General features: G+C 39.0%; 7 protein-coding genes across 8 annotated transcripts in view; 3 read left to right on the forward strand and 4 right to left on the reverse strand.

Annotated features, from left to right (window-relative positions):
- Positions 1 to 11,476: 11,476 nt before the first annotated feature.
- LOC129769395 (uncharacterized) lies at positions 11,477 to 12,481 on the reverse strand. Its single transcript, XM_055771646.1, has 2 exons — positions 12,396 to 12,481; positions 11,477 to 12,323 (listed from the first exon to the last, which is right to left on the reverse strand). Exons 1-2 carry the CDS (start codon positions 12,419 to 12,421, stop codon positions 11,561 to 11,563), a joined length of 789 nt encoding a protein of 262 aa, XP_055627621.1. The 5' UTR covers positions 12,422 to 12,481; the 3' UTR covers positions 11,477 to 11,560.
- A 2,266-nt stretch (positions 12,482 to 14,747) lies between these two features.
- Positions 14,748 to 16,111, forward strand: LOC129768260 (SAGA-associated factor 29). The gene is made up of 2 exons (XM_055769773.1): positions 14,748 to 14,889; positions 14,945 to 16,111. The coding sequence occupies exons 1-2, from the start codon at positions 14,851 to 14,853 to the stop codon at positions 15,776 to 15,778; spliced, it is 873 nt and encodes a 290-aa protein (XP_055625748.1). The 5' UTR covers positions 14,748 to 14,850; the 3' UTR covers positions 15,779 to 16,111.
- Positions 16,112 to 37,468: 21,357 nt separating this feature from the next.
- On the reverse strand, positions 37,469 to 39,761 carry LOC129765396 (polyadenylate-binding protein 2). The gene is made up of 5 exons (XM_055765678.1): positions 39,603 to 39,761; positions 39,331 to 39,421; positions 38,734 to 39,275; positions 38,439 to 38,591; positions 37,469 to 38,002 (listed from the first exon to the last, which is right to left on the reverse strand). The coding sequence occupies exons 2-4, from the start codon at positions 39,409 to 39,411 to the stop codon at positions 38,549 to 38,551; spliced, it is 666 nt and encodes a 221-aa protein (XP_055621653.1). The 5' UTR covers positions 39,412 to 39,421; positions 39,603 to 39,761; the 3' UTR covers positions 37,469 to 38,002; positions 38,439 to 38,548.
- Positions 39,762 to 44,436: 4,675 nt separating this feature from the next.
- Positions 44,437 to 46,025, forward strand: LOC129765395 (E3 ubiquitin-protein ligase TRAIP-like). Of its 2 annotated transcripts, XM_055765677.1 has the most exons (4): positions 44,454 to 44,544; positions 44,680 to 44,690; positions 44,752 to 45,487; positions 45,542 to 46,025. In XM_055765677.1, the coding sequence occupies exons 3-4, from the start codon at positions 44,957 to 44,959 to the stop codon at positions 45,995 to 45,997; spliced, it is 987 nt and encodes a 328-aa protein (XP_055621652.1). In that variant the 5' UTR covers positions 44,454 to 44,544; positions 44,680 to 44,690; positions 44,752 to 44,956; the 3' UTR covers positions 45,998 to 46,025. The 2 variants fall into 2 exon arrangements, with proteins under 2 accessions (XP_055621651.1, XP_055621652.1); XM_055765676.1 differs by having other exon boundaries at positions 44,437 to 44,690.
- A 7,344-nt stretch (positions 46,026 to 53,369) lies between these two features.
- LOC129769137 (28S ribosomal protein S17, mitochondrial) lies at positions 53,370 to 54,164 on the forward strand. The gene is made up of 2 exons (XM_055771217.1): positions 53,370 to 53,569; positions 53,630 to 54,164. The coding sequence occupies exons 1-2, from the start codon at positions 53,462 to 53,464 to the stop codon at positions 53,987 to 53,989; spliced, it is 468 nt and encodes a 155-aa protein (XP_055627192.1). The 5' UTR covers positions 53,370 to 53,461; the 3' UTR covers positions 53,990 to 54,164.
- LOC129769136 (RNA polymerase II subunit A C-terminal domain phosphatase) lies at positions 54,043 to 70,601 on the reverse strand. Its single transcript, XM_055771216.1, has 8 exons — positions 70,465 to 70,601; positions 63,831 to 64,113; positions 63,416 to 63,701; positions 63,114 to 63,358; positions 62,877 to 63,058; positions 62,406 to 62,818; positions 54,806 to 55,172; positions 54,043 to 54,743 (listed from the first exon to the last, which is right to left on the reverse strand). Exons 2-8 carry the CDS (start codon positions 64,049 to 64,051, stop codon positions 54,199 to 54,201), a joined length of 2,259 nt encoding a protein of 752 aa, XP_055627191.1. The 5' UTR covers positions 64,052 to 64,113; positions 70,465 to 70,601; the 3' UTR covers positions 54,043 to 54,198.
- LOC129769138 (60S ribosomal protein L29) overlaps positions 70,590 to 71,052 on the reverse strand; it is a 1,089-nt gene continuing 626 nt past the window's right edge. Inside the window, exon 4 of the mRNA XM_055771218.1 lies at positions 70,590 to 70,856. Within this exon, the coding sequence (XP_055627193.1) occupies positions 70,728 to 70,856 (129 nt within the window). The 3' untranslated portion in view covers positions 70,590 to 70,727. The remainder of the gene's footprint in view (positions 70,857 to 71,052) is intronic.

The raw sequence follows: 71,052 nt of genomic DNA on the forward strand, positions 1-71,052 counted from the left end.
GTTTAGACGTGATCCGAGAAGTTCGGTCCGGGATGTCGCCAATAAGCTGAATTTGTCAAGTTCATTCATCCAGCGGACCAAGCAGCGGGAGGGCCTGCGTACATACAAGGTTCAGAAGGCTCCTAACCGCGACGAAAGACAAAACATGGTGGGGAAGACGCGAGCCCAGAAACTGTACACCGAAATGCTGACGAAACCGCATTGCCTGGTAATGGACGACGAAACCTACGTCAAAGCGGACTTTCGTCAGCTGCCGGGCCTGTTGTTCTTCTCCGCAGAGGACAAATTCAGCGTTCCGGAGGAAATTCGCAAGCAGAAACTATCCAAGTTTGCCAAAAAGTACATGGTGTGGCAAGCGATCTGCTCTTGCGGAAAGCGGAGCGCCCCCTTCATGATGACCGGCACGGTAAACGGGCAGGTTTACCTTAAGGAGTGCCTACAGAAGCGATTACTACCACTTTTGAAGCAGCACGAGGGCCCGACCATCTTCTGGCCGGACCTCGCTTCGTGCCACTATTCAAAGGACGTGTTGGAGTGGTACGGAGCCTATGGGGTCTCCTTCGTGCCAAAGGAAATGAACCCGCCCAACGCGCCGGAGCTTCGCCCAATAGAGAAATATTGGGCGATTATGAAGCAGGCCCTCCGGGAGAACCCAAAAGTTGTCAAATCGGAGGCGGACTTCAAGAGAAAATGAATTTCTGTTCGAAAAAAACTACAACCTGACGTTGTACAGAACCTTATGGACGAGGTAAAGAGGAAGGTGCGAGCATACGGGCTTGGGCTCGAAGTATGAATAAAAAGATAATGCCAAAAGTTGTTTAATAGTTTTTATTTTACTGTCTAAAATTTTCAAAAGGATCGGTCTACTATGCGAATTTCTACAGCGTTTTTTCCGTGATGCAATTTGATGTGACACACCCTTTATCACTATCACACCGAGTAAAATCTGGAATTATAGAAATCGAGGAAAACAAATCAATTCGTTACTCTGCTCGAATGTCAGTGGCGGTGCAGAAATATTTTGAAACGAGTTTGAAATGTTTCACAAAGCACTATAGAAAGGATGCCAAATCTTTTATTGAGACATCTGCTATAAAAATTATAAATATCCATATTTCCAAAAGTGTTGGTTATGTTTTGGAGAAAACTGATATTTCCTCAACGAATGAAGCTCAATAGGCGTAATGCATGCATGGATGTGTAATAAAAACAACATCATGGAACAATTTGCTTTACAAAAAATACAATTATTAGAAAATGAATCTTTTCATGTATTTTAACAACTGCAATCTATGGAATTCCGTAAGGAGTCACATATGAATTCCACCTTTTTTAGCAAAACAATTTTTTGCATGTAATTCTCTTTTAGCGTCGATTTCTTGTTGCAGCGGCGTCAATAGCTTCAATGCATTGGGCCATAACCTGTGGCCCTGAATTCTCGCTTGTTGTGTGGTAGTGTTTTCTTAACCTTTCACCTCAATCCAAATCTGTAATTTGAAAAAAAATCATTATTGTTTCGCAAGACAAGACAGAAAATTGCTGACAAAAGTAACACGTACTGATGTACGCTAGCAAGAATAAGCAATTTTTAGGTAGGAAATTCGGTTGATAGTAATTCAAAGAATATGATAAAATTTATATATGAAGTTATATGTATCGTAGAAGAAACGGTACTTTCGTATTAGCGTCACCGGAGCCGAAATACAATAGATAGCAATTACTTAACCGGGCAAACGTATCGTCCAACGCTCGGTCGGACCTAACTAAAGGATCGTCTCCTATGTTTCAAACTAACCGTGCAATCAATGGAACACCGGTTTGTTTGCGAAAGGCCGCCGCTTCCGACGGCGGGTGGGCGGCCTTAAATACCCCAAATCCCAAATACGCATTTTCGTAGCACTAAAAAATGACAAAACACTACATACAACAAGGCAACAACAATACAAATAATATTTGAATGCCAGTGCGAACAATAAAAATGCTATCTATTATATTTCGGCTCCGGTGACGCTAATACGAAAGTACCGAAGAAACACTTACATTCTGTCATTCTGAACCAAGACGCATTGATGGTTTCAATGCATTAAGCTCTTCACTGAATTCTTCCCACATTTCCTTAACCACGATTCTATTTGAACTGCCTCCACAAATACCTCGAGCATTGTTTACATACGCTTTTATTGATTCAACGAGTCGTTCAACCTGGTGGTGATTTGTCTGTCCACTAATTTTCAGCCACTGAAATATGCGCTGGAAGTAAATTCTGCATTGTAAATTATAACATGATTAATATAAATAATGCTGGATTTAACACTTATCTTGTATAGACTATTCTGGCAGCACCATAAAACAAATACTGTTCAAAACAAACGAACATGTGTTGAATATTGCATATATTGAGGCGTTTTTGAAATGTTTCCCAAAGGAAAATATCAGGGACACAAACGTAAACAAAATAATTCTCTGAAGATATGCAACAAGTGAACCAAACAACTCGAAAAGTTCTGACACTTGCATCGATAGCTATCACTCGCTCGATGCTATCGAATTGCTTGATTTCCATAATAGTAAAATAGAGCTAACGAGCAAAATTCTTATCGCCTCGATTTCTATAATAGGGCCCAATATTGAAAAAATCTGTATATCTGTATCGAAAAATTGAGGGAAAAAATTAAAATGAAGATTTATTCCCTTTTTGAATTCATTTTTCTTATTTATGCGTTATTAAAGTCGTACCAATACAACAATACGATACAACAATGTCGTGCTACACACACCGCACCGATCCGCAAGCCATTGGATAGGGCCAATATTGCTCAACGAGACCAATTATGTCGTAAAATGATACACCCCAATAAGTAGGAAGCATTGACTTGTAGCATGCATCAAATTGAATAGGTGGAATTCCGCCTTTAAGTGTCATTTAACCGACGAATTGCGCCAGAAGTAGAGGTGGGCAAAACGGTTCACTTTAATGAACCGTTCTGTGACCAACCGTTCACTTAAGTGAACTAGTTATTGTGAGCAGTTCACTCACTCTTTTGTACAGTGGAGGGATATGTCAAAGCAATTATAAAAAGTGTGGGATGTTATGTAGGACTGTTCATTCATAAAATGCCGTTCAAATCATTATTCGTCCGATATTTGTTAGAAATAACTTAGCACAATAGAAAATCAAACTTTGATTTTGAAAGTATGATTTTGTTTGAATCGTTATTCATTATTTTCAGCATAAACTAGCATTGTACTGCTTTGCTTACGATGTATTGCAATAAATGCTATAGTAAAACTGTACCCAAACCGCGAACATTAATCTCAACATTATCGAGCACAATATGATATGATATAAAACATATTTCATATTAACGATGCGAATTTTACTGTTTAACAAGACCGCCTTACTGTTTAATTCCCGCCTTCAACTATATTTTCTAATTGAGGTAGATTTGCATATCAACTTACTGAAGTATTTACCCTGAACTCCAAATATAAAACTAAAATTTTATTGATAAATAATTTAACAATCCAATTTAAAACCATCGTATCCTGAAATGATGCGTTTTTTATGAAAGCGGCATACCGACATTTTATTTTTGTTTTTTCATGGAGCTATCGTTTGTTTCCATTCGTTAATTTGAGAACTACAGGTCGGACTCGATTATCCGGAGACTCGATTATCCGGATTTTTAGACTCGATTATCCGGAGTTTATTTTGTATAATAATTCTGTATTGAATAGCTAATATGGGTATCAAAAGAAAGGGCTTGACTAGTAGAATGCAGTTATTTATGAAAAATGCAAATCTAAGATGGCGGCCACTACTAAATGGCGGATTACCTATTTTCTCAGAACCCCATCAATATGAGTATCAAATGAAAGGGCTAGACTAGTAGAACACAGTTATTTATGAAAAATGCTAATCTAAGATGGCGGCCACTACAAAATGGCGGTTTTCATATTTTCTCAGAACCCCATCAATATGGGTATCTAATGAAAGGGCTTGACTAGTAGAATACAGTTATTTATGAAAAATTCAAATCCAAAATGGCCACAACCACAAAATGACACCATATATATTTTTTTCACAACCCCATGATTATGGGTATCAAATTAAAGGGCTTGACTAGTAGAATACAAATATTTATGAAAAATGAAAATCTAAGATGGCGGCCAATACTAAATGGCGGATTACCTATTTTCTCAGAACCCTATCAATATGGGTATCAAATGAAAAGGCTTGACTAGAAGAACACAGTTATTTATGGAAAATGCCCAAAAATGTATCAAAAGAAAGTTCTCGACTAGTAGAACATAGCAGATAATGAAAAATCCAATTTCAAGATGGCCGCAGTCCCCAAACTACTAATTACTTTATGAATGGTTTCATTCAGCTTGAACTGTTTCTATGTATGTTTGAATGTTTGTTGGGTTGTCCAACATTAATAGAAAATTGACCCCGTTCCTGTTGAATGATTGATCTGGAATTTGGAACATACATTTAATTTTACTGTCATTATAAAACTGCGTATTCCATGATCTTGAAAAATTCAATTTGGCCGCCGCAAAAAAATGGCTGAATGGCTTGATTTGGAGAATACACTACACTATGAACAACATAAATTCGAAAAGGTCGCCGCCACAAAATGGTCGACTATGTATTTTCTGCAATCCCCTCAATATTGGTATCAAATGAAATGATTTGACTAAAAGAATATAGTACAGGTACAGACTCGATTATATGTGATTCAATTATATACAATTTTGGACTCGTTTATATTCAGTTCGGAAAAATATATTTTTTTTATATTTCAAATATGGCTTATTTCATAAAGAAATGTAACCTTTCAATGTTAATGTGAAGTTTAAATGGCTATTACATGTACAGTGGGGTAAAAATCGTGATTTTTGAAGATTTTGCTTGAATTTTCACCTGGAATTGTTTATATCGATATTGCCAATTAAGAAAGATAGAAGTTGTGCGTCAAAGAATAAATTGTGGAGTGGTTAACGAACTTCATTTTAAATGATAGAAACAACCTAGTTTAATATAAATTTTTAGGATAAAATTAATAATAACACATTAAAAATTATTAACTTTTAAGTGTTCCACTTCCAAAATGTTATTAAAATTCACTAATTTAGTTGTTCCACTACTATATCCTGTACTAAATTTTCTCATCTTTCAAATGAAAGCATCAGAATCGTCTTCCGTAGCGTACTTTTCAATGTAGAGCCAGGTTGAAGCAACGGAGTCCGAAACAAAAAAAAAGTTCTGTAACTCTGTTATTGTTGAAATTCGAACATATGCGTAGGAGGATTTTTTTCATCAAATATGATCGTTCATCACCTCCTGAGAGAATATGGATAAATTTATTTTTTTCATGTGAGAAAGGTGTTTTCTGACTTTAAGGGGATGAATCAAAAATCAAATTCTTCTTTTATTTTCAAAAAACGAAAAATACATGCAAAAAAAATAAAGAAAAAAATTATTTTTGACTCGATTATCCGGAGGATTCGATTATCCGGAGTGAAAAAAAAAACCAATACTACGGATAATCGAGTCCGACCTGTATTCACCTTGCAGCACCATTCATCTATCACTCGTTCGTTTTCTTTCCTCTTATGCTTATGACAGACATACAACTGTACTAGCGTTGTACTTCGAAAATTGTATGTCTGTCACCATGTACAGCGCTAGAACCATGCAAGTAACTCGGTACAATCGCTGTACCTGTACCGACCTATTTTACCGCTGTACATGGCTACAGTTGTACTGTGCGCAGCGCCATAGAGGGTTAGTAGTCGGTAGCATGAACAAATCGAATCAAAACACTTAGTAAACATTCTTTTCATTTTCATTGACTTTCTCTTGAGTTAATAACTCTGGCTGGAAACTTGCTTGTTGTGTTTGATAGTTAAGACGCTAAATAAAAACCTTTTTCATTGAAATATGTGGTGAAAATTAGGAAAATTCTGATTGTCAGTTTGACATACGGTACAATGTACAACCAAAGTATGTCTGTCATGGTACGATAGTATCTGTACAACGCTGTACTCTTACAACGCAAGTACAGCTGTATGTCTGTCCCTGGTATTATGCACCGCTTACCGTACACAGTTCGTTCTGAACTGCATGCACAGTTCAGCCAGCGGTTAGTTCGTTCTGAACTGTTCATTCGGCGGTCATCGCACACCGTTCGTTCTGAACTGCATACGCTTTTCGTTCTGAACTGTATACACAGTTCAGTCAGCGGTCAGTTCGTTCTGTACTGTATTATCAGTTCATCGTTCACCGTACACAGTTCGTTCTGAACTGGGTATACAGTTCATATGAACTGCTGCCCAGTAAAAAAGAACGGCAGTTCGTTCACTCTTTTTGGTGAACTAGTTCTTTTGATCAGTTCATGAACGGTTTGCTCATCTCTAGCCAGAAGTACCTTTGTCTCACAGAAAGACGTAATGATTATGATTTATGATTTACAAATGTTGATGGCCAATAGCGGTCAAAGACCGAAGTATTGCAAAATTATTCAATTAATCCACTTTCAAATCTATGCTAAATTATGTGGTGTAAAAATCACATCCCTCAGAAGGTTTGGGCTGTGAATAAAAACTCTTTTTTTTCCAAAATATATATTTTTATAAAGGCTCATATGGCGTTAGCCTCACGGGGCCGGGAGTTCAATACAATTTTTCTTATTATCTGTTAGTAATATGTAACCAATTACTCGCGGTTGGCTCGAGGTTAGTATTACAATATCTCTTGCGTTTTATTGATCATAAAAGCTTCAAATACATGGATTGTCTCCGGAACTATTGTGCATCGATGACTCGGAAATCGCCCAAAAATCTCCTGTTATTCTACAGAACAGAAGCCATCACTTCCGGAGTATTTTAACCGCATGAATCGTCCGAGAAATACGTTGGATATATAACGGGTATTTCAATAGGGACGCTACAAACTTAGACCGATAGGGACAGCAAACGACATCATATTTTTTCCCGCTCTTTAGACATTTCTCTACAGTAAGGTTTGCCATTTCTTAATGGCAAGATATATGATCCAACAACAAGTCGAGATAATAAAAAAATTCGGAGTCAATGTCCTCAACTTTAAGCGCGCTACGTACAATTTATGGTCGTTATAATCGTCCTGCCAGATCAACAATTGAGCGTCTAGTGGAAAAATTCGAATCCACAGGCACAATACAAAATGTTCCCGTGCCAGTAAGGCAAAGAAATGCCCGTAGTGTCGAGAATATTGCTGCCGCTAGCGCATCAATTGAGGAAGACCCAAATCAGTCTCTCACACGTCGTTCTCAAGCGTTGGGCATCTCTGTGAAGACGTTGTGTCGAATTTTGCAAAAGGAGCTTGGCCTACACCCTTACAAGATCAAATTGACGCAAGAACTGAAACCGCTTGACCACCAGAAGCGTCGTATGTTCGTGAATTGGGCTGAGCAACAACTTGAAAATGATCCGGATTTTCATCGAAAAATTTTTCGAATATTTTTGGCCCGAATTGGATGATATGGACTTGAGCAATATGTTGTTTCAACAGGACCGCGGCACAAGCCACACAGCGAATTAAACAATCGATGTATTAAAAACCATGTTTGGTGAGCGTGTCAATTGGTCGCCTCGGTCGTGCGATTTGAGGCCGTTAGACTATTTCCTGTGGGGCTACGTCAAGTCTATGGTCTATACCAACAAGCCAGCGGCGATTGACGAACTTCGTACGAAATATCGAACGTGAAATTGCAGCAGTGCCGGTCGATTTATGCTTGAAAACCGTCGAAAATTGGGCTCAAAGTGGGTCTGGACTTTTGCAAGCATGCCCGTGGTGGCCATGCAAAAGAAATCGAGTTCCATACATAATGGCATGAATTATACTTTCACATGAATAAAAAATTTCATTGATATCCAAAACTGTTTAAAACGAAAACTTTTGTAGCGCTCTTATTGAAAACCCCGATAGTTTAAGTATCTTGGTCTCTTGAAGTGCAAATCACTTACAGCGTGTTTTCATTGATTTATATCTCAAAAGAATAATGGTTTTGGGGGTCTTCGTAGCTTAATCGTAGCTCATCGTTTGGAGAATTTTCAGAGGACGCGTTCCATTCCATAAATCGACTAAGACTACACCAGCGCTTTGAAAATATGTGTTATTAACAAATTCCCAGCGACCATTCTGAGGCAAAATTACACTAAACAATTCTCGTCTCAGGCAATGCATCTTTCTTTCGATGCAACGTAAACTGCTTTACTTTTGGGACCTGCTACATTGAAATCGTGCTATTCTGATTATAATTTAAAATCAAATAACCTTTTTTGAAAAAAAAGTAATGCAAATGAGTTTTATTAGTAGTAACGGTTGTTTTTTATTCTTTGACTAGCTGACCCGGCAAACTTCGTCCCAAAATTTATTTTTCGTTATCACATCTACGTTTTCTTACTAAGGTCATCCACACCAATGCGTTACTATTCAGGGCTTCTAGTTTCGAGTTTTAGCCGTTGCCAATTTATTAACTCGTCAATTTGCGCACCCGTCGTTGCTATCGCGGTTGCTATAGTATCACTTCTTTTTCGCACCGCAGGTTGCTTAATACGATTGCTATTACTAGAAGAAATAACAAGTGTCAGTTGATACTAGTTCATATATTGAAGCAAAAATTAGAACAAAGAAAACAATATTTTGAATGTTTTATTCCATAAAGCGTATTGATAGGGTTTTCCTCTTGGCTGTGGTGCAGAATATGTAATCTAATCCCGGGTTCCAAGCCCCTCTAAAAAAACACAAATGTCGTAAGAACATGTGCTTATTAACGGAAATTTCATTTGTAACATCACAATCTTCGATCGGTAGGACAAAGTGATCCTTAAAAAACTAATATTTTGTGCTGAGTATACCTAACGCAGCTCAAGGCGCCTCTATATGTACCAGGTGAAACAATCATATGAAATGCACTTTCAGCCATATTGGAAATGCTGTCGGTATTGTTTACAAACAGCATCAGAAGCTGGAGGCGATCTGGCGTAGTGGTAACATCCATGCCTCTCACGCTGAAGGTCACGAGTTCAATTCTCACTCCCGACATTCTTCCAAAAATGGAAGTAAAAGTTACGAACCAGCCAAATGAGTTGAAAATCACTATAATACAGATAAAAAAAAAAACAGCATCAGAACACTGCCGGCGGCTCTCTACAAACTGCTACAACGCTTATTCGAACGATGCCTACTATGTACGGGTTTCGCGAATTTATGTGGAAAAGAAAGAATGATTTGGTAGAATTTCATTCTCATATCCACTGATCTCGCATGTGGAAATGCAAAAATTGGCGATTTAACGTACATATCTACACCTAGGCGGCGCTGCGGTGAAAGTGATGATGGTTTTAAATTTTGCCATGTGAGCTTATGGAAGGTTTGTAGTTCTTTCCATAAATTACAATGTTATAATCATAAAAGATTATTTGATTGCGATGAGTTTGTAAGAAATTTAATTCTGTGCAATTTTATATATAACATGTTATTTATTTACCTCTTTCAGTAGTGAAAACTATAAAAATGTTGACAATGATTGAATTAAAGAAGGAAATTCGAGAGCACAATCAAACACAAGTAGAAAAATGCACGATTCCTGCATGTGAGAACTACCTTGGAAAGCCCGGAAGTAAAATATACGTGTTTTTTTTGAGTTTTAGGTTACATTAGCATCATTTTCTTAGTTAAAAAACAAAATCCAGATGTTTCACCGATCGTTTACGTTTTGTGTTAGATCGCCAATGGCGTATCCTAGCAATAACAAAACAAACAACCCCCGCTCCACAAACCGTAATCCCCTTCTTTTTGAAGTGATGTTGTTGCTTCACCTGTTATACATTGATATAAGCGCCTTGACGCAGCTGTATCAATGTGTCATTAACGTCAGATAACGTCGCAAAATGGATGCTAAAAATTCGAGAAATATTTGGGAACGAGGGTGCTACCCAACATAAATATTTGGGAACGATGGTGCTACCCAGCATAAATGGTGGACTGAATCTGCTTTTTTCAGTACAGAGTTCTGCACATGAACTCTGTTTTTGAGTTGGTATTATAAAATTTGGATAGCACTCGTTTTGCTAAGTCCTTCTAAAATTTTTTGGAGTATTCCAATAATATTCCGGTCATTTCATCATATTATCAACATCCCACATATGCTCTGCAGATACAAATGTATCAGCAGTTCGCTATGTCAAATTTACTCTCACGTAGACCTGGATTTAGACCACAGAGTTCAGTTTATGCTCGAATATGACGTAGCTAAAAGTTGAAACCAATGGATTGCTAAGATGGCCGCCTTTTTGTAGCCAGCATAGGAAATCAAGGGCATAGAAATCATAACCTAAAATTAAAAATGAAATGCTCCCCGCGATTCTCCAGCAGTGGTGCATTTAATTACAAATCGCCAAGAAAGCTTCCGGATGGGTATCCAAACATCGCTTGCCAAAGGAAACTATCCAACGTAATCAAATATTAACATACATGACTCCAAACATTAAACAATACGTGAGCCCCCTAAGCGTGAGCCCTGTTTTATGCTGCCTACGCTCAATTTCCATTGGTTGGGATAGGGTTGCCAGGGCCCCGGTTGAAACCAAAGATCCTCCACTCGAAGCTTGATCGCTCAATGTTTATGTGACTTTCATGCAGAATACATATTTCATCGAAGAAGTTCGATGATATGGAAATATATTCGACATAACCATTTTATGGATAGATATGGAGTAACCGAAATGAGCGAAAAATGCAGAAAAGATTTCATTTCTTTGAACAGATCTGAATGTATTTAAAAACATCGGTTTAGCGTGTCCACGTGGACATTATCTGTACCCCCACCCCCCTCGCCGTGGATAAGCGTGGACATTTTCGTACCCCGTACCGCGTACCTAATAATGAAAATAAAACAGATGGGATAAAAAATAATGGTTTGGTCTTTATCCTAGCTGTGATAGATGTCCTGATTTTCTACTTCGACCAGATGGTATCCCTATAATAGGGCCTATTATCTTTGACGCTTCACTAAAGTATGCTACACATACAACGTCCCATCACCGTCTCGTCCCCGTCCCGTCAACTATTCTCTTGGGCTTATTTTACCGACGTCGAAGTTGTCGTTGCTGGTATATGTGAATGCGACCAGACGATTTCCATAGGAAAATAATTGACATTGATAAAACGGCTTGATAAAATTCCATTCTGTATTCCGTCCGAGTTGTTTTTGCATTTCGTTCGATCTGTTACTAACGGTTTCGAACGAAATGAGAGTCAAATACAGAATAGACCTCAGCACTTGTAATAATTGGACTTAGATCGACAAGCTCTAAAGAGGTTGGTTACTTCATGCGAATTAAAATCCACCATTAGTCAGTGGCTAAGGACACCTCTAACTTATCATCGTACTAGAAGAAAAATACTAGATATTTTTCTATGTTTTATTATTTTCGAACCGCTTTAAATTACGTTTTCTATCATCCTATTTGATTGACTAGTTTAATTTGAGTGCACCTGAGGATCTCACACATTATTCTTCCCATCGATTCTCTCGTGGAATCCAAAGCAAACCATCCGGAAAAACCTGAAAACATTAGTTCCCAGCGCACCTAGTATTGCGCCCACGACATTCGGTACAGGATATACCTGCCAAGGACGATCCCAGTCTAGAGGAGCCACGACTGAAGCTGCCCATGCACCCAAAATTACTCCAATGCAGTTGTCTTTCAAAAGATCCAGATAGGATTGCGCCAGAGGAGTCCGCAGTTCAATTGTCTCTGAGAACAACAACTTGTAGGTATTCGTAGATCCAATAAAGAGCACAATGGGTAAAACCGTCGATATGGTCAATACTGCCGCAAGGGACAACGTTTCCATGTTTTGATAGTAAGGTGCCCCTAGAACAATGCTAACAAATGCATAGAAAAGCATCGATGATATTAGAACAGAGCAGCATAGGCCAACTTTCTTCACCAACGGAAGCCATTTCGTCTGATTATTGCTGGTCCTCGATGCAGATTCAAATCGGTTTACGCCGCTAACTAGTGGTTTCGTTGCGCCATCTATTTCATATCTCCTGCGTAAGTAGATATGCTTCAGTGCTTCAATAAGCACTAGGAATATGGTCACGTACGGAGTTCGGCACAAGTTAACGCTATACGTCTCGCCAGATGAAATAAGATACGCAAGAAAGGATCCATGGAGCGCTATTGACAAAACACTCACTCTTATGTTTACATCAAACGCGGATATGTTTGCTCTTGACTCAGCATTCGAAGTGCCGTTCCTTAAAAAAATATCGTTTAATAATATGAAATTATTGTGTCAGTCTCTAAAGGCTGAAAAATATTGTATTTACTTGATAATATTGAACATTTGCCGCATCTCGCACTGAATCCAATCAAACCAATAAACACTAAACAAACCGCTGCAACAGAATTTTTGTTTACCTTTTTGCAGAATGCTTCTATCGTTTACCAGTGTATACACATCAGGGTGGAGCCTACGAGGAAGTGTGAGTTATTCCTACTTTGCACACTGCTTTCCAACTCGTGACGTAAGTAATTGTGCTTACATCTATTTGACTACTGGGTCCTGTTGCATAATCAAAATTCACTAATAATATTAGTCTTGTAACTTGTAACAACGCGTTAAAGTCAAGGAAAAAAGGTTACAGTAGAAGCTTACTTTCGAGACGAAAATGTGCCGATGAGCACTGTTTACCGGATCCTGGCATCCCGGAACGGCGAGCGGAAGAGTGGTATTGGCCGTCCGGCGAAGATCATGACGAAAACGAAGAAGGAATCTCTGAAAAAGCTGTTCGACAACAACGACGGTACGAGTTTGCGTGATGCCAGCCGATAAATTCGCTGCTTCCATTCCTACATCCACAGAACCCTGAAGCAGAAGGGAATCGTCTGTCGAAAGAAGACTAGGTCCCCAGAGTACACGGACGAGCAGATAGCGACCGTGAAATCTCAGTACCAGTGGATGACGAAGAATTATCGCCGGAAGTCGTTCGTGCTGGACGACGAGTTATTTTCCGCTGTCAAAGTCTCACATTACCGGCAATGACTGGTACTATACCAGCGACAAGACGTCTATACTCCCCCGGGTGAAGTACAAATGCAAGCATATGTTTAAGGAGAATGTTATTTCTGATTCCGTTCTTAGAAGAGCATCATTCTGATGGGAAGTACATCTTCTGGCCGGACAAGGCGTCTTCCCTTTATGCCAAGAAGACGTTAGCGTACCTCGAGGAAAAACAGATACCGTACGTACCCAAGGAACGGAACCGACCAACTTGGCCCAGTGCCGTCCGATCGAGGATTTTCTCGACTCCCTCAATACCCCGGTGTACAATAATAATTAGTGGGCCACGGACGACAAGAAGCTGTCCACGAGCATTCGGAATTGCATCCAGAAAATGAATATTATAGTTCAGCGCTCTTGTGAGAGCATCTCCACCAAGTTGCGTCGTACGGTTGAGCTTAGCTCCTTTGCCTACATTCACTGATACTTTTTTGAAGAAGAACCGTTATGTTTTAATAAAAAATACTAAATTGCTTGAAAGTTTTTTATTTGTCTACATCACTGAAGAAATTCTCATTTTTTATTGAACACCCCCTATTGTAGCCGCCAGGCCGCCCCTATTATAGCGGTAGTACATCATTGATGCTTAGGCGAGAAAATATTGTGCAATAGTAAAGTAATGCTAATGAGATGATGAACCTGGGGATCAGCTTAGTGAACGACATTTGAAATCGAGCACTAACGTTTATGAGATTCAGGGCGATTCGAGTGTTGAACGAATCAAAACTACAAAATACAACACACTATTACAATACTTACAATATTGTTATAACTTGAACAGCGTAATGCTATCGATATCATTTTTTCGTCTATACTACTGCTGTCTTGTTCCGAGATTCGTTTTTCTTCGATAAATTCCAATAACCTATTTTGAAAGAAGCACTAAAAGTGTCGATTTTTTACAAAAAGGCTCGAGATTAGATACACAAGTAATATTTTGATATGGATTTTATCGGGAAAACAGTAAGGCGACGTGAATGGAATTTACTAAATACTAATGAGTTACCCGGACCATGGTGGACAAAAATCAAAGGATTGAGAATAAATCGTTATTTTTATTATAAAGCTAACATTTTTATCAATAAAAAAAACATAGAATAGCAAAAAAAAATGAAATTTAAATGGTTTTTAAGCGTGATTCAATTATTTTCTTGAACTAGAGGAATATTGACGCGGACTGGGGGTGGGGTATAAGAAATGTCCCCACTTGTCCACGGAGAGGGAGGGAATGTTTAAAATCATGTTTTTTCTGTCTACGTGATATGTGGAGGAAACATGAATGTTTGAAATTATTCAAATGAGAAAATAAATTTCGGGCGGGATGAAGTTCGCCTGTTCTGCTAGTATAATGTGAAATTTACCAAATGTATCAATTAGATAAACATGTGCACGATTAAATCGGTCTCTGATATATCTGCTTCTGGCTGATTGGTTGGTTCTTTGTTTTTAAGAGGCTTTAAACTTTGTAGTTCATTCGCCTCTAATTTTCTGCTTCTGGCCATACTGTTTTCAAGTACCGCCCCTACACATTTAGTAATTAAACGACTTCACCTTGTATCATGGAGCATATTGTTTTTTTTTGCTGAGGTGATTTATTACCCACCTTTTTAGTATTGTATCTTGCTGTATTGTAGACTTTGAAATTTGTTTTCATTCTGAAGATTGTATTTACACAATAACACAGTTTTATCATATTATCGATCAGAAACAACATTGCAAATATGCCTCTAACAGCAGAACAGGCTATGCTACAAGTGCAGGTATCTGTGCCACAATAAGAGTTAAATACGATGCTTGCTAAATAATGTATTCTAGGACCGACTCCGTTCGCTAAAATCTCTGATATGTGACATTGAGGCGGAACGCCGAAGAAATGAACCGAATATCGCCAATACGATTCGGCTGGCGAAAATGTCTTCGGACGATAAATCGTCTTCGTTGAATCATAAGCTGAAGACTTTATACAAAATCAGTATCCAGGACGCCATTCAAGAGGAAAACATGATTCGCCAGGCTTTGGCAAAGATCCAGGATATCCGAAACATCCGCAATGAACGGAGAATTCAAGCAAGAAATGCTGGCAATAAGGAAACTATTAGAAGAGGTGCCTTGATGAAGATGCTACAGATTTCGGCCCAGACATTACCACTATTTGTGAGCAAGCCCGGGGAGAAAATACCTCCGTTATGTGGAAGTATTCCCGCTGACAACAACTATGTCGCCAAACCGGGTGATATGGTTGCTGCTCTGGTCAAAGGCCTGGAGGATGAAGAGAACTGGATTCTGGCGGAAGTAGTTCAGTACATTTCATCAGCTAATAAGTATGAAGTCGATGATATAGACGAAGAGCAAAAGGATCGACACATTCTGAGCAAACGCCGTATTGTACCTCTGCCATTAATGAGAGCGAACCCTGAAACCGACGGTCAAGCGCTGTTTCCCAAGGGAACTACCGTTATGGCTTTGTATCCCCAAACTACTTGCTTCTACAAAGCAGTAATAAATCAACTCCCACAAACGGCAAACGAGGAATATGAGGTTCTTTTCGAAGATCCCACTTATGCGGATGGTTACTCTCCACCACTATTCGTTGCTCAGCGATATGTCATTGCCATCAAGCAAAGCAAAAAAATCAGTGGAAGCTCCTGACAGACCTCTCAGCAATCGAACACTGCTACAGGCATTATCAGTGTAACTTCAAGCGCAACAGGAGGATCGACAAGCGGTTTTGTAGCTGGAAATTCTACGAATGCTATTGGCTGCAACAATGGCAACTTACCAGCCACAAACGCATTGATACAGACGAAAGAGGAAAATTTGATGGAATCATTCCTGTTGGATGATTTGTGAATTGATAAATAGATTTTGCAATGTGAGGTTTCACTTTTATTGAATCTTGTATCACTTTGTAAATTTGACATGACTAATCCTAATAAAGGGCCCTATTATAGAAATCGAATCGAGGATTCGATACAATCACTATCACTATCACACCGAGTAAAATCTGGAATTATAGAAATCGAGGAAAACTGCTCGATTCGTTAGCAAGCTCGAATGTCAGCGGTTGTGATGAAATATTTTGAAACAAGCTTGAAATGTTTCACGAAGCACTATAGAAAGGATGCCAAATCTTTTTTTGAGGCATCTGCTATGAAAATGTATTTCCAAAAGTGTTAATATGGTTATGTTTTGGAGAAAACGGATATTTCCTCAATTCCCTCAAAATATAATTATTAGAAAATGAATCTTTTCATTTATTTTCACAACTGCAATCTATGGAATTCCGTAAGTAGTCACACATAAATTCCACTTTTTTAAGTAAAACACTTTTGATGTAATTCTCTTTTAGCGACGGTTTCTTGTTGTAGCGGCGTCAATAGCTTTATTGTATTGGGCCACCACCTTTGGCCCTGAATTCTCGCTTGTTGTGTGCTAGTGTTTATTTACTTTCCACCTCATGTCAATCCAAATCTGTATTTAAAAAAAATCATTATTGTTTTGCAAGACATTTCAGCTTTAGCATATGGTATAGAAAGTTTGGTATAGTATAGCAATAAAAAAGAAACTGCTGACAAAAGTAACACGTACTAACATACGCTAGCAGGAATAAGACATTTTTAGGTAGGAAATTCGTTTGATAGTAATTCAAATAATGTGATAAAATTTACTTATGAAGTTGTATGTATCGTAGAAGAAACACTTACTTTCTGGCATTCTGAACCAATCTTTTTTTGAACTGCCTCCACAAATACCTCGAGCAATGTTAACATTCGCTTCCATTGGTTCAACGAGTCGTTCAAACAGGTGGTGATTTGTCTGTCCACTCGTTTTCAGCCACTGAAATATGTGCTGGAAGTAAGTTCTGCATTGTAAATTATAACAAAATTAATATGAATAATGTTGGATTGAACACTTACCTTGTATAGACTATTCTGGCAGCACCGTAAAACAAATACTGATCAAAACAAACCAACATGTGTTGAAAATTGCATATATTCAAGCGTTTCTGAAATATTTCCTAAAGGAAAATATCAGGGACGCAAACCAAAACAAAATAATTCTCTGAAGATATGCAACAAGTGAACCAAACAACTCGAAAAGTTCTGACACTTGCATCGATAGCTATCACTCGCTCGGTGCTATCGAATTGCTCGATTTCTATAATAGTAAAATAGGTCTAATGGCGGGTTTACATAGGGGAGATCTATAGCTATAGATGGATTTATTCACGTGAAAATAGGTGTAAACGGGTGAGAATAAATATGATACACTTATTCGAGGTATATATATTATTTTTTTCCAAAATATATATTTTTATCAAGGCTTATATGGCGTTAGCCTCACGGGGCCGGGAGTTCAATACTTTGACAATTTTTCTCATTATCTATGTTAGTAATATGTAACCGATTACTCGCGGTTGGCTCGAGGTTAGTATTACAAGTGTTTTCGTAATTCGGATGTTGCTGTCTCCAATGCTCTGTACGTGTGCCCGACACGGGATACTTCCTATTGGGATGCAGCTGACCTTTAATCAGCAACGCCCCCCTAGTCTGTACCTCATATTTAGCGTGGTGCGTCTTTCTCGACTCGAGGAATCCAGGATAGAATGGTCACTAACCGGCGCAATCATCAGTTCATGTAGATTTGTCATGAGCGGTACAACCTTCTCTTGTTGAATGATCAGTGGACTGCACAACCTTTGGCCCGTGTATCTGTAAAGAGTGTGTGTATGTATTGCCGCGACTAAGTAAAAGTTTATCGATCGGATAGGAGGGATATGAAACGGGGACACAACGAAGGAAACATCATTAAACGTTGACATCGGCGTTTCTGAGGAACAGGTATAGATGAAGCAGAAGATCAGGATCACGGCTACCTAAGATATCCCGGACGGGGATCTCCGATTGTCTGCCTTGTGCTCTCAGTGCTCTAGAGAGCTGAGAGCGAGCAGTATGGAACCGGATACACGACCAGACAACATGCTCGATGTCGTGGTAGCCATCGCCACAATCACAAAGATTGTTTGCTGCGAGCCCAATGCGATAGAGATGCGCGTTTAGGTTGTAGTGATTGGACATAAGCCGAGATATCACGCGAATGAAATCACGACCTACATTCAATCCCTCGAACCATGCACTCGTCGAGACCTTAGGGATAATCGTATGTAACCAACGACCGAACTCATCTCTACTCCACATGCGCTGCCAACTTACGAGCGTGTACTGACGAGGAACGTGGAAAAATTCATTATAAGCAATTTGCCTTTTAAAAAGTGTGCCTTCTAAAGCGCCCACCTTAGCTAGCGAGTCCGCTTTCTCATTCCCCGGAATCGAACAATGAGAGGGAACCCATGCTAAGGTAATCTTGAATAATTTTTCGACCGAAACACTCAATAGTTGTCTTATTCTAGTTAGGAAATAAGATGAGCGTTTATCAACCTTCATTGAGCGGATTGCCTCTATTGAGCTGAGACTGTCTGAAAAAATAAAATAGTGGTCGATGGGCAATGTTTCAATGATCCCCAGTGCGTAGTATATCGCACCCAGTTCAGCGACATACACGGAACAAGGATCTTTGAGTTTGAAAGAGGCACTGGAATTTTCATTGAAGATGCCGAAGCCAGTGGACCCGTTTATGAATGAACCGTCAGTAAAGAACATTTTATCAGATCTAACTTTCCCATATTCTGCCGAAAATATCGGCGGAATATAATCGGAGCGTAGATGATCTGGGATTCCATGGATTTTTTGTCGCATGGACAGATCAAAAATGACAGAGGAATTGCAAAAGTATGGGAAGCAAACTTGGTTGGAGATGCCTGGTGAAGGGTGCACGTCGTGGGTAAGGTACTCATGGTATAAAGACATAAAACTTCTGAGGAATCAATTGGAGTAGATTTTCGAAGTTATCAATCACCAATGGATTCATGATCTTGCAACGGATGAGAAATCTGTAGGATAATTCTGTGAACCGAAGAGTAAGCGGGGGTACTCCTGCCAAAACTTCGAGACTCATCGTATGTGTCGAATGCAAACACCCCATGGCTATACGCAGGCAACGATATTGTATTCTCTCCAGCTTGAGAATATATTCTAACACTGATAATATCGTTGTTTTGTATAACTAAATGAGGTCTCCTGGATGGGCACCCCACCATGTTCCGGTTATTGTTTGGAGAAAATTGATTCTTTGCTGGCATTTCTGTTTCAAATACGCAATGTGTATTCCCCAGGTACATTTAGAGTCAAAATATACTCCAAGGTATTTGAAAAACATCGAGTGCTTGATCGTTTTGCCGGATAGGTGAAGCTGGAATTGGGCGGGTTCGTGCTTCCTAGAAAAAACGACCATTTCAGTTTTCTCCGTAGAGAATTAGATACCCAGCTTGAGGGCCCATTTGAACAGATTGTTCAGGGTATCTTGCAACGACATTTGCAGAACGACGGGATTAGTACCCGTGATGGAAATAACTCCATCGTCTGCAAGTTGTCTCAGCGTGCAGTCTCTAGTTAGACAATCATCTATATCATTGACGTACAAACTGTACCAGAGGGGGCTTAGGCAGGAGCCTTGTGGTAGGCCCATAGAACTGTATCGAGAAGATTTCAAGCTGCCATGATTGAAAAACATGTGCTTTTCTGACAGTAAATTGTACAGGAAATTATTCAGAATTGGTGAAAGTCGATTATGAAGTTTCTCTGAGAGAATTTCCATGGAAACTGAATCAAATGTCCCTTTGATATCGAGGAAAACGGAAGCCATTTGTTCTTTGCGAGCAAATGCGATTTGGATTTCAGAAGATAGCAGCGCCAGACAATCGTTCGTCCCTTTACCTCGGCGGAAGCCAAACTGCGTATTTGACAGCAAATTGTTCGCTTCAACCCACTTGTCCAAACGAAGTAGAATAATTTTCTCTAACAATTTACGAATACAGGATAACATTGCAATCGGCCTATACGAGTTGTGATCGCAAGCCGGCTTGTTGGGTTTTCGTATGGCTATCACTCTCACTTGCCTCCAGTCATGTGGGACAATATTCAGCTCCAGAAACTTGTTGAACAAGTTCAGCAAACGCTGTTTCGCCAAGTCGGGAAGATTCTTCAACAAGTTGAATTTAATCTTGTCCGACCCAGGAGCTGAATTGTTACATGAGAGGAGGGCAATTGAGAATTCTACCATCGAAAAATTTTCATAGTCGCATTGGAGCGGAATGTCGCGTACGACGCTTTGTGCAGGAACGGAATCGGGACAAACCTTTCTTGCAAATTTGAAAATCCAACGGTCAGAGTATTCCTCACTTTCATTTGTATGGTTACGCATACGCATGTAGCTACGCATTCTCCTAGCCGTATTCCAAAGAGTGCTCATAGCGGTCTACCTTGACAAACCATTGACGAACTTTCGCCAATATCCACGCTTTTGACGTAGGACTACGTCTAACCGGAAGATATAGGGGGTGAAATGGAAATCTAGGCACTGAACAAGTAGGAGAAAATGCAAGATTTGGAACGCTTATAACTCGAGCATTTCTCAATAGATCGCAAAGGTTTTTGCATCAATTGATAGGAAATATATCCACGCATCTATCATAACGAATAACATTTCATTTTTCTTGAGATAAATAATTGAATAATTGTGAAATATCAAGCATTGTCAAAATGCACTATGTGCCCATTTTTTATTGGTCCATTTTGTGCTCCTCAAATCGTACCGACCAAAACGGGCAACCAGAGCAGCAGCGAAATAGAATGAAGCACGATTGGAAAGGAAAAAGAAAAAAATGAACGAAACATTGGTCGCAGTCTCACACATGCGTAATTCTCGAGCCAGCCAGTCAGCTTAAAAATCCCCGCTCCGCTGCCGTAACGATCATTCTCATTCAAACCGTACACCACATCGGTTCGTATCATAACACATCAACAAACCAACCCAATCAGCCATGTCTGGACATGGTAAAGGAGGAAAAGTGAAGGGAAAGGCAAAATCCCACTCGAACCGTGTTGATCTGGAGTTCCCCGCAAGGGTAGCTAGGCCGAGCGCGTTAGTACCAGTGCACCAGTCCACCTAGCCGGCGTTATATAGTTTCGGCCGCCGTAGTGATCGAGTTAGCTGGCAAAGCTGCTCGCGACGATAATAAAACCCGCATTCGGAACAGAACACATTCGGTTCGGTGGACATCAAGACAACAGGCAGTTGCAGCGAGTGGCGAGTGGCAAACGCAATCGCAAAACGGCATCAGGAAGAAAAAAGTTTGTTCTTTATACAAACTGCTTTGGTGGCAAATCCAGAACAAGGCGGCATCGAGGGCGTTCGAAATGGTTTTTTCAAAACCACAAGTACTAAGTTTTCTAAATTGGAACCATTTCATAAAACAAGGTGCTTTTCAGGGCCATTAAACCTTCCAAAAAACAGGAAGTGGGTTATATCTATGGTATAACCGCAAGGGTGACGTAGGACTAGCGTTGATTTAGAGATCATTTGTTTGAAGTTGAATCTAAATCCATCCTGAATGAATGGATAAATAAATATTTGGGTGACTTCAAAAACGAGAGCGTTACGTTGGAGGCTCAAGGTTTTTCATGTTATGCATCCAATATTGGATACGAAAATTTTCTACTGATGGGGAAGAATAATTTTCAGAAGCTTTCCTGTTAATTGCGATTGATTGAAAAATCACAAAACCAAATGTATTTGATTGCAGTGTTATATGGATAGAAAACATTAGAATAAACTATTTCGCTTCAATGTATTTTTCAATTCCCAGGGGAACTGGCAGAGTATTTTTCAGCAACAATTAATTCTTTTCAGATTTTCCTCGATACTCGAAACCCACCAGTGGTTAATACTAACTCGATAACCACCTGTTAGTAGCATTTGATTGAAAAATATTTGGTCGCAGTGTTACACGGATAGAAAACATTAAAATAAATTCTTTCACATGAATGTATTTTTCAATTCCCAGGGGAATTGGCAGATTATTTTTCAGCAATGATTAGTTCTTTCCAGCCCTCCAGTGGTTATTGCTAACTCGATAACCACCTGTTAATAGCACTTGATTGAAAAATATTTGGTCGCTGTGTTATATGGTTAGAAAACATTAAAATAAACTCTTTCGCATGAATGTATTTTTCAATTCCCAGGGAACTGGCAGATTATTTTTCAGCAACGATTAGATCTTTCCGGAATTTTCTCGATGCTGAATGGCATCCAAACGAAAATATTCCTTTCAGTTTGGTCTGTAAAAACCTTTTCTGAACTCTTATCCATCAAATTTGGAGCCCTGAAAAGGGCAGTTGATTTTATGCTAAGCTAATAGCACGCTCTCCTCGGATACAATGGGCCAGCTGGATGTCCTTGGGCATGATGTGACGTGTTTTGCATGGACAGCACACAAATTGTTATTTTCGAATAGGCCTCCTGCAGCATCATAACCGCGGAACTTTGGAAGCGCAAATCGGTTTTGAAGTCCTGAGCAATTCCACGAATCAAATGCTGCAAAGGTAGATGGCAGATCAGCAATTCGGTCGACTTCTGATAGCGACGAATTTCACGCAAAGTTCCCGGTCGATAGCGATGTGGTCACACTCCTCGCGGCTGGTGCACTTATCCGAGCTGCTTTCGTGGTGCCTTACCACCGAAAGACTAACGAGCTGTGTGCTTGGTCCCACACAAACGAGTCCTCACGGTGCGAGAGTAGAGTAAGAAATGAACGAAAGCAAAGGAAGCGTCATTTTATAAACCATAAAAGTATAGAATCTAAACCCCACCCTTATTATTAATTAGTAAGCTTATATAATAAAGAGGGTGGGGTTTACATTCGATACTTTTATGTTTTATAAAATGACACTTCCCTTGCTTTCGTTCATTTCTTACTCTACTCTTGCACCGTGAGGACTCGAGCTCGTTAGTCTTTCGCAGACAGCTCGTTAGTCTTTCGGTGGTAAGGCACTTGAAAGCAGCTCGGATAAGCGCACCAGCAGCAGGATAGGTGAAGAAGCCACATCGCTATCGACCGGGAACTTTGCGTGATTCGTCGCTATCAGAAGTCGACCGAATTGGTGATCCGCAGCTACCTTTGCAGCATTTGGATCGTGGAATTGCTCAGGACTTCAAAACCGACTTGCGCTTCCAAAGTTCCGCAGTTATGACGCTGCAGGAGGCTTATTCGAAGATACGAATTTGTGTGTTATCCATGCAAAACGCGTCACATCATGCCCAAGGACATCCAGCTGGCCCATCGTATCCGAGGAGAGCGTGCTATATTAGCTTAGCATATAATCAACGGCCCTTTTCAGGGCTCCCAATTTGATGGATTAGAGTTCAGAAAAGTTTTTTACAGGCCGAACTGAAAGGAGCATTTAGCGAAAATCGTGGTGTCGATGATAATTCGATACCGATAGGTGCCATGGATATGGATTTCATAATGAAGAATATGAAATACATGACATGATGTAGTGAATATATCCGAAGAAATCACTTTGGTGAAACTGCATTTTAAAATTATTTGTGTACGAATGCCGCAATCGATAGTCGACTCTAACTTGCGCTGGGTAATTTCCTCGGAGGACTCAATTCCTCCTTTGAGCATTAAGAAACTCTTTCTGGTAAAACGAAGTGGTATGAATCACATTATTTGAATGATAGAATGAAGAAGTTTTCTGCCAATTTCCTTCAACCTCCAAACACATCTTTCTCCCGTTTGTCGTTTTCGCGTTCTAATCCTTTCTCACAACACCCATTTCTCGTTTGAGAAATTGTTGAGTAAACATTGTTTGCCAGTGCGCGTAGAGCGGGAATTCCTAAAGATTCATTGCACCTCTAATAAATTGCAGAAAGACGTGGTCTTAGGTTGATCGCACTTGATTGAAAAAATCCAAAACGAAATGTATTTGGCCGCAGCATTATATGAGTAGAAAGCAAATAATCGCTCGAAAATGACTTGATTTTCGCGATGATGTTTCACGTTTTTCATGTTATGCATCCAATATTGGATACGAAAGTTTTCCACTGATGGGAAAAAAAATATTCAGAAGCTTTCCTATTAATTGCGATTGATTGAAAAATCACAAAACCAAATGTATTTGGTTGCAGTGTTATATGGATAGAAAACATTAAAATAAACTCTTTCGCATGAATGTATTTTTCAATTCCCAGGGGAACTGGCAGATTATTTTTCAGCAACGATGATAGCAACGAGAATTCCGCGCGTGTATATGTGTGTGTGGCGGCCGATGTTTCAAGCGGAACCGTGGCATCACTCTCCTCCTGATGGATTCCCTTCTGGCCTTAGGTGCACATACAGGCTCTTGGTGACACCGTTCATTAGCGCTTTCATGATAAACGAAAATAGCTTCACAACACAGCGACAACATGCTCCAATCGCTGTTCAATCATAACTGAGGGGGTTTACGAGCGGCGCTCTCTTATATACCGATTGGTGATTTCAATAGCCTGTTTTGAAAGCAATTTTCAGACTATTGAAACAAGTTTTTGGATGAAAAAGTAACAAGTATATGACGCGTAGACCTTTTATCTTTCGAATGAAGTGTTTATCATACCATTTCGTTCAGTTGTTTAAGAGCTATTAACGCTCAAAATCTCGGTCTCCGGCGTAACGCTTTCATTTTCGAAACTTTGGTTTTACACCCCGGTATAGAAATGAAAGACGTAGTCCTACGTCAAAAGAGTTTAGGAAATACAGTTCAATGCTTTCTAAAACGTTATCCAAAATAATAATAAAACACAAATTGATTTTTTCATCATTTGTTTGCCAGGATCTGATGAGTATGTGAATTTGGCAGTTGTTCTGAGCTTATTGATAGTTGGGGACTTTCCAGATTATTCAATTTTCACCAATTCTTAAATTATTTCCAGATTGAAAGAACAGTAATTTACAATTAGTTCGACATTTAGCTAATTGGACGGACCTGTAATGCGACTTATTTAGTTGGACATTTTTGTAAACATAGAGATCCAAATTATGACCCCACATTGAAAGTCGACACTGTACCACTGTCATCGCAAATGTTCAATTACAGGTTAAAATCGCCTCCAATGCGACACTGAGTGGCGCTTCGGCACGTCGCATTGAATGTAATTTACTGTACAACATGTCACAAATCTTGATGGGAAGAAATTTTCCAACTGTGAAAGCTGTGGCGAGTGGCAACAAATCGCTAAACAGGAAGGTTTAGTCGAACAAGATGGGAATATCGAGTGATAACAAAACAATAAACTCTTTAGATTGAAGATAATTTTGTGATCCTGAAAAGGACCCTTTTTACCCTGCATGTGAATCCAACGAGCGAACAAATCGTAATGAATGTATTTTTTTGCCATCGCTCCCTTTTAACGCTCATTCGTTCGTCTCGTTGGACTCGCCCCTCTGGCTGAGTCTGCCGATTTGTCTCTATCCTGTGAGTGTGTACCGCTAGAGAATAAAACACGCGGACCCCAAAAAAATATCTTATTTTCTTTCAAATCGTAAACCCGTGTGGTTGTACGGCATCGGCATCGTGGACGTAACAAAGGAGGACAAGTTAAGGGAAAGGCAAAGTCTCACTCGAACCGTGCAGGTTTCCAGTTCCCTGTTGGTCGCATTCAATGATTGCTCCGCAAGGGTAACTAGGCCGAACGGATTGGTGCCGGAGCACCAGTATACCTAACAGGGATTATAGAGTTTCGGCCGTCGGAGTGCTCGAGTTGGCTTGCAAAGCCGCTCACGACAATCAGAAAACCCGCATCAAGAACAGAGCAGCTTCGGTTCGGCGCTCATCAAGACAACAATTAGTTTCAGTGAGTGGCAAAGTGTTTCTCCGGCACGTCGCATTAAATGTAATTTACTGAATAACATGTCACAAGCTGGATGGGAAGAAATTTTCCAAATGTGAAAGCTGTGACGAGTGGCAAACGCAATAGCTAAACAGGAAGGTTTAACCGAACAAGTTGGGAATATCGAGTGATAACAAAAACACAACACCAAAGGTTCTTTTCAGAACCATCAACATATTCATAAAGAGTAAACAGTAAACTAATCCATTTTTCAGGTAGGTATTCACGTAGGAAAAGAAAATAAAACAATATATTTAAAATATATATTTAACAAAAGCTGTCCCCTTTGTATAGTCCTACGTCACTCCGGTTATGTCCCCGACATTACCCACCCGTCTTTTTTTGCTTTAATCAGACCTTTTAGTTTGGCTTCTAGAGCTTGGTACTTTCGAAACCATTCCACTAGTCCAGTTTTCCGCAATTTTTTGAAAGCGGATGATTTTTCAAGGTAGACCTTTGAACACTCCTTGTCCCACCAAAGTGATGGAGGACGACGTCGGAAAGTGGTAGCAGGAATACGTTTCTTTTGAGCTTGAAGTGCGCTTTCGTAAATCAAACTCGATATAAAATTATACTCTTCGAGTGGAGGAAGTTCATGCATTAAAACAAGTGCTTCAGATATTATTTCTGCAAATTTTCTCCAGTCAATATTTTTCGTGAGGCCATACGCAATATCGACTGACTCACGAGAACCTGATTCATTTTTTTTTTATTAAATCGTTTATTTTTACAGGCTCAGTTACATAAGTTTAAAGGAGCCAAACTCCTATCTGTATAGTTACAAGTATACATAAACATTTTTTATTAATTCTAATGTTAATGAGGTAGAGAACCGATTACTCGCGGCTTGCTCGAGTTTAGAAGGGTGACATTTTGTTTCAGGAAAAGGATGGGATATAAGGATATGTTGACAATGTTCACACTCACATTCGCACTCACATTCATCATACTCAATTCTTAAGCCTATCTTATATCTAACATGTATTTACATTTCACCTTATTCTATTGTTAGTAAGAAGGGATTTGATTTCTCGCGAAGGAAAAGGAAAAGGAGAATATAAGGATATAAGGACAATCACACACGAAGATCGATAGCTTTTAGGAAGACATATATTTGGGACATGTAATCAAGGTCTAACCGAGCCAACACATCTCTCACCGGCACATTGGGCTGCCTTCCTCTAGCCCGAAGAGAGTTTTCTAAATTCGATCTGGCAACAAGATACTCCTCGCACGACCAAACAACGTGTTCGATGTCGTGGTAACCTTGGCCACAAGCACAGATATTGCCATCGGCAAGATTAAAACGAAAGAGTAGCGCGTCTAACGAACAGTGATTGGACATGAGTCGAGAGAAGGTGCGAATAAAGTCCCGACTTAAGTCCAGACTTTTGAACCATGGTTTGAGGCTAACCTTAGGGATAATCGAGTGAAGCCACCGACCCAATTCATCTTCGTTCCACTTACGTTGCCAGTTAACGATGGTATTTTTTACGGACTAAAGAATAAAATTCATTGAAGGCGATTTGACGCTGATAAATATCGCCTTCAATTGCACCTACCTTTGCTAATGAGTCAGCCCTCTCGTTACCCGGAATTGAGCAATGTGAAGGGACCCAGACAAAGGTAATGACATAACAGCGTCTGGTTAAAGCACTCAAATTTTCTCGTATTCTCTCAAGGAAGTACGGCGAGTGCTTTTCCGGCCTCACTGAACGGATAGCTTCGACAGAGCTAAGACTATCCGTTACAATGTAATAGTGTTCAACAGGTCGTGAGGCGACGCTGTCCAGCGCCCAATGTATTGCTGCCAATTCAGCAATATACACAGAGCAAGGATTCTGAAGACTGTGGGAGGTGCTAAAAATTTCGTTGAACACTCCAAATCCTGTGGACTCATTCATAGAGGACCCATCAGTAAAGTACATATTATCACAATTGACACGCCCATACTTTGCATTGAAGATCGTAGGAACGATCCCCGATCGATGATAATCTGGAATTCCATGGATTTTCTCCTTCATGAACAGATAAAAATGTACAGAGGAATTGATGTAGTCAGGAAAACAAACACGGTTGGGAGTATACGAAGAAGGATCAACCTGCATGGAGATGAATTCATGATATGAGCTCATGAATCCTGAATGAAAATTTAGCTCGATAAGCTGCTCAAAATTTCCGATCACCAATGGGTTCATAACCTTACACCGGATGAGGAACCGAAGCGATAATAAATTGAAGCGATCTTTTAGTGGGAGTAGGCCTGCCAAAACCTCGAGACTCATGGTATGCGTTGAGGGCATACATCCCAACGCAATACGGAGACAAAGATACTGAATTCGCTCGAGTTTAATGAGATGTGTTTTGGCAGCTGATTGAAAACAGAAACTGCCATACTACATCACTGAGAGAATAGTTGTTCGATACAACATTATAAGATCTTCGGGATGGGCATTTTTTACTCAGATACCTAATATGGGCCCCCCAAGTACATTTGGAGTCGAACCAGACCCCAAGATACTTGAATGACATAGCATGAGTGATCGGTTTACCCAAAAGTTGAAGCTTTGGTTTTGCTGGTCTATGCTTCCTAGAAAAAACCACCATCTCTGTTTTCTCCGTGGAGAATTCGATCCCTAGCCCAATGGCCCAGGTTGAAAAATTGTTCAAAGTATCTTGTAAGGGTCCTTGCAGGTCGGATTCGTTTGATCCTACGACAGACACCACTCCGTCATCTGCAAGTTGTCTTAGGCTGCAATTTTGTGTAAGACAATTGTCGATGTCGCTTACATAGAAGTTGTACAAAAGGGGGCTTAAACATGAGCCCTGGGGGAGGCCCATGTAGGAGACCCGATTTACTGTCGAATCCCCGTGAGAAAAGTTCAACTGTTTCTCACAAAGCAAGTTATATAACATATTATTCAACAGAGGCGGCAGACCCCGAGAGTGTAATTTGTCTGACAAAACCTCTATTGAAACAGAATCAAAGGCCCCCTTTGTGTCCAAGAATACTGAAGCCATTTGTTTTTTTTCGGCGTAAGCCATTTGAATTTCTGAAGAAAGCAACGCAAGACAATCATTCGTCCCCTTGCCCCTGCGGAACCCATATTGTGTATCTGAGAGTAGGCCATTCGTTTCAACCCATCGATCAAGGCGAAACAAGATCATTTTCTCCAACAATTTCCGTATACAAGACAGCATTGTTATTGGACGGTACGAATTGAAGTCGGATGCGGGTTTTCCGGATTTTTGAATAGCTATAATTCGCACTTGTCTCCAATCATCTGGAACAATATTATGCTCCAGAAACCGATTGAATAAATTCAACAAGCGATGTTTCGCCACATCAGGGAGGTTTTTTAACAAGTTGAACTTAATTCTATCCGTTCCTGGAGCCGAATTGTTACAAGAAAGGAGAGCAAGAGAGAATTCTACCATCGAAAACTCGGAATCAAGATCGCACCTATCTTGTGGTATATCTCGAACAATTTTTTGCACAGGAACGGAATCGGGACAAACCTTCCGTGCAAAATTAAAAATCCATCGATGTGAATATTCTTCGCTTTCATTCGATGAAGAGCGATTTCTCATGTTTCGAGCCACTTTCCATAATTTTTTCATTGACGTTTCTCGTGACAAACCTCCCACGAAATTTCGCCAATAAGCACGTTTTTTCCCTTTGATCAAGTTTTTAAATTGATTTTCAAGGTCCAAATACGTTTGAAAATTCTCAATGGTTCCACGTTTCCGAAAAGCTTTAAATGCGTTCGATTTATTCTGATAAAGCTTGGAACATTGGCTATCCCACCATGGATTGGGAGGCCTTCGGCGAATGGTGGAACCACGGATGGGTTTCGTTTGAGCACGAACCGCGCTGTCATATATCAAACGAGAAAGGAAGTTATACTCCTCCAATGGAGGCAAACCATCTCTGGAATTGATGGCTAGAGCAATTGCGTCCGCATATTTTTTCCAGTCAATGTGTCTTGTGAGGTCATATGCCATGTTTATAGATTCAGAAGAATTCGAACCAATGGTGATGGAAATTTTGATTGGCAAGTGATCACTACCGTTGGGGTCCTGGATTACATTCCACTTGCAATCTAACGATAGTGAATTCGAGCAAAGCGAGAGGTCAAGAGCACTTGGGTTAGCAGGAGGTTTAGGAACACGTGTTGTTTCCAAAGTATTCAAAACGGTCATATTGAAGCTGTTACAAAGGTCATATATCATCGATGAACGATTGTCGTCGTACTGTTCCCCCCAGGCAGTTCCGTGAGAGTTGAAGTCTCCCAAGATCAATCGTGGCTCAGGAAGGAGTGAGCACATGTCAACAAGTTGCTTGCGGCTAACCGCAGCTCTCGGAGGCCAATACAAGCTGACAATACAAAGGTCTTTGCCTCTGATGTTTGCATGACAAGCAACAGCTTCGATCCCCCCAATAGGTGGAAGGTCAATTCTAAAAAATGTGTGGCACTTATTGATCCCCAATAGCACCCCTCCGTATCTGTCAACACGGTCCAAGCGTATAATATTAAAATCGTGGAAAGAGATATCATCTCGCGAAGAAAGCCAAGTTTCGGACAGAGCAAAAACGTCACAATTGAAGTTATGAATTAAAAATTTGAATGTATCCAATTTAGGGATAAGACTACGACAATTCCACTGTAAAACAGTGATATCTCCGACCTCTCTATTTGAATTAGACATCAAGAGAGATAATCATTGCAAAGAGGGGCCATGTTTGCATCAATTGTTGCAAAATTGTCTTTAATACTGGAAGCATTGAAATGACAATGGTTCTGATGGAGTCGGAAACATTAAAACACTTGAAGATTTGGTCCAAAAGGTCAGACAACTTTATAAATCCCGATTGGGGAGTTGAGCTGGACGGAAAAATAGGGACATTTGGGGTTTTTGATGTCCCCTCGAGTGCTGGGTCGTTCGAAGGTGAACTATTCCCACGGAAGCCAGGAGGAACCTGATTTTGCTTGTCCGCTGCACTCGATTTTTTAGGCATGCTAACAGGAGGTATAACCGGAGGGGCTTGTCCTTGAACTTTGGGAGTGGTCACATTTTTGCGCCGGGGATTCCCTTGGAAAATGAACGGTGTGCCCCCGTTAGCTGTGTCCGCTTCCATTTCGTCAACGGGCAACGTGGCGAAGACATTTTATGTGATGATTGGTTGTTGTTGTTGGGCCAGTGGAGAAGCGCCCTTTAAAATATCCGCAAAAGTGCGTTTCGAGCGTTCCTTCAAAGAGCGCTTCTGTTTCTCCCAGCGACTCTTGTAAGTTTCACAAACTGAGAGCTCGTGTGGGGATCCCCCGCAATATGGACATTTATGCTCAGTCGCACTGCAGGATTTCCCCTCATGTTGCTCTCCGCAAGTGGCACAGCGCTCCTTGTTGGCACAATAATCTGAAGTGTGACCAACTGACTTGCATTTTTGGCAAGTCATGGGCTTTGGCACGAAGAGTCGCACAGGCAGTCTTAATTTGCCCACCATGACGTAGTCAGGGAGAGCGGAACCAGCAAAAGTTACTCGAAACGAGTCTGACGGCGTGAATTTAGTTTTTCCCTTTTCTTGGGATACTTTCCCTAGTTGGCGGCTGTCCAAAATTTTAACGCCCACCAACGGGAGTCTTTTAAATTTACCAACTCCTTCCTTTATCATTTCACACGTCAGACCCGTTTCAGTTATCACCCCCGAGATTTCTACGTCATGGGACGGCACGTAGACACGATACTCTAGGGAGAATCTCTCGTCGATCACAACTGCATTTGCGTGTTTCCGATCACTCACGACAACACGCAGTTTGTTCGGTCTAACCTTAGAGATTTCGACCACGGAGGAATAATATCTTGCCAGATCTTTCGAAACCTGAATGACATTGATGGATTTTCCGTTCGGTTTGGGCCGGAAAAAAACAACCCATGGGCCAGCTCCAGGTGAATCTTCTGGATAGACCTTGACACGAGGAGAGGAAGCAACTGAGGGGGAGGTCGAGGTCGATTGTTGAGCGGGAGCGGGATCAGTAGGGCTGGGAGGCAAGTTCGGGAGTTGAGCGGAAACGGGAGCGGGAGAATGAGGGGGTGAAGAGGAAAGGTTTGCAAATTTTCTTGAGGGAGGCTTGTTGAGGTGAGTTAACTCTTCCTGTAAAGAGACATCTTCTGAGGGGGGAACGCGTTTAAGCGACTTCCCAGCACCCGTAGCTGGGGAGGGGGAGACAGTGGATTCGATATCCATGTCAACGCTTTCTTCCCCTTCTGCCATTTAAAATGGCAGATGTACACTTTCTTATAATTTTTGCAATTTTTTTTTATAATTCCTTAACCTAATAACCTTAACCTATTAATTTGAGTATACTTATTATGCACACCAGTGCGGATTATTTATAACGGTGCTGCGTGTTGATCGTTCGGTACAGCTGAACCCGTGTATCGCACCACGCGGTGATGATGTCGAAGACGGTGCTACGGCGATAAAACACCAGCACTCAGCACTCGCGTGCAGGGTTTCTTCCTCTCGCTTGTTGTGTCTGCTTCAATGAATTCACAGGGAATCCCGTTAGTGTCCAACACTCACTCCACCAGCCACGAAAATAACGGTATCACTTCAACGATGGACGATAACGATATAAAACCGTCCGGCGGCTTCGAGCTTAGGAAGACGAATGATGGACCTGATTCATTGGCGATCGATAAAATTATTGGCAGGTGGTCACTACCGTGGGGATCTTGGATTACCTCCCACGTGCAATCCAGGGATAACGAAGAAGAGCAAAGTGATATGTCTAGCATACTTGCCCGTGCAGGAGGGTTGGCTATTCTAGTTGCTTCCCCAGTATTCAAAACTGTCAATTTGAAGTTGTCGCACAGATCATAAATCAAAGTGGCACGGTTGTCATCGTAGAGTGAACCCCATGCTGTTCCATGGGAGTTGAGGTCACCTAAGATTAGCCGCGGCTCCGGCAGTGCCTCGATGATATCAAGAAACTGATGGCGGCCAACCATAGTTCTTGAAGGAATATATATCGAGGCAATGCAGAGGTCTTTGCCATTGATTTGTGTCTGGCAAGCGACAACTTCAATGCCTGTCATCGATGGGAGAGTGACTCTATAGAAGGAGTGACATTTTTTTATCCCCAATAGTACGCCACCAAACGAGTCATTTCGATCGAGGCGAATAATGTTGAAATCGTGGAAATTCAGTTCGTCGGCTGAAGAAAGCCATGTTTCACAGAGGGAAAATACATCACAGTTAGAACTATGAATTAAAAATTTAAATTGATCTAGTTTAGGGATGATGCTTCTGCAATTCCACTGTATTACAGTGGTCAAATCCTTGACCTCTTGCACTGAATCAGGCATCGAGGGAAATGAACGCTGCTAAAAAACCACATTTTTCTTTCAAAAATGTTCTCACAATCGGGAGCAAACATAATACTATGCTTTTAAGAGGGTCATTTATATTTAAAGCATTTAAAATATTGTCCACCAGGTCAGAAAGCGCAAGCAAGCCAGATTGTGGCTGTTGCCTCGACCGCGAAAAAGGAACTGACGTGTTGGGCTCTGCTCCGGGAAGTGCTGAGGTGCGTAGAAGAACCGCTTAAACCAGGAGGTACTTGCTTCGGTCTATTCTCAGCACGTTCGATACGAGGTTTCATTCCAATTTGGGAAGTTTCGGTCTTCTTTCTGGGGAGTGATGGAAAAGAAGTAATTTTTCTTTTCCTAATGGCACCCTGCGATGTACCGGAACTTCCTGCATTGGGAGCGTCAGCAACAGGCTCGTCGTTCTGCAGAATGGAGTAGGGATTGTCCTGAGTCATTGAAGCGGAACTCTTAAGCATTTCTGCATAAGTCCGCTTGGAACGTTCCTTTAAGGAACGCTTGAGGTTTTCCCCTCGTTGTATGTACACCGGGCATTGAGAAAGATCATGTGGAGCCTCGTCGCAATGAAGACACTTGCGCTCTTTTGCGCAAGAAGTCCCATCATGACTCTCTCCACAATCTGCGCAACGTTGTTTATTACAACAGTAGGCGGCCGTGTGACCGAGTTGCATACATTTGTTGTATTTCATTACCCGGGGTACAAACAACCGAACAGGTAAACGAAGTGCACCTATTGCAACGTAGTTTGGAAGAGCGGAACCCTCAAATGTCACACGAAAAGAGTTTGTCCGATTGAGAACTCGTTTGTCATTTTTAAGTGACACAGATTTCAGTCGATCGCATTCAAGAATCTTCACACTTTTAAGTGAGGAGTTCTTGAAGCGACTGACGCCATCGAGTATCTCTTTTCGAGTCAAACCCTTTTCGTTTATTACACCGTCTATTTCAACGTTGCAACAGGGTACGTATATATATATATATATATATATATATATATATATATATATATATATATATATATATATATATATATATATATATATATATATATATATATATATATATATATATATATATATATATATATATATATATATATATATATATATATATATATATATATATATATATATATATATATATATATATATATATATATATATATATATATATATATATATATATATATATATATATATATATATATATATATATATATATATATATATATATATATATATATATATATATATATATATATATATATATATATATAACATGAATAAATTCAGCATATGTAAACGCTTGTGAATTTCTCACTGGTGAGAAATCACTAAAGTTGGATGCAGTTCTACTTCAGGTGAATAAATTCACCTAAGGGTGGGTTTAGACTAGGGATATATTCATGTGAAGAAATATGATGAGATTTATAGAAATCGCATCAACCGTTTACACTAGCGTGAACTTCTATAATGAATATATTCATATCTTCGGTGAATTTATTCACCTGAAGTAGAACTGCATCCAACTTTAGTGATTTCTCACCAGTGAGAAATTCACAAGCGTTTACATATGCTGAATTTATTCAAGTTATATATACCTCGAATAAGTGTATCATATTTATTCTCACCCGTTTACACCTATTTTCACGTGAATAAATCCATCTATAGCTATAGATCTCCCTAATGTAAACCCGCCATAAGATATGAATATATTCATTATAGAAGTTCACGCTAGTGTAAACGGTTGATGCGATTTCTATAAATCTCATCATATTTCTTCACATGAATATATCACTAGTCTAAACCCACCCTAACGAGCAAAATTCTTATCGCCTCGATTTCTATAATAGGGTACTATGTGATTTTCATGAAGAAAAATTGATTTGCATTTACTAGTTGCGTAAAAACACCCCAAATCGGACAAACCAAGATCATTTACCCTAGGTTAAAGAATAAATGTTTGGAGTATAAAATACGTTAGTTGCCTTTGTGTTTTGAGATAACAGTTTTTTGAGCTTCGCGTCGTTAATTCATTTGTAGAGTTTTGGTTTTTATACTCCAAGTATAGACTGCTTGGGATTGGTTTTCTGAAGCGAACAAGGAAGATTTGGGCAGCAGGAGAAATCAAGGGGAAGACGCATTAGTGTTCGAATCAGTGCCCCCGGTAGAATCCGCGGACTCGTTTGTGTTTGTTGGAGACAGAACTCTATAGCTTCACAGTCCCCTGACGATCCTCAGTTAAATATGACTTTGCCGAGTCCTGCTGGCCAGTACCAGTGGCGTCAGCTGGGGGGTACGGATCGCACCCGGGTACACGGATTGGGGGATGCAGAAACACCGGTACATGAACAAATACTTCACCATTCGCCATGCCCCATATACCGGATAGCGAAGAGGGAAGAAGTGGAACCAGACACGCACCGGGTGCGAAGCTCCACTCGACGCCACTGCCAGTACGGAGTCCAAACCTAAATCCGGTAGAAAAACGATAAAAATCCTCACACGAGGCCTGTGGAAAGCAGTACGGGACAGTTCGGAAACCAGAAGCTCTGAACGATAGACATTGCGTCAATTCCAAACAGAACCGAATTTTGAGTAAACTATCCGCAACAACGGAAACCAAACTCAAACTCAAAAAACAAAAACGCGTTCAAACGTAAAAATCCCGAACAGAAAATTTTGTTAGGATTTTCAATATGTGTGCTCTATCAGTCTTGATTCTTTTTTTTTATTCTTTATTTGAGAGGCTTCCAGCCTCCTGGGCTGGTTCGCCTCATAGTGACGACAGCAGACATTGCCGCAAGGTTCATCAAATTACATTGTATATACAGTGTTACAGTTTTGGGTAGTTTGCCGTATGACTTCCCAAGAATCTCGCATAGATGACACTGATAACATTTATAACAGAGACAGACAGAGAGGAGGTTACACATAAACACATACAGACATACATTATAGGACAATAAATGATCGAGGGGTTGGACTGGGAGGCTGGATGTTGGAAAGAGGAGGTGATGAGGCTGGGAAATGAACTTGCAAGCTTGCCTAGTTCTTTTCCACTGTGATTGCCAAACTAGGAAGGCCTAAAAAAAAGGAAATTATACAGTGATAGTCGAAGAGTTCCCCAACCACACCTCTGATTTTCGACAAAGAACTTGCAGTCCTAGATACGATGGCCAAATCGATGATTAGGTCGAAAGGGGGTTCACCAATTTCAACACAAACAGAGGCAGCTGGTGTTGATGGCAAGAGGCCGGAGACAATCCGTAGAGCCTTGCTATACATCGGTGCCAGAGTTTTTGGGAGCTTGTCTCCTGCCAAACACGTCAGCTCGAGGCAGCTGCTGATGATAGCTTTGGCCACCCGTAACCGAATTTTCCGTCTGTTGCTCCAGTGCGGCTTGGAAATAGCTTTTCTGAAGGTTCAACCGGGTGGCACTGTTCTTCTTAACATCCCGAAATGGCGGAGGAAGCTAACTTTGTAGTCGACCAACACTCCGAGGATCTTTAATGTTTTTCGACGAAGGATGTGTTTTTTGTATAGTTGAATCCTGGAAGTTGGACCCTGATGACCACCGGCCGATGGCGTTGGTAGCTACCTGTATCATGATGGGTGGAATCCGGTGGGTGTCAACCACTGCTATCAGAAGAATGTCGTCCGCGTAGGCGAACACGAAGACACCCCTAGGCACCCCTGGAACATGCTAATCATGGCGACGAGAAAGAGGATGATGGCTAGAACGGAACCTTGAAGTACTCCTGTCTCCTCGAGAACTCGGGAGCTGATGTTCTCAATTCCCTCTCTACCTTTTTCCTCAGAGTGTGTTTCACAATTAACCAGTGATATATACCTTTGTATCGGAGAAATGGCCGGATTCATCTTCTTGGGTACCTCTGTGACGCCATTTTGGGTTAAATTTGAGTAGTATATTTAAGTTTTTCGTGTCTTTTTTTTATGAAACCAACGGAGAGCACAATATTTTGTAGACACAAAATGTTTTATACTTCATCATACATAAGATGTTCAATAATGGAGGTGATATATCTACAATTGAAAGTAATTCTATATTTTTTTGGTGTCTTATATAATATTTCTTATTATATTTTGTTCTCAATGCTAATGTATTCTGATTACGGGTGTTTCTCTTTTGTCACTTCATCTTGATTTTTTTTGTTGTTTGCTCCTTTTTTCGTTATGGGCTCGTGGTCCTCTTTTCTCCAATCATCTGATGCATCTTTTTTTTTTCAAAAAACTTGTCTTCTTTTCTCATATCTTTTGCATGGCGGCGGATATCTCATTGTTTACCCATGTTTTATTTATTTTTTGCTCTTTGCCATCTTTTAGTGCCATGTTTTTTTTGCTTCTTTTTTGATCCGCATCTTTTGCATTGTGTCCTCTCGATCAATTTATGTGTTGTGGCATTAAATGCGTTTTATTCTTTTTTTTCATATTTTTTTGAACAGGTTCAAAAAACATTATTTTCACGGCGATTGGCAATAGCAATATTTTTTTCATACATTATTTTGTAGAAATTTGAACGCCTCGTATGTTTTATCGGGCTTTGGTTTAACACATTTGCTCTTTATTTATTGAGAAAATTCGAAGACAAATAATGTTTTTTGAAAGATTGTGTTTATATAATAATAATCTGTAAAATAGTAGATAGATTCATATAGTTTACTGAGTCAAGTACGAGGGTAGGAAGAAAGTTTAAGATAACGCGAAATGGCACGATATTTTGAAAATATAGTTTCTGAAGCTACTTTATTGGAATTAAATTTTAAAAACTAATTAAGATGTGGTATATGGACACAACGAGCAATTCAACGGACTGACCGATTGAATCGGTACTGTTCAATTCTAAGCGCATTTTTTTGTATACAAAAACAAACTTAATAAAAGCAGTAGCAATATTCTAAATTCAATTGTTAAAAATATTCGTTTGATTGAAATTGAGTTCAGTGCAAAATAGATGAAAATTGGAACGAAACGAAAAACACTGAGTCGAACGACTTTTGGACTCTGAATGATATAGATTAATGAAGATCTTGACAAGTTAGTAAATTAGATGTAATGTTACTTACCGTAGGTTCGCCCATCCTAAAGTTATTGACCCTAGAATCTAGAAAATAAACACATGTTGTATATCGTCTTCGTTTCGAACGAATACAAACTCTCGATTTCATGATTGGTCCTAATAGGGCGCGTAGAACGTCGCTCTTCCTCGATATCCACGACTGTAGGTTTCAGTCAATCATTTTCGCACGAAGCGTTGAAAGGATAGCCAAATGGAAACCCAAAAAAGAAAAAAAACATTTATTTTCAATGTACTAAGCAGAATTATTGTGCCCGTAGCGTGGACTTTCGTATGGTACATACGCTGGTCTTCGCGTTCCACGATGCGCTCCGTAGCAACACGCACGTGAGATTCTCGATGTCCGCCCTCGTAATCCACGAGGGAATCGATTGGTGGTACACATTCCTGGGCGATTGGTACGTTTTGGGTTCACCTTGATTTGTCGCCCCCGGAAAAGAGTTTCGTTCATTGCCAGTGCAGTCTCAACAAACTCTTTAGAGCCAAACTCAATGTAGGCAAAGCCCTTCGGGTGACCGTCTGCTTTGTTGCAAAGGATTGTTACACGATTAATAGTACCGCAGCCATGAAAATGAGCCTCTAACTCTTCGGCCGTTGCGCCGTAGTCTACATTTCCAACATATATGGAGCGATTATCAATTTCTGCTTTCTCCTCGGCCGTAAGAATAGGCGTTGCTCCTGTAGGGGAACCCAGCGTCATCTGCTTAGTAACTTCCGATTGCAGCTGTTTCAGTTTTTCAGCCTCTTCTTCCATTTCCTTTACACGGGCCTTAATCGCTTCCAGTTCCGGATCAATCTGCATCTCTGCGCTCTTGAGGTAGTCATCCTGGTCGGCAAGCATCAAATAATTATTGTGTATAGTATAAACCATATATATTTACCTCTATTATTAACTCCGAGTCATCATCGTTCGAAACAAGGTTTCCAATATTAGAATCATTGAGGAGGCTTTCATCTGCCATTTTTGATTTTCTATTAAACAGAAAGCAAAACAAGTTTTAATATTCTGTCGACGGAGATGACGCGTCATAGCTGATAAAAGCCGTCCATTTAAAAAGCTCAGACAACCACTAATGGCCGCCATCTATAGCTCCAATCTACGTAAGAGCTGCAATCTTCATTTTTTACCAAAATTATTAGTTTATTTACATACCTTTTTACAGATCACGGATATATAGACACTAGTTTTCAAATTGGTCGCTGGTATAACTTGAATAAATTGCAATATTGGCTGTAATTCCAATTTTAATAAAACCGACGCTCATCTAACATCATAATCGGAAAACTACAAGCTCACAGAGCGAAAGCGCAGAAATGCTATACACACGTAACGCATTTTAACGCTTCCGGGTATTAAAACGTGTAACGTGTGAGGGGTATTCAAAAATGTTTTTGAACACGCTACACTGAAATAAATTTTCATGTAGATTTCATGTGCGGTGAACAGATAGAGATTATTCCTAATGGTTTTAGCTTGACTTTAGTTGCAACCTAGGTTATGCGGAATCAATCAAATTTATTTTTCAAGTGCACTTTGCTTGAAAAAAAATGTTTGCATCTTTTTTCTCCATGCTGTCGAATATTTCTTCTATGCAACGAGCAAACGTCCTGTTGACCGAACCAGAATTGAAATAAATGTTGTAATTTGTGTGATTCGTATTTTTTAGTTGTTTTCATGAAAGGAAAAAGTTCAAATAATATAATTCTAGTGTTCAGAATGATGAAAACCTAACATTTGACGAGATTTGACGATTTGTAGCTTAGATCCAGCAAACATTAGATCGTTTGAATAGCCATAATTGAAGACGATATACATACATCCAAGACACATTTGGATGAAATATGATGCATATAACTAGCATATACACACAAAAGTGGAGGTGGTACACGTATATGCCATATTTTATAGGCATACAAAGCCGTATGCAACGATAAAGGAATCTACACATTCTACACTGTTATGCGATTTGACCCGAAAATGCTATATGAAATGAATAGAATATGCGTATATAGTACTGCATATCGCGATTCTAGGATGATCGTTATACCGATATACGGCTTAATCTATCAGTGATATAGAAAAGTGTTTTTGCATTTTGTTCGATTTGGGAAACACATGATGCATCCTTTATTTCGTATCCGTATATTTATCGATGAGGCGCACGCTAAACGAGCGGAAGGCGAGTGATATTGAATTTTTCAAATCAGAACACGCAACGCGTTTTCAGCCAACGTAACGGGTATTTCAATTGGGACGCTAAAAAAGTAGACCGATATGGACAGCAAACGACGCCATATTAGTTCCCGCTCTCTTGATATTTCTCTTCAGTTACCTTTGCCATTTCAACAACTTCAACAACAACGATCCAACAACTACTCGAGTACAAATGAACTAATGTCTTTTAGAGACAATATGTATTCAAATCGCTGGAAGTTCTCCAGAGTTTGAAGAAACAGTAACTTTGTTGTTGAATTCATTATGTGTGCTCGTGATTTTTCCGCTTGGAAAGGATTGAAAAAATGATGAAAAATGATGTGCTGTGTAAAAATGGAAGTAAAAACATTTGCGGATCGGGACATAGAAGGGGATAGAAGTGCGGATCGGGACGACCGTGCTGTGTAAAAATTAAAGTGAAAATATTTGCGGACCGGAATGACCGTGCGGAACAAGTACGGCTCGGATGACCGTATGGAGAACAGATTTTGAATCGATATTATGTTAGTTATACCTCATAAATAATAGAATATACAAATATACATCCCAAAGGTGGTTAAAATATTTTATCAAAACATTAAACTTATCCATAACATACTGCCATCAGCGGATCTTCATTAGATATATTTGTTGTTCCCATTCGGCAGCGGGCTGGGATGGTGGCTGGATGACGCAGGTGACTGCATTTTTTCAAAATCGACAGCGGATCGAATCAACCATGCATGGTTTTGTTTATAGCGGCTCGGGATGACCGCGTAAAATTTTGCCGATAGCGGTTCGGAACGACCGCGTAAAATTTTATCGGTAGCGGCTCGGGATGACCGCGTAGGATTCTGTCAACAGCGACTCGGAATGACTGCGCAGTATTCGATCGATAGTGACTCGGAATTATGCCTCATAGTAATATCCCACCTTGTATGCATATACTTGATGCACATACACACGCATGGTACCCACATCTAGTCGTACAGCAACACGATGCTTGTTTGGCATACCATCAGTAACGAAGAGTGATTCGGCTTCTCAGAGCGGTTGAGTGATTCCTCAGTTATAGAGGTCACACAAACAGGATGGCGCCACGAGCAACACAGCGAATTTAACAATCGATTTCTTGAAAAACAAGTTTGGTGAGCGTGTTATCTCACGAAATGGCCCTGTCAATTGGTCGCCTCGGTCGTGCGATTTGATACCGTTAGACTATTTCCTGTGGGGCTACGTCAAGTCTATTTCAGCGTCTGGACTTATGCAAGTGTTCCCGTGGTGGCCATGCAAAAGAAATCGAGATCCATACATATTGGCATCAAATGTACTTTCACATGAATAAAGAATTTCATTGATATCCAAAACCGTTTTTGTTTTATTTTGAAAAAAACTTTCGTAGCGCTCTTATTGAAATCCCTATACGTATATCTCATACATTTTAAATTAAATTGTCAGGTCAAGTCGTATATCGGTTTAACAAACATTGTACATCTATGTTCAGATAGTACCAGGAATCTTGAAAGAAAACAAAATAGTGTTAAAATTCAGGCAAATTTATTTTATTTCCTTTAAAATATTATCCATCTGAAGCAACACACATGGGCCAACGCTCGACCCTGTCTTCCATGCATTCCTGGTATGCCGACGAAGGGACACCAAAATTTAAAAAGATGCTCGAGTGTGACACAATATAGGTCAAAGCCTAAACAACAACTGTAACAGGGCCGACTTTATTCGTGTACATTTTTATCTAACGATAAGTTTTTGTATATTACATAGTAGCCATTTTAGGCGTTTTATCGATACACATGTCGCCTTTTTTAGTGTAAGAATATTTCTATTGTTCGAATGTTCAATTTGACCATACTCAGATGGACTGTTGATATTAGGATTCCATTGTTGTGTTATTAATAATACCAATTACCGATGCAGCAGATGGTATATGAAGTGAGAGGCTGAGATCACCATCACATGATGATTGTTGACTGGACGTAGTAGCTAGAATAACACACAAAGATGGTCAATTGAGGGCCCTGAGTTATGAGTTCGTGATGCTCATGCTTATACGCGATCGTTATGCTACGAAGACCCACAGAGATATCAAGAAATGTTGAATAATTAAGACCTATGGATGTCTTCGTAGCCTAATTGGTTGCGTGTCGCTATTAAGCGAACGATCATGAGCTCATAGCCCAGAGGTCTCAAGAAATGTTCAATAATTATTTCAGCTTGGCCTTGATTTCATAGTTGGGAATCAATGAATCATGAGTTGTCTGATATCATTTTTACCCGCGAGCACCTTGAAAGTCATCTAGACACTCAATGCAGAATGGTCGATAATGATTTGAAAAATAAAAATATATTCTAATACTTTTTTAATACCCTCTAAAATTTTCCGAACTAGAGAGGAAAAGGTTTCGTATTGCGCTACCGACTAAAAGTGAATCGGAAATCCAGAGCAAAGATGAATCGGCATTTGCTTTGATCGATCATATTCTGGAGTGGGCAAAGAACTGTTCTCAACAACAAAAAATAAAGAAGCGGAATGCGACATCGAAGATTTTCAGTGATTTCTGGAATGCTGTCATAAAACAATACATTTGTCAAAATAATAACTGCTAATACGGTACAGCTAATAAAATTTGAAATAAAATAAACTTAAATTGAATTAAAATGGAATTTAAGCGCTATTCAGTAGGGGTATGAAAATGTCCACGCTTGTCCACGAAGGGAGAGGGGGGAATTTAAAATAATTTTTTTTTCGGTCCACGTGGTATGTGAATGGACCCTAATATAATTCAGAATCATATAAAAACCTAACATTTGACGAGAACTAAAATTCAATTTTAATAAGTTTAGAACATCTCAATGATACTAAACTTTCAGTTCCTGCCAGAATGTCAGTCCTAATAATTTTGAACGTCAGCAGAAATTGATGGAAAAATGTAGTTCGTTCATTTTTATTAATTCGATTATTTGTGTTTTTAATAACAATACTTCCTCTATGTAGCGGATTATTATAAGAAAAGTAACACTTTTCTCCGCTCCTGATTATTAGATCTCCTTTAACATTCCTATTGGATTCTTTTTGGCATCCAATTTGATTCTATCCGAGTGACTCAGATTTCAACCAAGGCGCCTAGAAGTATATCCTAACGTGGGCCAACTTGCTAAAATCACTCTTCAGCCATCTTGGAAGTCTACTGTGTTTTGTTTGTAAACAAAACACAATACGCTTGTGCAAAAGCTCGCTCCTGATCAGTCTGTCTCTTTCACGCTTCAGGCAAATAATTCCCCTTCTGCTTTCTTCCGTACTGTTATCATATACCACTCCGCTAAACAACTTAGTGACGAAACGGCCTCACCTTAGGATATACTTGATTGCAACCAAGGTGCCTAGAAGTATATCCTAAGGTGGGCCAACATGCTAAAACCACCTTGCAGCCATCTTAGAAATCTACTGTGTTTTGCTGGTAAACAAAGCACAATACGCTTGTGCCCAAGCTCACTCGTGATCGGTCTGTCTCTTTCACGCTTCAAGCAAATAATTCCCCTTCTGCTTTCTTCCGTACTGTTTTCATATACCGCTCCCCTACAACTTAGTGATGAAACGGCCTCACCTAGTACCATAGATCCGTCTTGGTTGCAACTACAATTTATGACGTCAAAATTTCCCAAATCTGCACACCTTTCCTATACACTCAAACACAAGTATCTGTCAAATGAATTCAAAAAAATGCAGCACCTTTTCTCTATAGTACTTGAATAGCGCGAAATTAAAACGAAAAAAATATAAACAATACGATAATATCAGTCATAAACAAAAACAGAAACAGGACAATACAATACGGGCCATAAAAATAGTGCAGTACTTTAGATTGAGAATAAATAACCTGAGGTTCGTATCATATAAACCTCAAGATATTCTACCATGAATCTAACTTGTGCTATATGTGCGGAACTGTTTTTACCATCTGATGATATCCGCGCAACGCCGTGCGGGCATGCGTTTCATTATACCTGTGTTTTACAGTGGTTTGGAAGGTCAGAATAATGGGCGGTTATTTTATCTACAGTTTAATATCGAACGGGTTCTTCATTTAAGGTCACAAACATGCCCAGAATGTCGTAACAAGTGTTCTGAGAGAACATTGATAAGGTTTTACTTCAACGTCGCCGCAGCTCCGCTTGAAGACACCGCAACGTTACAGAATAGGTTGGATGCTGCCACCTTAGCGCTTCGGGAAGCGGAGAAAAAAGTAAAGGATTTAGAAGAAACGAATGTGTCTCACAAATCAGAGAGAAAAAAGATGAAGAAAACGGTATTAGTGCTAGAAGACAAGCTTAAATCAAGAGATTTTACACTATCTGTATATGAGCAAGAACTCAAAATGCTTCGGGACGATAAATTCCTTCTAGAAAAACTACAAGTTGAGCTAGCGGAATTGAAAAATCAAAAGAAATTGACGTCACTGGTGCAGTATGCTCTCTCGGCAACGACAAAAGAAGTTGAAGAATTGTTGAATCGTAACGAGGATCGCCAGACGCTGGCAGTTTTGGCGGCCACGTTCAAACGAGAGCTGAAGAGTTCTGAGGCTAAAAAGCAAGAGATGCGTGATAGAATGAAAACCATACAGAATGAGCTCTCAGATGAAAGATCCAAAACGAGGACTTATGCGGATAAACTTTCGTTTGCGGAAAATGAGATGCATAGACTAGAACAGGAGGTGAAAAAACTAGAGAAGCTCTTAAATTCCAGGGAAGATGAGATACCTAATACACCTGAGCAAACAATGAAAAGGAAGCGTGTCGCGATAGATTTGAACAAGAGTACTCCTATGGTAAGTATGTCATTTTTAAATAAGAATCAACAGTACATTGCATTTTGATTGCAGTCCGAGAAAGTAGAGAAGATCACCCAGTCAGATTCGCCGTATTTTGACATACAATCCTGCAGTATAGGCCTTGTTCCACTATTGCGACCTGGCATGAGTGCTTCCGCTAGATTCGGCAAGTGTCCAACAGAAACCTCACAAACTAGTAGTACGCAAGACGATCTAAGCAAAAAATTCTCTATTTTTCGGAAACCACGATTGGCTACGACTTACTCCTTGCCAATGAACAAAAATCTAGTCTACAACGGATTGGGCGGATCGGAAAAGAAAGAAAATTTTCCAGGATTCCCGGAACCTAAACAGTCGGCGTCTACCTCGCATATAGTGAAACGAATTGGAAAGACCAGTTCAAGTAGCTCAGCCCGACTGAAAACAGGCCAGTTAAAGAAACCTTCTGCACAGGGTGTTGATTCAAACGAGACATTGATTTTTTTAAATATACCATTAGATGATTGAAACGAGTACTTGCTACATGTTTTTGGAACAATGCTTCTTATAGAAATAAAATACATTATACTCATTCAGCGTTTTACTAATCGAGCTTCTATAGTCGTATTTCTTTAACACATTCACGCTGGCGCAGGTGGCTCGCACTAGACTGTCTTATTGTTATTGTGTTTTCGAGTAGCATTTCACAACAAACGAATGCCACTGGGGGAAATACCTTTTTCTGACGTAGAACTACGTCTTTCATTTCTATACCGGGGTGTAAGTTTCGAAAACGAAAGCGTTACGCCGGAGACCGAGATTTTGAGTGTTAATAGCTCCTAAACAACTGAATGAAATGGAATGATAAACACTTCATTCGAAAGATAAAATGTCTACGCGTTTTATACTTGTTACTTTCTGATCCAAAAACTTGTTTCAATAGTCTTAAATTTGCTTTCAAAACAGGCTATTGAAATCACCAATCGGTATATAAGCGAGCGCCGCTCGGAAATCCACTCAGTTCAAATTGAACAGCGATTGGAGCATGTTGTCGCTGTTGTGGTGAAGCTCTTCATTTATCATGAAAGCACGGATGAACGGTGTCACCAAGAGCCTGTTTGTGCACCTTAGGCCAGAAGGGAATCCATCAGGAAGAGAGTGATGCCACAAACGGTTCCCCGGGAAGATCTCGAAGCAGCCGCTACGCACACACACATACACGCACGGAATTCTTTCCGTTCGGATGCCATTCAGCATCGATGAAGATCCGGAAAATAATCTGCCAGTTCCTCTGGGAATTTAAAAACACATTCATGTGAAAGAGTTTATTTGAATGTTTTATATCCATGTAACACTGTGACCAAATATGTTTCAATCAAGTGCTATTAACAGATGGTTATCGAGTTAGCATTAACCACTGGTGGGCTTCCAGTATCGAGGAAAATGTGGAAATATCCAATCGTTACTGAAAACAATCTGCCAGTTCCACTGGGAATTTAAAATTACATTCATGTGAAAGAGTTTATTTTAATGTTTTCTATCCATGTAACACTGTGACCAAATACATTTGGTTTTGTGATTTTTTAATCAATCGCAATTAACAGGATAGCTTCTGAAGATTATTCTTCCTCATCAGTAGGATATTTCCGTATTCAATATTGGATGCATAAAACCTTGTGCCGCCAACGTAACACTCTCGTTTTCGAAGTTCTCCAAACATTCATTCATTCAGAATGAATTCAGATCCAACTTCAAACAAATGATCTCTAAATCAACGCTAGTCCTACGTCACCCTTGCGGTTATACCATAGATATAACCCACTTCCTGTTTTTTTTTATCCCAACAGTTTATTTTATTAGGCTCATTTAGCAATTCAGCTGTAACAGAGCCGAATTCATTCGTGTACATTTTTTATCATAAGATAATTTTTGTTGTATTTTACACTGTTACCATTTTGAGGCGTAAGAGTATCGCTATCTATCGATAAACATTTGTTTTATCTATAACACAGTAGCCGTTTAGGCGTAACAGAATTCCTAATTCTATCGATGCATAACACATGTCGCCTTTTTTCGGCGTAAGAATATTGCTATTGTTCGAATGTTCACAGATGAGCTGTTCACAGCGGGACTGTTGATATGAGGCTTCCTTTGTTGCGTTATTAATAGTGCCAATTACCGATGCAGCAGACCAAAAATGTGAGTGGTAAGGGACTGGGATTACCCTCACATGATGATTGTTGCGTGGACATAGTAGCTAGAATAACACACAAAGATGGTCAGTTGAGGGGTCCTGAGTTATGAGCTCATGATCGGGGGGAAATGCCTTCTGCAAGATCATATTTGAACAAACGAAAGTGAATTATTCAAAAAAACGCTCAATCGGAAAACCCTGCCTGGAATAGGTTTCGTAATACATATTGAGTTTAGTTATTATCTGAACCACATGCGATGCAAATTGCATATATTCAAGCGTTTCTAAAATGTTTCACATATGAAAATATCAGGGACGCAAACCAAAACAAACTAATTCTCCGAAGGCACACTGAGAGAAATAATTAGTAAATATAACGAATTTTAACGTAGAACTACGTCTTTCATTAAGTGTGCCAAATCAGAAAACAGGTCACGTTTTTATGAAATAAAGTTAACGTTAATAACTATTTTTGAAGCAGACGGATTTAGACGATTTACATACCAAAGAAATCGGAAATTCCCAAAGATTTGTTTGATATGCTATACATTACAATCCCCTGGTGTGTAAGTGGTTAAAATTCATGAAAACTATAAGCGTTTCCATTTTCCCATTCATTTGTTTTGTCCATTTGTGTGCTTTCCCGAACAGAGCTGTCAATAACGAGCAACTTATCGATGAGCAACGAAGGGGAAATCGTAAGATTAAAAGTCTCCGTGATCAAAGGAAAAGAAGAAGAACGAAGTGGAATATTTGCCTAGAGTACAAACAGTGGATCTCGCTGAGGCAAACTTTCATTCTTTGTGTGGACACCGACTGGACAACATCGTTGCTGGACGAGCTGAACAACAAGGGATCGAGTGCCTTTCTCAAGGCAACGAGGGTGGAGGCGTAATGCAGGAGTAGAGTAATGTTTTTCCAAGGGCCTTTCTCAAGGCTAGCGACGAATGAACTGAAAAGTTTAAAGTCTCTCTAATTCAATATCATCATCATATTCAGGCAAACTTTCAGTCTCATTCTGTTTTCAAAGCAATGAACATCGCTTGTTCTTCCTTGTTTCGCGTCATCAAATATCTTCGTTTCGGATTGAGCTGTGGACGCGACCAAATTACTTACTCGCTGATGTCTCTGGCATTGCAATCATTGCATCATACTGACGCCATTGCATTAAGGTTTTGAGCTGCGCAATTGTATGGGGAATCATCAAGCTAGGCTATCTTTGGCTTACCAAGAAAATAAATGTTCTGGAATTTTGTCGGTGATTTGGTTTCGCATAACAGTAACAAAACTCTCTCCACAAAGGATGAGAGGTACGCTAATCTGGCCGGTAAGAACGGGCTAATGTTGAAAAAAGCTCAAATTTGTTGCAAATTATGAAGCCATGATGATGAATATATTCAAGGAGGGCAGATAGGGGAGATTGCATTTGCGCTAATCTTGATCATAATGAAGCAATGCTACTCTTTTCGAGGTTGTTGAGAATCACAGAAAGAGTTTATTTCGTTCATTTAGTCACCAAGAAAGTAAATTTCGTTCTGGAATTTTGTATGTGAATTGGTTTTCCTTGCTAGTAGCAAAATTTTCTCCAATAAGGATGACAGCTGCGCTTATTTCGAGCATGAGAAAGTAATGCAACTTTTTTCGAGGCCAGTAATAATTACAGAAGCGTTCCTTTTGAGAATTGTGCTAAAAATAGTGTTTATCCTAGTAGCTTTAAGGCGGAACCCCTGTCTGGAAGGTCGGAAAATAATGAATTTTCGTGGATTTTTTTTCGGATGTTACGAATAATGTGAAGTGTTCGTGTATTTTGGTTATTGTTCAAGGTATATTTGAAGATGAATTTTCCATTTTTTGAGTGCATGAATAATGATTATGACGCTGCTAGCAGCTGGATACGTAGATGCTGTCAGAAAATCGGTACCTTACTGGTGGTATCGGTTCTGAAGCAACGGGGTGTCGTAGAACAAATTCCAATGAATATTTTGAAACTTTAGGAAAATACCTAAGGCGTTACATAGGAGTTTTTAAAAATTCGAAAACGTGCCAATTTAATATTTTTCATGGAAAATATCTAAATAGTGATTTTTAAAAAATCGAAAAAATGACATCAAAAGACGGCTATGTAATGACTTAGATAATTCATTTTTACATGCTGATAAAAAAATTCAGCCAAATCGATCGAGTAGATTTTCAGATATCGATACCACCAGTTGAAACAACATGACTTCGAGAAAAACGCGTTTTAAAATTTGTACAGCAATACTATATCCCTTGAGGTGACTTCATACTTGTGGCTGTAACTTTCCAACGAAATCAAATATCGAAAAATCCTTTTAGGGTAACGTTTCTGAGGGCATAAGCTTCTCAACAATGCAAAAAACAAAAATTCATTTTTTTACGATTTTCCAGACCGGGGTCCCCCTTAAGCCATCAATATATGGCTCTGTATGCATGTTATTACGAGCGCTTGGTTTACGTTGTACGAACGATGTCTAGAGGTACGATTCCACTGAGACAATACTAAATAACACGTAGCATGATATTTGATACATGCAAGTATTGTCATTGTTGTTGTTTCGATGCGGCGGTGCTAATGATATATTGATGTAATTATGAGATGTAGAATAATGGCGCTGGTGCAACAAGTATATAGTCGAGTATATAGTATATAGTCAACTGATTCTACGATAAAAAACCATTTCAGCGCGATCATACCATTCTACTATACAGTTATTTCTAAAATTTCACAGTATTATAAAATAATAGCCGAAGTTATAAATATGCGACTCATATAAAAGAACATCGTAGTTTTAAGTCAACAATGCAGTCGTATCTTGAACACAAACTCCTATATTGTTTTGGTAAAAGAAAATGCACGTATTAGAAGTATATCCTTATTATACCTCCGTAATGCCTTATGGCAACAATAAAAATGGTTAATATGCGCTGTTCTCACCATTCTTCAGATATGTATCCATGTTCACTAATGTTATCGAGTAAAATATTCTAACCTCTGGTAAAGATGTGGGATTGTTGATAATACAGTAGAACCCCAATTATCCGCGAAATAGCCGGGCTAGATCACCGCGTATAACGAAAATCGCGGATAACGCAATACAAACTATGTTTTATCGATACAGAAATTATTGAACTATCCATCTGTAAGGTCCTGTACATCACTGATCAGATAATGCGAAAACCATGACCGAAACAAAAGAGCAAGACTCTATCCCTCACTGACAAATTTCGGGAAGGTAATGCAAACGTTTTTTTGGTAGTTTTCTACTGAGGATTTTTCTTAGTGTATACAACAAGAAAACCAAACAACTCAAAAAATTATGACCATTGCACCGATAGCTTTCACGCGGTGGATGCTATCGACTTTGCTCGGTATCTATGGGTCCCGAGGTATGGGTACCTTTATAGAAATCGAATCGATAAGAATTTTGCTCGTTAGCTCTATTTTACTCGTTGCGTACGCCCCTTACGCGACGCAGCACCTACTAATACTTATGACAGACATACAGCTGTACTTGTGTTGTACTTCGAAAACTGTATGTCTGTCACCATGTACAGCGCTAGAACCATGCAAGCAACTCGGTACAATCGCTGTACCTGTACCGACCTGTTTTACCGCTGTACATGGCTACAGTTGTACTGTGCGCAGCGCCATAGACGGTTAGTGGTGGGTAGCATGAACAAGCAGAATCAAATCACTTGATAAACGTTCTTTTCATTGACTTACTTTTAAATTAATAACTCAGATTGGAAACTTTTTTGTTGTGTTTGATAGTTTAGACACAAAATAAAAACCTTTTTCATTGAAATATGTGGTGGAAATTGGAAAAATATCTGATTGTCAGTTTGACATACGGTACAATGTACAACCAAAGTATGTCTGTCATGGTACGATGGTACCTGTACAACGCTGTACACGTACAACGCAAGTACAGCTGTATGTCTGTCCCTGGTATAAGATATCGAATCGACGGGGGCGTGTTATTTAAAAACTGTCGTCCGGAGTGAAGCTGTCAATGTTGTGAGAAGAAAATATGGGCACTATTAAATAAATAGGATCGAGGATTCGATACCATCATTATCACTATCGAACAGAATAAAATCTGGAGTTATAGAAATCGAGAAAAACAGCTCGATTCGTTATTCTTGCTCGAATATCAGCGGTGGTATTGAAATATTTTGATACGAGTTTGAACTGTTTCACAAAGTGCTATAGAAAGGATGCCAAATGTTTTTTTAAAATGTATTTCCAAAAGTGTTAATATGGTTATGTTTTGGAGAAAATTGATACTCCCTCAACGAATAAAACTTAATAAGCGTAAGGCATGCATGTATGTGTAATAAAAACGACAGCATGGAACAATTTGCTTTACAAAAAATATAATTATTAGAAAATGAACTTTTTCATGTATTTTCATAACTGCAAGCAATGGAATTCCGTAAGGAGTCACGCACGAATTTCCCTTTTTTTTTAGCAAAACAATTTTTGTAATTCATGTAATGCAACATGTAATTTTCTTTTAGCATGGTTTTTTGTTGTAGCGGCGTCAATAGCTTTATTGTATTGGGGCCATCAACTGTGGCTCTAAATTTTCGCTCGTTGTGTGCTAATGTTTTCTTTACCTTTCCTCTTATACCAATCCAAACCTGTAATTTAAATAAAATTATTATTGTTATTTCAGCTTTAGCATATGGTACAGAAAGTTTTGCATAGTATAGCATTAAAAAAGAAAATTGCTGGCAAAAGTAACGTACCAAGTAACGTAGCAGGAGTAAGCTATTTTTAGGTAGGAAATTCGATTGAAAGAAATTCAAAGAGTATGATAAAATTTACGTATGAAAATTATATGTATCGTAAAAGAAACACTTACTTTCCGCTATTTTGGACCAAGACACACTTGTGGTCTCAGTGCATTAAGCTCCTCCCTGAATTCCTCTAACTTTTCCGCCACCGGGATTATATTAGAACTGCCTCTTCGAAAACCTCGAGCAATGTCTACATTCGCTTTCATTGGTTCAACGAGTCGTTCAAACTGGTGGTGATTTGTTTTTTTCTTCTGTCCACTGCCACTGAAATATGCAAGTAAGTTCTGCATTGTAAATTATAACTTTATTAAGATCAGAGATCGAAATGCTCGCCGATTTGAAACGAAAAACATCCATTTTCACCCACAGAGAAAAATAGCTGAGAATATAGGAGGCGAGAGAATGTTATACGCTCACTTCGATTCTCGCGAGAAACGCAAAGCCGATTTTTATTTTTCGGTGAGTTATGATTGCCGAAAAATGGTTTCGTTTTCAATGACTCCTTGATGCCGATAATGGTTTTTCACTTCTTCAGTACAGCTGAAAACATGCGGCAATATTGGGTTTCATCGTGAAGTGAAAATGAGATGGAGTATTATTTGTACAGTTCAGACGCTGTTCAAATGCAGATCGTTTGGACGCTGCTCTAACAAACTAATGTTGGTACAGTTAGCTTTGATTTTTCGCTCCATATTTTCAGTACCAAAATCGAAAACTAGATTGATTGACTGAATATTTATCGCGCAGCCGAGCGAGAATTTCGATCTCTGATTAATATAAATAATTTTGAGTTGGGTAGAGAAAAAAATCCCTTTGGCTACATGGTATTTAGTGTGTAGCGTAGTTTGTAAACAAATTCCACATGACAGAATTAGTATATCAATCACAATTCACATTGTTTACACGGTGTTCAGATAAAGTCATCACCTAATCTTCGAATATATTCGATTTTCCGCATATTGTACGTATTCACGATGGCAAGTCGAACTGCAATGTTGCTGGGTCAAGTAATTCCTTGCGTGAAGCAAAACGCATCGAAGATACGGGTTCGTCGAATGGATCTTGACACCAAACTTAATATGGTAGGCATCCCAACTGTGTCATTGTGTTGCATAATTTGTAGCCCTATTTTGCTATTCCAGTATTTCAAAAAAGACGAATTTTATTTCGTGCATGATCCAAGCAAAAAATGCAAAACCGGCGATATCGTGTTGATCAAAGAACTTCCTGAGAAACTGACGAAGCTTATAACACATGCAGTAGAGGAGATTGTTTATCCATTGGGAGACGTGACAGATCCTATTACGGGGAAAAAAGTGAGCGTCGGGAAGTATCGAGACGATATTGAGGAAACGAACCGTTTGTTCGGTAAATCGAAGGAGGCATTCGATTATGATAAGGCTCCTCCCAGAGGCCGACTTGAAGGAACGAAGGACTTTACCCACGGCGAAACTTATATTAAGTATCACGAGGATGGCAAGGAGCAACCATTTGCTGTGTGAGACGTGTCATCTGGTTTACAAAGAAAAAAAAATGCCATTTGTACACTTAGAGAATAACTAAGGTCATAAATTAAGCTTTCTTCTAAATGCTAGAGATTTAATTATCCTGTACAATATAACAGAAAAGTATACAAAAATTAGGAAACCGCAGTGAGGTCACTGTTCACTTTTGTACTACCACTACTTACTTCAGCGCAGTCACTCTCATTTCACTCGTCTAAGCCTAGGAACTCTCGCTCGAGAGCCGCTCCCATCATATTCCAGTCCCCGTCGTCGACATCATCCATTGGATCATTACTTCCCTCGCTGTTCGAGCCCATATCCAAATCTGACGGCAGGTCGCCTCCCCGTCTGAACTTCGCACTAGGGCTCTCGTCTTCGTCCGAGCTCACGTTTGTCTGACTGTTGTCATTTTCATCATCAGACCTCATTAACGCCTTCATCGAACTCTCATCGTCCACTCCTTCGGGTTTCTTGAAAATGTTGTGACGATTTCGTTTCTCCTCAATACGCTTCCGCTTTCGCAAGGATTTGTTCATTGGAGGGTTTTCAATATCGATCGGTTCATCATCGCTGGAGGTATCGTCCGACTCGAAGAATTCGTCAAAATCATCGTTCATTGCGTCCAGATCATCGTTGGAGAATCTTAACAGCGGATTAATGGTATCGATGAACTTGAGGGATTCTTGCTCAGCGGCAGCGCTTTTCGATGGTCCATCAGGGCACCTGCTATCGCCGTAGTTGACTGCGTGTTCTGGAAGAAGAAAATACACATTAATTACTTCACTGGGATCACTTCTGCTACAGGTAATCTACCGGGGCTGTGACAATGGGGCGGAGGTTGTCGCATTTTAGATGGTTTCGATGATCTCAAAGGATATAACCGTTCGTCGACATGTTCCCACCGTTCAGCACACGTCCAGAGCCATTCGGGTGTCACTATGTGGATTTTTTTGTTCTTCCGAGCGTTGTTCACTTTGGATGTACCGAACGTAACCGCTACCAGGTGTGTCGTGGCTGCCTCAATGTTCTGTGTCACACTCGCGCCCAAACCTCGCGCTATCTGATATGCTTTGCTCTCTTCCAGCTTAAGCGTATTGGGGACTAAACCAGAAAACACTAACTTGAAGCCTATCAGTACTTGAGACTTCACCCACGGGATGAGCGTTTTAAGGTCGGATATCTGGAAAAGAATACTGGTGAGTGATTCCATCTGAGTTCGAAGGTCGATTTTTTGTATTTTTTATTTTACTCGAATTTTGCAGACGCATTCTTGTTGATCAAAAAGAACAATTTGCAACATTGGTTTTCCATTTTGACTCTAATCTACTCCAACTTTCGGAAAGACCTAAACAAACATTGTGTGAAAATTTTCAAAAAATATAAAAGAATCGGTTGGTACAATTGATTTGGTGTTTTCCGGGCAATATGGAGAAAATATGCATTGGTAAAAATAAAGTTTTATTTTTATTTTATTTAGAAAATAACACTCGAATCTCAATTTTTTTTTCAAAACAGGTGTTTTTGATTTTGGTTTGCAGATATTAAATATTGTATCGGACAACTAATGAAGTTTATTGCTCAGTGTACCAAAACGGAGAAATAATGGACAAAAAAGATATTTTTGGCAAAGAATTGGATTTTTGAAATTGTTGAAATGTTTTTTATAATTATTTTTAGACCACATTTTATGAAAGTACGCATAATTTGCAGTCAAAAAGATATACGGCAAAATTTTGCTAAATGCAGTGATTTTAAAATAAAATTTACCGAAAGTTCTTAACTTTTGGTCGCTTTTGAATGTTTTTCATTTTTTTTTTAAATCTAAAAATAAATTTCCCTAAAAGAGTAGATAATTTTTGACCGTAATGCTCGAAATAATTAAATAATGTGGTTATGATAAAAAAAATATATATTACTAGATGACCCAGCGAACTTCGTCCCGCCCAAAATGGATTTTTTTATATGAATCCTTTCGAATTCTCAGGATTTCTTACTAACCAAACGTTCATGGATTCAATCGCAAAAGTACTTCTACCAAAACTCGTCATCATAATATAAATATAATATATATAAATCATCAGACACAATTTTCGCTCAAGATACTTGATTCACATGGAAATAATATTTCTCTCTAAGTTTAAAAATTGGTTAATCTACGGGAGCTGGGATTACTGAACCAGGAATCGACATGCCAATTTCAATGGGACAGTGGCCTACAGTTTTTCAAGCAGAAATACAGAAATACATGATTCTAACCATCTGTTCATCGATATCAAAGCAGCGCATGATACCTTCGACCGCGAAGAGCTATGGAAAATGATTAAAGCTATTATGGATGGTACGCAATGCTGTCTGCGGATTTCGGGTGGACTGTCGAGTTCTGTCGTATCCCACAGGGGACTTCGGCGAGGTGATGGCCTCTCTTGCTTGCTGTTCAACACAGCGTTACAAGGTGTTATGAGCCGAGCGGATATAAACACAAGGGGCATGATTTTCAACAAATCTAGTCAGTTCATCTACTTTGCTGATGACATGGATATGGTCGGCAGAACATTTGCGACGGTGGCTGAAGCGTACACCAGACTAAAACGCGAAGCAGCGAAGATTGAATTAAAGATAAATGCGTCCAAAATGAAGTACATGCCGGCAGGCGGAACCGAAGCCGATCGACGCCGCTGAGACTGTAGTGTAACTACATCTACGGCGATGAGTTCGAGGTTGTTGACGAATTCGTCTACTTTGGCTCACTGATGAAGACGAACAATAACAACATCCGTGGGATTTGGAGGCGTATTAAAAGCGGAAGTCGTGCCTATCACGGGCTTAACAAACCATTGCGGTCGAACAGAACGAGCCAAAGTACAAAATGTACACTGCACAAGACGCTTCTTAGACCAGTTGTACTCTACGGGCATGAAACGTGGACAATGCTCGAGGAGGACCTGCGAGTGCTCGGAAAAGTAAATTTTCATTTATAATTCTAATTTTCAAAGGGCGTTGTTGCACCTGAGAATCAATTGCCATTTTCGCTTCACACCAACGGAACACGGAGCTTAATTCTGCAAACGTGAATTCCAATTGGACTAAGATCAATGTCATTGTAGAACATATGAGAATTTTTTTTAAAGTCTTTCTCAAAGCTTTTCAAAAAATTTAAAATTTTGTCACTATAACATCGATCTACGGGCAGGGACGAATACAACAAAATTGGCAACATATTTTGCGTTCCATTTTTATTTATATAGATAGAAAGATGACAAATCTTATTTTTTTATTTTTCGTGATGATTTTTATTTCTTAGAGAACAATCTTTTGATGCTTGAAATGTTTTGGATGTTGCAACCCTTAACAAATATTACACATGAAGATTATTAATTATATGTGGTCGGGGTTCAGCCAGAACTGACCAAGCGCCAAAAACAATATTTCAATTTGAAGTTTGGGCTCCCACTAATTGATCGTGGTTGATCAAATCTATTATTTTATTGCTCACGTGTTACAAGCAGAATGTCTTCAAAGCACTGAGACTATGAATGTCTATAAAATAACTATAAAATAACACATAAATATTGAAAAAAATGACTTTTAGTTTCAACTGAGTTGGATTGTCTCTTTTCTGGCAGGTTAAATACTTCTTCGTGGTCATGAGGGATCTCACTTGCAGGGGAATCGTTAGCTGATTTGTGGAATAACCTAGCGATCGATGGATACCAAAGCAGAATATAGGGGAAGGGTGGTAAAGACGGATACCTTAAGTAAACGTTGATTTTTTCTTGAATTTCACAAAAAATATATAGCTATCTCACCACAAATTGATAGTCTATGTCTCTTTTTTTTTTATAAAATTTGTCTTTGATGCAGAAATTTTGCAAAATGAATGTGTCCGGCATTTAAAAAAAAATAACATTGAGTCGGGAAAGACGGACACCAGGGGTGGGAAAGATGACCACTATCTGAAAATTCAAGTTTATGTACTCAAGAAGTTTTGGTGGTCTTCAAATAGGCCTTAAACATGATCGAGCAAAAAGGCTTGGGCTTGCAATTTGTATCATTTTTCCATGTCTAAAATAGCTTCCGACATTCGGAATGACAAATTCGGATTACATTTTAAAAACCGTTCTGCTGATTCGTCCATGATATCTGGTTGTACTTGCAAACGTAGTTAGTGGGCATATGTTAAACAAAGAAGGAGGAGATAATCAATTTGTTCCAAAAACGAAATGTTCGTCTTTAGTCGATTAGTATTTTGTTTTCATCAATATTTCTGAAGTAAAAATGATAAAACTTCACCGATGATTCGATAAATTGGAAGAGAAAAATTACTCGATAACAATGAGAATCTTATCTTCTGCAGACGAAATCTGGGCCGTGGCTATATATAAACATAAGTATTCCGGGTTTCGATTCCACCCCAAGAATGACTTTCATACTCAGCCAGTTCACATTGTCTTTGTTATTATCCTTTTTTCTATTAGTAATTATCTTTTGCAACGCTTCAGTGGAGTAAAAGTCGTCGCTTGTTATTTTAGTGACAGCAAACTTTTTCTTGTTTTATTTACAAGATGAGACAACTTCTTCCACTGATCTGAATCGGAAGCCCGCATCCGTTGAACTATCGGAACACGAAATGATATAAATATAAATACCGTTGGCCTGCTTACGTTTTTTGAGACAATGCGACAAATCTACGTTCTCCTAATGAAAATTCGATACTTTCTCCGTTCTATGTTCTCCGATAAAATCCTCGCATGATAATCGCTCCCATCCTCCTAGCATTGATATTATTTTTCACTGTACAATTGCCCATGTTGCCGCAGCCCAGAAGACACTCGCTTAAGATGTTGGCCACCCCGTCATATACAGAAGCATTTCGCTAACTGGACTGTCTTCAACTGGACTTATCTATAACAGGGCGTACGTTAACTGGGCTGTAAAGCAGTTAAGTATCAATAATAGATGTAATTTTCAATTTGTAGGCGACCCTTCTGGCCTTCGGGCGGCGAATATCATACTAACATTCCTTCCCTTCCCCCGGTGACTGTAAGGACGTGGCCGGCGTCGTTATTGACCATTCAAAGCTCGAATCACCGAAATTTGCACAACGAGAATGATTTGCTAGTCCCAAGCGTCATTCTGTGTGTTCTTTGTGCAATTTGGTTGGTTCAGGTCAATCACGGAGAGCAACTACGAATTGTACAGTCTACCCAAGCTCAATAATAGATGTAATCTTCAATTTGAAGTATTGCTTTTGTCTTTTGTCTTCTGTCAAGTCTTTCTCAATAAAATCCTCCCTTTCATGCTGTGAGCCTACATCTCTATTAATTTCGGTTTCAAAATCTTGAATAAAGTGGAAAACAAAATTATGTAGCTGCTGGACACGCAAAACTTAATTATAGTTGCATCCAGAGTGAATCAAGTACATTAAGGGAGTATTCTAGTCTAGAAGTTTGAAAAAAATCCAAAAATTTTTCCTTCATGTTTCTGTACTTTTAGCATTCAAGAATATACCCTAGACAGGACATTTCGAAAATCCTTTTATTTACCGAGTTAGAGCCATTTTAGTGACGCGACGGCCATAACAATGACATTCAAACGCGTTTTTCTCAAAACTAGTTTTTTCAAACTGGCGTACACGATATCTCAAGTTCTACTGAACCGATTATATTTCTAAATTCTAAAAAATTATATTTTTCAAATTTTTGCTATTTTTAAAAAAATCGGAAAACGTTAGAAAAAACGTTTTAAACCGCATTTTGTTTTTCAAACGGCCGTCATTTTGTAAAAAAAAATGTCATTGACTTGTCCGAGATTCATGCGATAGCGGCATCTTCACTGATTCAGAATCTGTTCGATTTTTTTGTTTCAGATAACCAGAAGGGCTGGAATCGTGTACGCCATGGCACAACTTTTTTTTGAACCCTCTCACTTCATCAGCTCTTAACTATTCAGGTTATGAATATTTTTTTCGTTTAATTTTTGTTTTATTGTTAAAAGATAGATGAACAATTGATGATATCATGGATATTAGAAATATTCTGTTTTATTTTTACGGATCTCGAAAAATCGTCCGAAATTCGTGTCCCTACACTAGAATATTTATTTTTAATATAATATTATCACACAAAACGTTAGTATTTGTAACGACCTTGAGTAATTTGATAAATAGTGGTTCCCGGAATAAATGGATCCAGAAAACGACTGCAACATAAAAAAACCACTTAGATTAGAAAAAGTGTAGCAGGCTAGAAATATTGTGACGCGGTACTGTACTTCAAAACAAAAATTACCGGGAAAACGTTACGCTTCGGGCAAAAGTAAGCCGTTCGACGCTCGCTAAGCTCGCTCGCGAGACACCGCCGCTTTCGACGGCGGGTCGGCGGTGGACTCGAATCGCGTCATCTTGCCTCGATTCCTTACCCAAAAGTTTGTCCCCATTACATTGACCTCAGAATGAATTTCGAAAATCGATTCCTTGTCATCCGGAATAAATTCCGGATGACAAGGTTAATTTATTGTCGATAGATAAGCAGTTTCTGCATCCCTTGGTGTATGTAACTCAATTTTGAAAAACAGGCGCTTGGTTAGTTCTGGCAGAACACCGACCATACACGGAAAAAAATTATAGACAAAATCATAAATTCAAATAATAAATTCACGAATAAAAGGCGAAATATTTAAACCGATTCAAGATAATGAAATATGTTCAGATCGAGAATAATAACTCGATGAGTAAATATATATCACAAAATAATATTTTCGTCCGCCATTTTTTTCATAGTGATCCACTTTGCAGTAAGTAATATTTGTTATGCGCTGCAACATTCAAAACAATTCAAACATCGAAAGGTTATTTTTTGAGAATTTTTTTTCTTGGAAAATAAAAAAATAATAAAATTTGTTATAATGTAAATTTTTTTGCACAACCTTATACCATAAAAATTAACCATAATTAATTTAAGCATTGCGGTCAAAAACTATCTACTTTTAGGAAAATATACTTCTAGGTTAAAAAACTCGAAAAACATTCGAAAACGACCAAAAGTTGAGAATTTTATATTAAAATCACTGTATCTCAGAAACGGTAGCATTTACCAAAATTTTGCCGTGCACGCTTTTGACTGCAAATAATGTGTACTTTCATAAATATTTGTGATGAAAACATCATTTTTTTTCTGGCCGTATTAAAAACACCTTTTTTGAGAAAATTAACTTTTAAGTGTTAATTTCGAAAAAAAAAATATTTTGCAATATAAATTTCCTCCATATAGCCCCAATAACCAAAATATTGCGGAAGACACCAAATGAATCGGACCAACCGTTTCTGAGTTAAATTTTTTTGAAAATTACCAAGCATTTTTTGTTTAGGTCCTTCTCAAAACCAGAGCTGCAATTTGTCACAGTCACTGCATATATTTGGGCTACTATGACGACCATTGCAACATTACCACCAAACGACGTGCAACGAAATATAAACCGACAAAACAAATTCCTCACTCTTTGATGCTAGATAGTTTGTCAGATTGTTTTGACCATCAAAGAATGTTGCAAGTCAGCGCACTTTGATCGTCAAGACAAGAAATACCATGTCACCTGATATAATGGAGGTTTACACGTTTACCAGGATGCATTTGTTCACGTTGCTACCTGAATACCATTCTTATATAAAATGCTAAAACTTCCAGGAGGACAAATGATATAACTGAGTCTAAACGGACTTTCAAATGCGTGATTTTCGATGTCAGGCAGAAATTTTAACGAAAAGAGAAATTTCTTCATTATTTCAGCATGTGGAGATTGTTCAAGTTTTGGTCAATTATATATTCCATTGCCTAAATGGTTTGCAATCGCTCACACGTTATCGCGTGTTCACCAAAGTATTTACTTCAGTAAATACAAGAAGCAACAACCGGAATGAAAACCGAAGCTTTGCTCGATGAAAATAAAATGCAATCTGCGACAATCATCAATTTATTATGGACAATTTTACCGCCTACTTGATCGGTCAAAGCGTATTGACAAAACTCAGTAACAGGCAAATTGTTGCATCGTACTCTGTCAGTCACCATTCGACCGAGAATGTTGTCAGTAGGAAGTGACTAACGTGCCTCGTCAGTTGTTAGTGACATTGATGAAAAAATGCAGCTCTGCTCAAAACTAAGCCTAAAGTCAAAATTGAAAACCTGTGAGCAAATTCGTCCTTTTAGGTCATAAAGATCGCCTCTAACATCTGCAAAATTTGAGCAGAAATGTTAGAGGCGAATGAGCTGCAAAGTTTAAAGCATCTCAAAAACAAAGAGTGGAATGGAATTTGAGCAGAATCAAAAATAAAATTTATGAAAAAAATCGTCATTTGCGGTGTACCAGCTCTGGTGTTCAAACTGTATGCTTGACTGTTGAACATTATGAATATTACCTTTTGCGTTTTTTCGTACTCTTGGTAGAAAGTCTGATGAATTTTAAGTAGGATGTGCTCCAGATACAACAGATAGTCATCTGGGTCCTCTATATGGATCAGATTATCGTCACTGAGCGACTCTGCAGTATGCTTTTCATCAGGGTCTTTCTTACTTTTCACATCTTTTGAATCGTTAACTTTTCCTTTCTCCGATTTTTCATCCGATTCTGAGGGTGTTTCAGGCGGTTTCTCTTTTTGTTCTTCATTTGATGGGTGTTCTTTGATAGTTTCTTTCGAAGTTGTTGACGATTCTGTTAACGGTGGATCTTCCTCCGTCGTTACCCCGTCATCCGTTTCAATTGTTGGTGTTGGCGGTCGACTGCTTTCCTTTGCTTTGTCTTTCTTATCTTTCGCAACTTGACTCATGAGATCTGTGAAGAAGCAAAATTTAGGACGCAACCTTATTTTTCCGAATGTTTCATTTGAAACCTTTGAAATCGACTCCTTTTCCGTCGAGTTCGTTTTTGGACATGCCAGGCGGCGCGTTGATGTCCCCTGTGTGCTGGAAGAAATGGTATGGCTTCACTTGTATTAGATTAGCTGCCATATTCCACACATCTTCACGATCATCTATGATGCAAACCATAGAGTCCCCACACGGGAACAGAGCCCTGGAAGGGAAAATTATAATTAAGCTAATATTGTCGATCATCATCAAACACTCACCTGAGATTATCGGTTTTGCTGGTCGCATTGAAACATTCGTCTCGCGATAGAATTCGATGAGAAAAAAGTTTCCCGTCCTCGTCCAGAAACTGTGCAATCATGTGGGCATAGTTGCGAGCACCGAAGGTGCAAATGTGTAACTCATAATATGGATCCATTTTGACGAGAAACTGTAGCGCTCCTGGCCTAAGCCTGGTATGATACCATGGTGAATTTGGCCCGTAGAGTTGAAAATGATACACGTCCTGTTTTGAGAATGGAGAGAATGAGAAATGACAAACGAGTCGTTCGTATGAGCATACCTTCAAATTATTGGGAACATTGTCATTAGTTGTGTGGATTAACGTTTGATCAAGATCCACCAGTAGTACTAACTTTTTGTCCTGTAACAAACGCTCTGTGTCGGCCTGTCCCAATTTTTTCGCCAATGTTTCAGTAACCTTCAACTCCGGCACTGAATGAATCATCGGAACGGATGCCGTTGATCCACCTCCTTGGTCATCCTGGCGAAGGTCCGCACCGCAGTCCGCGCACATATCCTTTATCACCGTTGTGTGACTGCATTGTTCCAGCTGCAGCAAAGGTTTTCTGCATTCAAACAAAGAATCAAGGCATTTTGAAAATTCTTAATAGTTAGCTGGAGTTTGAAAAAAAACATTTTTTGCCGCGCAAGCCAATACGAAACCGGCAAGTTTAACCACTAAATGACACACTTACCCTTTATCCACAACATCACCTTCCCTGGCGAGGCGCTTTTTCACAACACCCGCTTTGGTCGCCTTCAAACGCTTGACGTCTTTTTCCGATCCGTCCGAACACTCGTAGAATAATATTATGTTCCCGTTGGTGACCGGATAACCCTCGCGCACTTTCCATTTGTTTATTTTAATGGCATATTCCGTCGGAGCGTGAATGATGTTTTGGTTTTCCTCAGCCATTTTTGTGTCACTTTTGCGATGATATTGGGACCGAGGGATTGCCCAGTTGTTCTTTGCGTCATCTACAAATGATGAATGCAGTTAAGCGCAATGTACTGGAAAAAGGTAATGAAGATGGTAGAGTTTCGAGCGACATAGCATGCGCTGTCATATCTATTTCTCAAATAGTGACGTCAGTCGTCGGTTTATCTTTGATTGCCCACCGCATCCATGTGAAAATGCTATTTTCAGGAAGTAACTTATCATTTAAAAAGGTACATTTTTCTAGAGTTCTTGCTGAATATGAGGCTAATGTAATAGCGTGCAGTGAATATTTGTGAAATCACGTTGAAAAAGATGGATAAAAGTGATATTTCCGTGTGCCATTTTCACCCTCCCACGTTCATAAAAACAAACGAAGTTTCATTATTTTAACGCTATGAAGTTGATGTTTCGAAGGCTCTCAGTGGCGGCATGTATGTTGTGAGAAAATAGTCACCAATTAATCAAAATTTCACCGAAAATGTCACTGTTTTGGAGAACTGAGCATACGACTGCTCTCTGGACACTTTTACCACATGAATCCACAAATAAGCCACGATACAGTTGTCATCTGTTAAAAAATAAACAGTTGAATGATTTCATGAGAATTTTGGCCCAAATTATCATGCAACCGTGAGTATTTTCAACGTTGTTTTGTTTCTTACATATACATTCTATATTGAATGCAAATAATAACGACACGTTATTTTGCTTGCCAATACAAATATACTTCGCCTACTGCTCCATCTCGATACCCAGCAAACATTAAATCGTATAACTTTGCACATGATAAGTCACATATAATTTCGTATCAAATCACAATCGCATGAAATATCAATCAAAATATCGATCATATATATCTAAAATCGCATAAAATGCAAAAACACGATTTTCCATGTCATCGATGGATTGAGTGGTAACGTTGTCGTATCAAATCGCATATCAGTCCAAAAAGCATCGCATATCAGCTCTGGTGTTCAAGCTGTATGCTTGACTGTTGAACATTATGAATATTACCTTTTGCGTTTTTTCGTACTCTTGGTAGAAAGTCTAATGAATTTTAAGTAGGATGTGCTCCAGATACAACAGATAGGCATCTGTCGTATCAAATCGCATATCAGTCCAAAAAGCATCGCATATCGTTATATACGGCTTTATATGCGTACAAAATATGGCATATACGTATATCGCCTCCACTTGTGTGTGTATATGCTAGTTATCTGCATCATATATCATACAAATGTGTGGTTGGTTGTATGTATATCGCCTCCAATTATAGCTATTCATACGACTTAATGTTTGCTGGGTATGTACTCGTTGAATTAAGCGGGAATCGAGGGAATATTTAGCTGTCATTTAGCAACACCCATCACTCGAATAAACTGCGGTACACATATAACGTATCGTCGACGTGAAGAATGGAACATCAAAAATAAACGAAAGCGTTAGGCCATCTACACACTAGGCAACCTAGGAGGGAACCCAATTTAACGATCATCCAAAAAAGTTGAAAGCATGTGTAATCAATTGGGAGCATACGCACTAAGCAACTAGCAACTTAGATCGGACCAACTTTTTCGATTCAACCTAGCATGCCGAGTCGCGTGTGTCGGCAACCTTTTCGTTCAATTGCTGTTGACGTTTCAATTTCTGCGTTTGTTGAGTTTCAATCATGGATGCCAGGGGATTTTTTCAGATGTTTTCACATGGTACGTAAAAATGTCTTCACAATCATATTGAGGGAAACTAAAATGCATAACTTAGTTTTGAACAATGCTTGATAGATTAATAAAGCTTTATAATAATTGTTGTATATAGAGCATTCATTAAACTTACCTTGAGGTTTTGAAATTTATTTCAATAAAGGTGAACAAATATATACATTGCGCGACCACGAACTACATTTTATGAGTTTAGAAATGATGTGATAAATGTTCTATGAAGGTGGATTAGATAGATTTCAATGCTAAAAAATTAGTGGGTTATATCTATGATATAACCGCAAGGTTCACGTGGAACTACCTTAGCTTAGCAATCATTCGTTTGTATTGATTAAATTCTTGATTGAATGAAACAGTTTCCAAATTCAATTGAGTTCAATATATTTGCTCTGTGAGTAAAAAAAATGAACAAATGCCGTGTAAAGTCAATTCATTTATTGTGATTGATTGTTCGTTCTTCGTTACAAGTAAATTTAATGACGGACCTTTTACGTTTGGTATGATGACTAGAACAAAATATATGTAAGGAAGAATTATCAAACGTTTGATGAACCAGCCTAAGGCTGAAAATCTTTCCAATAAAGACAAAAAAAAATTATCAAACGATTATGTTATTTTACATTTCCCTCTGAAGTTTACATCCCAAAAGTGTACATACTTCTCGAATCTCGAATTTGCTTGAAACTGGGAAGTTCATTCGCTTCTAGTGGCTGCACGATTTTCCCAGGTTCCTAAGTTTAGAAGATCATGTTAGGACAGACATATTCCACTCTGCACAAAGGCAAGCGAGGACAAAAGTACTCGCAGTTTGCATTTATTTGCAGAGCCGATTTCCCCAGAAACCTCGGTTTTGAAGTCTGTGTTAGGGAAACACATTTCAATCGGAACAAAAATACCCCCGATTTGTATGAATTCGCAATGCCGATTTCCCCACGCTTCATGGATTTGAAGTCTGTGTTAGGGAAACACATTCCAGTCGGAACAAAAATACCCCCGACTTGCATGAATTTGAAATACCGATTTCTCCAGGCACCTTGGTTTAGAAATCTCTATTAGGGAACACATTTCGGTGGGAACAAAAGCTCCCCCTAATTTCGTGTGTTCTTTTTCTTCTTTTTGGCTTTAAGAGGGTTTAAACTTTTCAGTTCACTCGCCTCTAGGCTCTTTCGTGTGCTTGCAATGCCGATTTCGCTGCTTGGTTTTAAAGTCTGTGTTAGGGAACATTTTTCGATGAGAACAAAAGTCCCCCTACTTTCATGTATTTGCAATGCCGATTTCCCCAAGGCTGCTTGGTTTTGATGGCTGTGTTAGGGAAACCGTAAATCGGGCCAATCAAAACGATGCAGTTAGGGCGTTTAGATAACGCCTAATATTTTACAGTTATTCAATTGTTTATCTAATGAAAAACAACATTTTGTTAGTTGCGATAGATGCGTAGAAATATTCCCTATCAAGTGATGCAAACATCTCTCCTATCCAGTACGAAATGTTCGAGCTATAAGCATTCGAAATCTTTCATTTTTTCCTGCATGTTCTGTGTTTAGGTTTTCATTTTACCCTCCATATATTCCGGTTAGACGTAGTCCCACGTCAAAAATAAAATGGATAGGTCTCATACGTCAAAAAAAACTGGCAGGGCAACCGCGCATAATGAAAATCGCGGATAACGCGTCAAATAACTAAAAATGAAGTAAAAACACGAAACGAAGATATTTCAGCGTGTAAACTATGTTTTTTCAATATAGAAATCATTAAACTATCCATCTGTAATATCATGTACACCAGTGGTCAGATAATGTTAAAGGCACGAAACAAAAGAGCAACCTCTCGATGACAAATTTCGAGAAGCTCTATAGAATTACTATGAAACTCTCATTCGCGGATAATCCGCATCGCGAATCACCCACTCTCGGATAATCGGGGTTCTACAGTACTTCATAATGTCTTCAAAATCTTTTCTCAAAATCAAATGTCCTCGCAGTAAGTTAAATGTCTTCAAAATGAATACGTGTTCTTAACCCTTTCACGACCACGGGGACGCCGATGTCCCAAGCAAAAATCATGGATTAATTAAATATTCACGTAACCATTGTAAATTATTTTTTTATTTTAATATTTCGGAATGTACCTTTTTATTATTTTTACTGGCAATACATAATAGCGACCATAGGGACATATTTGTGCCATAAATTTAACAAAAAAAAAGGTAAAAGTTTTTTGAATTTTTAGTATAAATTATGTTTTTAGGGTGCCTATTGATTCATAACATATAGCTAAATTGATTTAATAAGGTACCGTAACCTTATGGTCCTGAAAGGGTTAAACCTGGCATCTCTGGCTGTAGCACTTTCGGAAAAACTGCATCCAGGAATGCCATACAAACAGATTTTTCGGTTATAGTGCAAATTGTGTTTCAGAAGTTCTGTTTTGATTCCATTGTAGAGATTTAAAAAGTTGCGTATACATTCAATTTTATGCTATTTGCAAAATTAAATACTTGTTTTTCAGTTTCGCTCGTGTTAAGAAAAATCTCATGTAAAGTTGTATATTTTTTTCTAAAACGTTTTTCATAAATTGCTCCTCATATGATTTCTTTCAGCCGTTAAAGAAATTGCACCACTGCCAGCGATTATGCAGTTTATGATGACGGATGAAAACTTTTTCATGGCTGTTCCATGCGGAAGAAGAACAGAAACTGATGCGAGTGGAAGTACTCACGCCTTGCGTGTGTCCACTATGGTTTCCCAAACACTAATGCAAGGGAGCAAAACAAATCACAGCTCGCATGTATTCTCTATGACGGTTTCTCCAGGTGCCTAGATTTTGCGTCCGTGCTCGGGAACACATTGCGATCACCAATCATCAATGAGCTAGATTGTTATGATTTCAATAGCTTGCTTTCAAAACAATTTTTAAGCTATTGAAACGATTTTTTGGACCAATAAGTGACAATCATATAATTCGTTGACATTTTATCTTTCGGATGAAGTGATTATGTTACCACTCCATTCAGCCGGTAAAGAGGTATTAACGTTCAAAACCTTACAGTCCAGCGTCACTTTCCCGTTTTCGAAACTTTGAACTTGCACCCCGGTACAGAAATGAAAGACGTAGTCCTACGTCAAAAAGGTTTGAATTTACAGTGAAAGCTCTCTATAGCAACATCGCAAGGGACCGTCGTTATAGAGAAATGTCGCTATAAAAAACTGTCGCTATAGAGAATTCGGATGTCGTTATAAAGAGAGAAACGCTTAAGTCCCTGCGAAACAAATCAATTATATGTATAACAAAGGAAATTGACTGAAATAATTGAAACAAAACATTAAACAATAGACACAAAATTCAGCCCCCAAAATTTTGTCCCCTAACAAAGTTTTCTTTAAATCAAAACATTTTGAAAAGCTGTCCTTTGGTAATTCTTTTTTAGTTAATAAACCCGCATAAATCGTTGTAAAGTATCTTCTAGTTGGTTTTGAGAGCCCATTCTTTTTGACGAATTTTTGAAAACATTCACCATTTATTTTATAAACCAATTTACTTTTTAGCATCAATTTTTTTTGTCTTTGAGTTTGTTTTGGACTGGAATTTAGATTAAAATAAACTATGCTTCAAACTGATACGTGAGTATGAATTTAAAAGATTACCATGTAACAGTTGGGCGGACAATACTTTTCGTTTTAGGTTCAATGTTTATTTTCTCAAGGACGGAATTCTGGTACAACAATGCTTAAGTTGATTTGTTTCAATAAGTTTCCCTATCTCTTATCAGCCCCCAGGTTTCCTATTTGTGTGTATTGTGAAAGCTGAGCTGAATTAGTGTTGAATTCAGATGTCTCGAAACTGAACAAAGGTAGGGAAACTGACATAATTTTTTTTTGCCTCGCTCTATCACTGTTTTGCGGAATGAATTTTATTAGTGCCAGTGTTCCTTTTTACCTACACGGTGTCGTTTAGTTAGTTTTCCACTGCGCATCACGAGAGCTTCAGAGCGATCACGTCTCTTTCGAAGGGTTTTTTTTATTACTCTTTCGTTATACGAAATGGCACAGCTGATTATGTGCAGCAGAGTCTTGAATATATGAAAGCCGTCAGCTAAATCGCGTATGTTCAGGTTGAGTGATGTTTCAAATTTTAATTTCTCTGTTTTTGTAAAGTATACGAAAATTAATATTAGTTGCGCGCGAACATTTAATCGTTCACAAAACATAATATAGACTATTTTCGTTCATAGTCATATACTAAGTTCAATCAAGGTCATTATTGTTGCACTGTGAATGGCGTGATTTTGAAAATTGTCGCAATAGAGAATGATTTGTATGAGCGGTAATGTGTCGTTACAGGGAATGGTCGTTATAGAGAAATGTCGCTATAAAGAAAAGAATTTCTATGTGATTTTGAAGGGACCTTTGGATATGTCGTTATAGAGAGATTTGTCGCTATAAAGATTGTCGCTATAAAGAGCTTTGACTGTATATGGATTCGGTTGGTTTATTACTATTTTTTGCTTTTTTCTTTGCCTACTATCGCTTGAACAAAGTAGGGAGTAGACTACCTCCTTACTCTACGTACTTTGACTCGAACGAAATGGAAATCCGCGGAATACAGAATAGGGCTGACAGTGACAACTTTTTCTCTTATTAATATTTCGGGAAAATAAATGTTATTACTTACTCTAGTATCAAAGTTATCAACGTCTCTCCTCTAATTCGTATGGTAGTAATTTTTACCTTTTGGGAATCCACCCGTAACACATAATGCAAGTATGGACTTCTTTTCATGACATCATTGTACAATACTTACAATCCATGTTAGAGTAGCTTTATTTTCAATATTCTTGTACACTGAACTTCGGGTAAATTATAAACCACTCCAACATGGTGCTTCCACACTGTCCTAGGGAATGCGGTTAGAAAAGGTTCATATTTAAATACATTCTACAGCCTAACTGGGGCTGGTTGACCAGCGAACTTGGCCTTGCGCTCTTCAGCTCGCTTCAGCGATTCCTCTCGAGACAAATTTCCTTTCTTCGAAAACCGCAGGTTATGCAGGAACTTTTGGCACATCTGCAAAAAAAAACAATTTATTCAATAGGTTTGTAATACTATAGGTTAAATAGGAAGCAAGGATCAAATCTTCAAGTCTCTTCAATCCTAAAATTGACATTCCGTAGTCCTGTTTCTGAGTGTTTCAAGCAATACAGTTTTGCCGCACTTCGACATAGTTCTATTCGGTCCATCTCCCTTTTCTTGAGCTTCCTAA

The sequence above is a fragment of the Toxorhynchites rutilus genome, chromosome 2 (assembly GCF_029784135.1).
Source record: "Toxorhynchites rutilus septentrionalis strain SRP chromosome 2, ASM2978413v1, whole genome shotgun sequence".
In the NCBI taxonomy this organism is placed as follows: Eukaryota; Metazoa; Arthropoda; class Insecta; order Diptera; family Culicidae; genus Toxorhynchites; species Toxorhynchites rutilus.

Excerpts from the sequence above, each read along its gene's own strand:
- LOC129769136 (XM_055771216.1), bottom strand. The coding sequence starts at position 64,051 with ATGGCTGAGGAAAACCAAAACATCATTCACGCTCCGACGGAATATGCC. Across the intron at positions 63,702-63,830 it reads GGTGATGTTGTGGATAAAGG|AAAACCTTTGCTGCAGCTGG; the intron begins GTAAGTGTGTCA and ends GTTTGAATGCAG. Across the intron at positions 62,819-62,876 it reads AAAAGGAGTCGATTTCAAAG|ATCTCATGAGTCAAGTTGCG; the intron begins GTTTCAAATGAA and ends GCTTCTTCACAG.
- LOC129769137 (XM_055771217.1), top strand. The coding sequence starts at position 53,462 with ATGGCAAGTCGAACTGCAATGTTGCTGGGTCAAGTAATTCCTTGCGTG. Across the intron at positions 53,570-53,629 it reads TTGACACCAAACTTAATATG|TATTTCAAAAAAGACGAATT; the intron begins GTAGGCATCCCA and ends TTGCTATTCCAG.
- LOC129768260 (XM_055769773.1), top strand. The coding sequence starts at position 14,851 with ATGCCTCTAACAGCAGAACAGGCTATGCTACAAGTGCAG. Across the intron at positions 14,890-14,944 it reads AGGCTATGCTACAAGTGCAG|GACCGACTCCGTTCGCTAAA; the intron begins GTATCTGTGCCA and ends AATGTATTCTAG.
- LOC129769395 (XM_055771646.1), bottom strand. The coding sequence starts at position 12,421 with ATGCGGCAAATGTTCAATATTATCAA. Across the intron at positions 12,324-12,395 it reads CAAATGTTCAATATTATCAA|GAACGGCACTTCGAATGCTG; the intron begins GTAAATACAATA and ends TATTTTTTTAAG.
- LOC129765396 (XM_055765678.1), bottom strand. The coding sequence starts at position 39,411 with ATGGCAGATGAAAGCCTCCTCAATGATTCTAATATTGGAAACCTTGTT. Across the intron at positions 39,276-39,330 it reads ACTCGGAGTTAATAATAGAG|GATGACTACCTCAAGAGCGC; the intron begins GTAAATATATAT and ends CTTGCCGACCAG. Across the intron at positions 38,592-38,733 it reads CGTGGAACGCGAAGACCAGC|TCGTGGATATCGAGGAAGAG; the intron begins GTATGTACCATA and ends TGAAACCTACAG.
- LOC129765395 (XM_055765676.1), top strand. The coding sequence starts at position 44,578 with ATGAATCTAACTTGTGCTATATGTGCGGAACTGTTTTTACCATCTGAT. Across the intron at positions 44,691-44,751 it reads GTTTTACAGTGGTTTGGAAG|GTCACAAACATGCCCAGAAT; the intron begins GTCAGAATAATG and ends TCTTCATTTAAG. Across the intron at positions 45,488-45,541 it reads TGAACAAGAGTACTCCTATG|TCCGAGAAAGTAGAGAAGAT; the intron begins GTAAGTATGTCA and ends TTTTGATTGCAG.